This window comes from Urocitellus parryii, chromosome 2, assembly GCF_045843805.1.
Source record: "Urocitellus parryii isolate mUroPar1 chromosome 2, mUroPar1.hap1, whole genome shotgun sequence".
Taxonomy (NCBI): domain Eukaryota; kingdom Metazoa; phylum Chordata; class Mammalia; order Rodentia; family Sciuridae; genus Urocitellus; species Urocitellus parryii.
This window is the reverse complement of record NC_135532.1, coordinates 176,432,940-176,504,656: the sequence shown is the minus strand read 5'-3', so window position 1 is coordinate 176,504,656 and position 71,717 is coordinate 176,432,940. Positions and strand designations below refer to the sequence as shown.

The window sequence follows — 71,717 nt, the reverse complement described above, 5'->3', positions numbered from 1 at the left end:
CTCTCATCAGGATGAAACAATTATATAAATATAATCAGAAAAGACAAAAGTTTGGGACGATTCTAACCACTTTGATCTAATTGATATTTATAAAATAATACTTTTGACTGTAAGAATACATGTTTTTTCCAAGTGTACATCATCTGCTCATCAGGAATCATGACATGAACTAAGTGTGGTAGCACACACCTATAATCCCAGAAACTTGGGAGACTCATGTAGGAGGTTTGCTGGTTTGAGGCCGGCCAGGACAATTTAATAAGGCCCTAATTTAAATAATATTAAAAGGGGTGGTAATTAAAACCTCAGTGGTAGCTTGCCCAGCATGCATGAGACTCTGGGTTCAATTTCCAGAATGACAAACAAAAAGAAATCCTGACATATTGAGACATATATAAGTCTTATAAATTAAAAAATGAAGAGCAATTAAATCCAAATAAAACAAACTTAAGGAGGAAATAATAAAGATAAGAGCAGAAATCAATAAAATAAAGATGGACAAAAAAATACAGAAAAATCAATGAAACAAAAGCTGTCTGTCTGCCAGGTTCAATGGCACACACCTGTAATCCCAGCAGCTTGGGAGGCTGAGGAACAAGGATCTGGAATTCAAAACCAGCCTCAGCAAAAGCAAAGTGCTAAGCAATTTAGTGAGACCCCGTCTCTAAATAAAATAAAAAATAGGGCTGGGGATGTGACTCAGTGGACAAGTGCCCCTGAATTCAATACCTGGTACCATCCCTCCAAAAAAAAAGATGTCTTTTAAAAGAGATCAGTGAGATTAATAAAATCCAGCCAAGCTGATTAAAAAACTAAGAGATAAGACACAATTATCAATACCAGAAACAAAAGAGAAACATTAGTACAGAGCCTACAGACATGAAAATGTTTATGTTTTATTATTAATAATTATTGTCAATGTAATTTACAATTTAGATTAAATGAGTAAATCCATTGTAAAATACAAATTGCCAAAACCAACTCAAGAAGAAATGCAAAAGATTTATTTTTATTTGTTCTAATTACTTACACATGACAGCAGAATGCATTTCAACTCCTTGTACACAAATGGATCACAAACTCACATTTCTCTGGCTAAACATGATGCAGAGTCACACCATTCATGCAATCATACATATACATAGGGTAATAATGTCACCCTGCCCCCTCTCTTCCCCTCACTCCCCTCTGCCCAATCCAAAGTTCCTCCATTCTTTCCTAGCCTGCCCCCCATTATGGACCAGCATCTGCATATCAGAGAAAACATTTGGCTTTTGGTTTTTTGAAGATTGGCTATTTCACTTAGCATGATATCTCCAGCTACATCCATTTGCCTGCAAATGCCATAATTTCATTCTTCTTTAAGGTTGAGTAATAGTCCATTGTGTGGGTATGTATGTATGTATGTATGGAGATATATATATCCATTCTTTATCCATTCATCTGTTGAGGGGCACCTATGTTGGTTCCATAGTTTAGCTATTGTGAATTGAGCTGCTATAAACATTGATGTGGCTGCATCCCTGTAGTATGCTGATTTTAAGTCTTTTGGGTATAAACTGAGGAATGGAATAGCTGGATCAAATGGTGGTTCTATTCCAAGTTTTCTAAGGAATCTCCATACTGCTTTTCAGAGTGGTTGCACCAATTTGCAGTCCCACCAGCAGTGTTTGAGTGTACCTTTTCGTCCACATCCTTAACAACTCTTATTGCTGCTTGCATTCTTGGTAATTGCCCTTCTGACAGGAGTGAGATGACATCTTAGAGTAGTTTTGATTTGTATTTCTCTAGTTGCTAGAGATGTTGAACATTTTTTTCATATATTTGTTGATCGATTGTATATCTTCTTCTGTGAAGTGTCCAGTTCCTTAGCCCATTTATTGATTGGGTTATTTGGTTTTTTTGGTGTGAAGATTTTTGAGTTTTTTTATATATCCTGGAGATTAGTGCTCTATCTGATGTGCATGTAGTAAAGATTTTCTCTCATCCTGTAGGCTCTTTCTTCACATTATTGATTGTTTCCTTTGCTTCAAAGGAAACAATTTTATTCTTGTGCTTTAGGAGTCGTGTTAAGGAAGAAAGGTCCTAAGCCGACATGATGATGATTTGAGCCTACTTTTTCTTCTATTAGCGGCAGGGACTCTGGTCTAATTCCTAGGTCCTTGATCCACTCTTGAGTTGAGTTTTATGCAGGGTGAGAAATAGGGGTTTAATTTCATTTGCTACGTTTGAATTTCCAGTTTTCCCAGAACCATTTGTTGAAGAGGCTATGTTTTTGGCAACATAGCCAAAATGTATGTTTTTGGCAACTTTGTCTAGTATGAGATAATTGTATTTATGTGGGGTTGTCTCTATGTTTTCTATTCTGTACCATTGGTCTACATGTCTGTTTTGGTGCCAATACATGCCTTTTTTGTTACTATAGCTCTGAAGTATAGTTTAAGGTTGGATATTGTGATGCCGCCTGCTTCACTCTTCTTGCTAAGGATTGTTTTGACTATTATGGGTCTCTTATCTTATTTTTCAAAATGAATTTTATGATTGCTTTTTTTATTTCTATGAGGAATAACATTGGGATTTTAATTAAATCTGTATAATGCTTTGAAATATAAAGGATTTTAATAGCTTCAAATAAGTTAAAGAAAATAAGCTGATAAATAAAAAACTTTTCCATTAGAAAATTTTAGACCAGAGTGGCCTTGCTGGTATATTCTACCATGTATTTAAAGAAGAAATTACAACCCCACCTAATCTTTTTCAAGAAAATAGAGGGAAAACTTATCAACTCATTTTAGAAAGTCAGTACTACCCCAACATCAAAACCTGACAGAAATCAAAAGAAACCTGAAGACTAATCTCACACACACACATCAGAATTTTAGAACAAGATCTAAATAATACATAAAAATGGTAATATATCATGAGTCTGAGGATTTAATCCAAGAATTCAAGATTGTAACCCACTCTATTAATAGAATAAAAAGGAAAAACATGATTATAGCAATAGATGTAGAAAAAGAGTTTGAAAAAATTCAGTATCCATGAATGATTTTATTTTATTTATTTTTATTTATTTATTTATTTTGGTACCAGGGATTGAACCCAGGGGTACTTTACCACTGAGCTACATCCCCAGCCCTTTTAAATATTTTACTTAGAGACAGGGCCTCATAGAGTTGCTTAGAGCCTCTCAGTTGCTGAGGCTAGCTTCAAACTTGTAATCCTCCTGCTTCAGTCTCTCAAGCTTCTGGGATTACTGGCATGCACTACCACGCCCAGCCCATGCATGCCTTTTTTTTTTTTTAGTTTTATTGATTTTATATTTTTAAATACATGACAGTGGAATGCATTACAATTCTTATTACACATATATACCCCAATTTTTCATGTATGACTTTAAAAAAGCAAAAATATCATCTCCAAAAACTAGGAATACAGGTGAACTTCCTTAATTTGATATGTGTCTACATATTTTTAAGCCCTATAGCTAACATTGCACTCAGTTGTGAAAGATTGAATCCCACCCACCAGGACCAAGAGAACTTTAAAGACATCCACTCTTACCACTACTATGCAATATAGCACTGGAAGGTCTAGCCAGAACAAAAAAGGCCAGAAAAGGAAATAAAAGTCACAAGAATTGAACAAGAAGAAAGAAGAAATAAAACTCTTATTAGAAAATTCCAAGTAATCTAACAAATAAAAATCTCTAAAACTTCTAGAAATAATAAATGAGTCAGCAAGATTGTAAGATATAAAATAAACATAGGTCGTATTTCTACATTCTAGCAACAAATACATGGAATGCAAAAAATTTAATTAGTGCCATTTATAATCATACAAAAACTGAAATACGTAGGTGTAAATCTAACAAAATTTGTCCAAGGCATACATGTTGAAACTTTCAAAATGCTAATGAAAGAAATCAAAGAAAAATCTGAGCAAATAGTTGACATACCATACCCTTGGATAAAAAGACTCAACAATAACAATGATGTCGATTTTCCCAAAACTAATATACAGATGTAATATAATTCCTACCAAAATCCTAGCATGGTTTTTCATAGATGTAGATGAGCTTATTCTAAAATGTATATGGAAAAGTAAAGGAAGTAGGATAACTAAATCAATTGGGGGGAAGTGAGAGAAATCTATCTGACTTCAAGACTTATTATATAGTTGCTGTAATTAAGTAAGCAAGAGGAATAAATAAATAGAGCAATGGAACAAAGCAGAAAACCCCAGATATATCCCCACACAAGGTCGCCAACTGATTTCTGACAAAGCTGCAAATTCAAGTCTACGGAGAAACCAAGGATTTTTTAATCAATGATGCTGAAGCAAATTCATGGACAAAAGAATAAAGAAAAGATCTTGGCTCGGTGGTACATGCCTATAACCCCAGCTACTTGAGAGGCTAAGGCAAGAAGATCCCAGCTCAAGGCTAGCCTGGTCAATTTGGCAAAACCCTATCTCAAAATAAAATTTTAAAACTAGCTAGGGATGTAGCACAGTGGTACTGTGTTTGCCTAGCACACATGAGGCCCTGGGTTCAAACCCCAACATCAATAAAAATAAAGAAAGGAAAAAGGAAAACCTCAAACTAAAACATATCTTTTACAAAGAATAATTAAAAATGGATCACAGATTTAAATGTAAAATATAAACCGATTAGAAGATATTATAAAGAAAAATCTTCAGGATTTAGAGCTTGTGAAGAGTTTTAAGGCCAAAGGAAAAGAGGCAGTAAAAGAAAAAGTTAATAAATTAAATTTTGTCAAAATTAAAACTTTTTCTCTGAAAAGAATTCTCCTAAGGGGATAAAAAGAAAAATTATAGACTGGGAGAAAATATTCACAAACAACATATCTGACAAAGAATTCATGTCTAGAATATATAAAGAATTCTTAAAACTCAAGAGTAAAAAACTATTCGATTTGGAAAGGGGAAGAATACATAAAGAGATTTTACTGAAGAGGATATACAAATGGCAAATAAGCATACTAACAGATTTTGAACATCACTAGCAGTTAGAAAAATCCAACGTAAGATCACAATGAGATAACATTACACATCCATTAAAACAGCTAAAATAAAAAATGGTCACAATGCCAAATAATGACCAGGATACAGAGAAACTGAATCTCAGAAACTGCTTCCAACCATTTTTAAGAAACTGTTGCTGCAGTTTCTTTAAAAACTAAATAAACACTGTACCTCATAGTGATTATGTTCCTTGGTCTTTATACCTTAGAAATGAAAACCTATGCCAACCCAAAAGTCTATACATGATTGTTCTTAGCCATTTTATTTATAATATCCAATGTCTTTCAATAGTTGAGTGTTTAAACAAATGGTTTCATACCACAGGTTTCTGGAGTACTGAGCTCAGCAATACAAAGGCATAGATTATAGATACACACTGCAGTTTGAATTGATCTCAAAGGCATTACATTGAGACCGGGGAGGGAAGCCCAAGGGAGCACATTGTATGGTAACTAAAAACAGGATAGTGATTGACAGAGGCTAGGGATAGCTGGAGAGAGAATGAGGAGTGTGACTGTAGGTAAATAGCACAATGGAAACCTTTGTGGTGACAGAATAATTTACATCTTGAATCTTGGTGATAGCTACAAGAATATACACATATGATAAAATTACAGAACCACATACACACAGTATATCAATATCAAATGCCCAGTTAATATTATACTATGACCATGTCAAATATAACCACTGGAGCCAGAAACAGTGGTGCATGCCTGTAATTCCAGTGGCTCAGGAGGCTGAAACAGGAAGATCATGAGTTCAAAGCCAGTCTCAGCAAAAGTAAGGCACTAATCAATTCAGTGAGACCCTGTCTCTAAATAAAACAAAAAATAAGCCTGGGGATGTGGCTCAGTGGTAGAGTGCCCCTGGGTTCAATATATATACACACACACACACACACACACACACACACACACACACAGTCACTGGGAGAAACCAAGTGAAGGTTTCATGGGTCTTAATAACTACATTTATAACTTCCTGCAAATCTATAATTGTTTAAAAATAAAAAGCTTAATTAAAATCAGTTGCATTTCTATGTACAAGCAAAGACCAAATGGGAAATAAAGGTCCTTAAAACTCACAAATAATATTAAAAATACTGATGAATGAATTTAAAGAAAAATGTGCCAAACTTATATGATGAAAATTATAATTTTAAGGTAAATGAAAGAAAACCTAAATAATAATGGAGACATATATTATGTTTGGGGACTTGAAGTGTCAATATTGTTAAAATGTTCATTTCTCCAAGTTGATCTTTAGATTTAATACAATCCTGATCAAAAATATAGAAGGACAGGGGCTGGGGTGCCACTCAATGGTAGAGTGCTCGTCTAGGATGCTTGAGGCACTGAGTTCAATCCTTAGCACTACATATATGTAAAATAAAGATATTGTGTCCATTAAAACTAAAAAAATAAATATTTAAAAAATATATATGTAGAAGGTTGTTTTAGAGAAATTTGTAAGTTGATTCTAAAACTATATGGAAAAGCAAAGAATCTAAAATAGCCAAAATTAATATTTAAATATAAACAGATTTGAATGACTTGCATTACTAAATTTCAAGACTTACTATAAAAACCACAGTAATCAAGGCTCCATGGCTCTGGCAAAATTATAGACATATAGATTAATAAGACAGAATAGAAAGTCCAAGAATAACTTACGCAAATTTAATCACTTGACTTTTTTTTTTTTAACAAAAGCATCAAGGTAATTCAGTGGTGAACAGCTGGTCTTTTCAATAAATGCAATGGGTATCTATGGGGTAGAAATACTGAATTGTACTAAGCGCTGTGGCACATACCTGTAATCCCAGCAGCTCAGGAGGCTGAGGCAGGATGATGGTGAGCTCAAAGCCAGCCTCAGCAACTAAGCAAGGTCCTAAGCAACTAGATGAGACCCTGTCTCTAAATAAAATATAAAAAGGTCTGGGGATGTAGCTCAGTGGTTAAGCACCACTGAGTTCAATCTCCAGTACCAAAAGAAAAGAAAAGAAATACTGAATTACTTTTGTTGCTGGTTGTTTTGTTTTTTTGCTGTACTAGGTATAGAACTCAGGGGTTTAGGCATGTGCTGTACCCTGAGTTACATCCTCAGTGTTGTTTATATCTATTTTAAGGCTAGGTCTAAGTTGCCCAGGCTGCCCTTGAACTTATGATCCTCCTGCCTCACCGAGCTGCTGGGATAGCAGGTGTGTACCACTGTGCTCAGCTCAAAATATTGAATATTTTTAAAAAATATTTTTCTTAGTTACAGATGAACGTACAATACCTTTATTTTATTAATTTTTATGTGGTGCTGTGGATTGAACCCAGTGCCTCACACATGCCAGGCAAATGCTCTACCACTGAGCCACAGCCACATCCCAAAATATTGAATCTTAAACCTTATATCACGTACAAAATGATCAAAATGAATCAAGAATCAATAAATAGGATGGACTCAAACTAAAAACTTCTCAGCAAAAGAAACAATCTGTGAGGTGTATAGAGAGCCTACATCTTGGGAGCAAAATTTTACCCCTCACACATCAGATAGAGCATTAATCTTTAGAGTATATAAAGAACTCAAAAAGCTAAGCACCAAAAAAAAAAAAAAAAAAAAACCAAACCAAACCAAAACAAAACAAAAAACCCAAATAACCCAATCAATAAATGGACCAAGGACCTGAACAGACACTTATCAGACATTTATCAATCAACAAATATATGAAAAAAATTCATCATCACTAGAGAAATGCAAATCAAAACCACTTTAAGATTTCATCTCATTCCAGTCAGAATGGCATCTATTATGAAGACAAACAACAATAAGTGTTGGTGAGGATGCGGGGAAAAAGGCGCACTCATATATTGCTGGTGGGACTGCAAATTGGTGTAGCCAATATGGAAAGCAATATGGAAATTTCTTGCAAAATTGGGAATGGAACCACCATTTGACCCAGCTATCCTTCTCCTTTCCTTGGTCTATACCCAAAGGACTTAAAAACAACACACTATAGGGACACAGCCACATCAATGTTTAAAGCAGCACAATTCACAACAGCTAAACTGTGGAACCAACCTAGATGCCCTTCAATAGATGAATGGATTAAAAAATGTGGCATATATACACAATGAAATATTACACAGCAATGAAAAGAATAAAATCATGGTATTTGCAGGTAAATGGATGGAGTTAGAGAAGATAATGCTAAGTGAAGTTAGCCAATCCAAATAACCAAATACTACATGATATAAGGAGGCTGATTCATAGTGGGATAGAGAGAGGGAGCATGGGAGGAATAGAGGAATTCTAGATAGTATAGAGGGGTTGGAAGGGAAGGGGGGGCATGGAGTTATAAATGATAGTGGATTGTGATGATCGATATTATCCAAAGTACATGTATGAAGAATGAATTGGTGTGAATATACTATGTATACAACCAGAGATATGAAAAATTGTGCTCTGTATGTGTAATAAGAATTGTAATGCATTCCACTGTCATATATAACATATAAATAAATATTTTTCTTAGCTGTAAATAAACACACAATACCATCATTTTCTTAATTTTTATGTGGTGCTGGGGATTGAACCCAGTGCCTCACACATGCCAGGCAAATGCTCTACCATTGAGCCACAGCCACAGCCTAAAATATTGAATCTTAAACCTTATATCACGTACAAAATGATCTAAATGAATCATGGATCTCAATGTGAGAGCTAAAACGATAAAATTTCTAAGAAAATAATCTCTAGCCAAAAATCTCTATGAGGTTATTTTGTCAAAATCACCTGAACACCAACAACAGGAATTATGGGCCTGGGCAAGGTAGCACATGCCTGTAATCCCAGCTGTTTGGGAGGCTGAGGCAGGAGGATCACGAGTTCAAAGCCAGCCTCAGCAAAAAGTGAGTACTAAGCAACTCAGTGAGACCCTGTCTCTAAATAAAATACAAAATAGGGCTGGGATGTGGATCAGAGGTCGAGTGCCCCTCAGTTCAAACCCCAGTACCAAAAAAAAAATTAAAAAAAAGGAATTATGTATGTATGTGTGTGTAATGGACTTCCTCAAAGTTGAAAAGACAAGCCACAAACTAGGAGAAAATATTTGAAAATATATGTCTTAGGAAAGGCTTGACTTCTTTCAATAAGACAAATAAGAAAAAAAACAATGCAATAAAAAATGGGTAAACATATACTTCCCAAAGATACATAAATAGCCAATGTGGACATGACTAGTCATCAGGGAAATATAAATTTAAACCATAATTAGATACCACTATATACCCCCACTAGGATAATTAAAAAAAAAAAAGTATTCAACACCAAGTGTTATCGAGTATGAAGAACAAATGTCCTCTCACACCGCTGGTAGGCGTGTAAAAATGGTGCAGCCATTTTGGAAAAGCATTTGACAGTGTTTAATAAAATTAATCATGAATCCATCATACAGCCCAGCAGTTTCACTTCTAGATACTTAACCCAAGAGAACAAAAACATATGTCCACCTAAAGACTTTTATGTGAAAGTTTGTCATGACATTTTTCATACCCACATATTCGTAAGAACCAAAATCTGGAAACAACTCAAATGTCCATCAGCTGGTGAGTGGGCAAATTGTAGTTATCCTATGAAATCCTACTCAAAACGCTGATAAATGCAACAACATGGCCGAGTCTCACAAACAGTATAGGAAGTGAAAGCAGTCAGATACAAAAGTCAGCTTTCATTTAAACTCTAGAAAAGACAAAACCACCATGACAGCATTAGCAGGTGCCTAAAGCCAGGGGTCTGGGAATCACGTTGACAGCAATGAGGCATGAGAAGACTTTGGGGAATGATGGAAATGTTCTATATCATGATTGTGGTGGTGGTCACATAATCGTATATGCTTGCAAAAACATTAAATTGCACCTTTAAAATGTATAAATTTTATTGTGTAAATGATACCTCAATAAAAAAAAAACTGTGATCTAAAAACTTAAGTACAGGTATGTCTTAGGGGTTTTTTTTTATTATTATTATTATCCTGAATTATTCAGTACTACCATAGTGAATTGAACCAAAAAGAAAAAAAGAAAAGGAAATGCCTAGAAATTTCACATGTTCGTAGATCCAGCGTCCTTATCTCAGGCTTTCTGAAACATTAAAAAAGTTCAAAAAGCTTTGTTTATCTATATTTATATTTATTTCTTTTTTTGTTGTTGTTGTTTGGTTGGTTGGTTTGGTTATTTGCTTTGGTGGGTTTGAATCCAGGCCTCATGCACATTAGGCAAGATTTCTGCCATTGAGCTGGATCCACGGACGTATTCATTTTTAATTTTGAGACAGGATCTTTCTAAGTTGCCATCACATTTGGCCTGTTTACCACTTTCATGAGTGCCTGGGAGTTCAGGGATCTAGACTAAGAATCACAGAAGGAAATGGTCTCCCTGACCAATGAGTTCCCTGATCAAATATGAAAAATATGGAATTGGGAAACAGAAACTTTGACACTGGGTCCTTGCCATAAGGTGAAATTTGTACCTTCCTATGGAAGTGAACCAGTGGAGATTGGTGCACAAGAGATATTTTGTGAGACTGGGTCCCTGACCAGGGCTGCCTTCCTGTCTGCTTGGCCAGGAACTAATTCTGCAAGGATTTCCCTGAAATTTCTTAAAAGACAGCAAAAGAAGACTTTATTGAGGCATGACTAAAATTTGGAAAGGAGTCATAATTACAGTGATGATTAGTTTTGTATGTCACCTTTATTGGGCTGAGGTATGCCCAGACAGCTAGTAAAATATTTCTTGGTGCTCTCTGAGGGTGTTTTGGAAGTAATTAGCATTTGAATCAACAGAATGGGAAAAGGATGTCCTCATCCAATCTGTTGAAGCCCAAAGAGAGCGAAAAAATAAGGGGTAAACCCTCTCTTTTATTGAGCTGAGATGTTCATTATTTTCTCCTGTCCTCATCAGTACTCCTAGTTTGGGGGTCCTCAAATCAAAACTAATACCATCAACCATCAGACCCCCCACCCCACCTCCAGCTCTCAGGTCTTTGGGCTTGGACTAAATTACACCATTGATTTTCCTGGGTCTCCAGCTTGCACATGGCAGATTGTGGGACTTCTTAGCTTTATAATTGCTGAACTAATTCCTATAATAAACAAGTAAACATGCTTCCATAACACACATGTTCATGCATGCACACACATCTATTGGTGCTGTTTCTCTACAGACAATCCCTACAATCACACTTACATTGAAATTCCCATTTACATGAAAGTGGTTATGCAAATTTTCTTATCAGCTAGGATATGAAAGGCAAAACCAAAAGTGGGTTTGGTTTAAATAAATAAACATGAAAAGATAAGATTTTATATTCTCTTCCCATCCCACAATCCCTTCACATCACAGACATGTTGAGAGTGGCAAAATTAAATCCAACATCAAACACATAAACTACAGTCCTCTCTCCAGCAGCCACCCTCAGGCTGGGACGCCAGAAGCACTCACTTGCTGCCCTTGAGAAGCTCCCAGCGTGAGCAGGAGAGAAAGGACCCGCAGCAGAAGCTGACACCAACCGACTGTGATGGGGCAAAGGACAGAACAGAGGTTCACAGGGGCCAGTAAAGAGTGCCTTAGGACTTGAAGACAGCTACCTCTTACAGGAGGGAACACTGCATAGGACCCTGAGGACTAGGAAAATTTAATAAGCAGAGAAGACAAGAGGCATGGCTGAGGCAAAATTGCTGGGCAGCGCATCATGCCACATTCAGGAAAGTAGTGGTTGTTGGTTAGGACAGGGGCTTGGGGCAAACAAATGCAAAATAAAGGAGAGCAATCATTCCTATAATATTCCTATAATAAACAAGTAAACATGCTTCCATACACACACTGTTCATGCATGCACACACATCTATTGGTGCTGTTTCTCTACAGACAACTCATACAATCACACTTACATTGAAATTCCCATTTACATGAAAGCGGTTATGCAAATTTTCTTATCAGTTAGGATTTGAAAAGCAAAACCAAAAGTGAGTTTTAGCTGTTTTGTTGTGTGATTATTTCTGTATTTGGACATCAATGTCCCTGTCCTGTCTGGATTTTAGCTGTTTTGTTGTGTGATTATTTCTGTGTTTGGGCATCAATGTCCCTGTCCTGTCCATGCCCTCAGGGCCACCCTCTCAGAAAAGCATCATACCTCCCATGTCTGTCTATCCAAACCAGTGACCAGGGCATAACTTGGCAAGAAGAATCCTCCTTTGAGCCAGATCACCCGTGACACTGGGCTCATGGTACCAGGCCTGCAAGACCCACGGTGTTCACTCACACCCCAGTGAGATGGGTGATATGCACCTTAGTGAGTGTGTGTTACCTACCTAGCGCTTACACTTCACAAAGCACTTTCCCCACCATTGACCAGTCCACTCTACCTTGCTCCCATGAGGTAAGGAGGCAGAGAAAGGGTACCCCATTTTACAGCTGGAGAAAGGGCTGGAGCTTAAAACTAGATGAAAGCCCATGGGTATTGCCACGATGTAGCTGAAGAACAGAAACAACAGTCTGAAGGGCAGGAGGGAGTCGGGGGTGGGAGAGGGAGAGATTTCTTAACCAGGTCTCCACCTGGTTTGTAGGCTCTGAGCCTTTCACGGAAATGCCAAAAAGTCCAACTTCCTGGGAACTTCAGAAAAGCTGATTTTGACCGATCGACAAGTCCCACAGAGTGTTAAAAAAGCCTCTGGCTTTTCCTGCTAATGATTATGAAATTCACATTCAGTGATTAACTTATTCTCAGGATGGAATGCTCAAATATTAATGCTAATTAATAACTCTCCTTTCTCTTACCCTTCTTTGTGACGTTGAATCAAAAAGTGTGTGCCTGCTGGAAGATTTCAGAGGCATCAGGAATGTGGTTTTAAGGCTTCTCAGTTACTGATCAGTCTGCAATTCCCCCGATTCATAACCTGAGAAGAAAGGAACAGTCTGGATCATTATCCATCTTACAAATTAATTAATGAAGACACAAAATAGCTAAGCCACTTCCCCAAGTCACAGAGCTAGGTCTACAAGATGTGTCTCATGACCCTGAACCAATGCTCAATGTGACATCAAATCATCAAATTCCCTCTCTGCAGATTAGGTAAAAATCACAAGGCACCTGAACTTCATAAAGGAGGAAGCGGCAGCTGAAAGAGGAACAGAGATCTGGTTTTGATGGGAGGCTGGAGACCTCCTTGACTCTCACTCTCCCTATAGATAGAGACATGCCACCAAGAAGATTGTTTCATGCCAGCCCCATTTTAACTTAAATAACTCCAGGCCAATATCAAAAGGAAGGGGACAATGTCCACCTACCCCATCATGGGTAGCTGGCCGCATTGTGCTGTTCTGGCCACAGCTGAGCCCATTCCGGGCCATTCTCTTGAAACACATAATAGCATCCCTCAGCCCAGCTTCCCCTGACAAGCCAGCTCTGAAGCCAGCAGGCTGCTGCCTGAAGCGGCTCCCAGCAGGAGCTGGATGGGGGCCGGCAAGGTTACAGGTGCTTTTCATCCAGCCTCACAGGAGAGCACCAACTTCCTGCTGCTAGAAATTTGTCTGCAAATTTTTCTCTTCATTCAAATCCATGGATAGGGGCTGGGAGACACTGGGGGTGATATGATAACTTGATTAAGCCCCAGGACAGATGACACGGTAGCTCAAAGGCTGCATGCTCTCCTCCTTAACCTCTCCAAGGGAGACCGCAGGCTCTGCTGGTAATTGACCCATTGTCCCTTCCACCATGCTTCCTGCAGAAGCCCCCCCAATCACCATCTCCCTGGACACCTCTCCAGGGCAGACTTTAAATACTCTCACACCCATCAAGCCCAGTGAACTGTGATAAATACCTGCACAATGTGATTTTTACCAGAGTCATGTTTTAAGAGACTGACAAAGACCCTTGCTAGAGGCAATTATTTAGAGAGATAGTCTTTCGCCCTCCAGCCCAGCGGTAAATTACAACACTTTTAGGAATAGAAGTGTGGGACCCCCTTATTTATAGATGGGTGCAAACTTCAAATGATCTGTTCTCTAGGGGAAATATCCTCTGATGGTTCCTTCTTGAGCAGTTTGGTGTCTCCCATTGGATAGTACATTACGGGGTGTGTTTGGTTAACTACTTCCACGTCCTCTGGGGTACGTTGCCTTGTGAGTCAACGGATGGATGTATATATGTGATTGCTTCTGGAACAGATGTAGGTGGCTTGCCAAAGGAGAGAAAAGCATGAAATAAGAGAAGATAGGATAGGATAGATAATTGGCCATGGTGATCATTTTTTTTTCCCAATCTATTTTAAAATCTTCTGTCAGCCTTTGTTCAGTAATAGATAAGGAATTTTAGAGCTGAGAGCGAGTTCAGAACGAATCCCCTCAACCTATTTTCTTTGGGGATATATTAAAGGAATAAAACTCACGGTTGTTAGTGAGATGGGTCCTTGCTGGGAAACAGGAAGAAATAGCTGTTAATGGCACTTTGAAAGTAAGCAAGGTAGGCCATTAAAAGTTAAAGAAATGCTATTTAAATTTTGCACTTATTATGATTTATTGCCTGAATCTCCCTGTAAGAAAAGAGTCTTCCGTGTGTGCCAACATCGCGGCCTGGCTTCTGTCATGGGAATGGAATGTCTTTTGAACTGCTAAAGTAGATAATTCCATGCCTGGAAGAAAAACGGAGGGAGGAGGGGAGGGTAGCATGGAAAGAAAAAAGGTCCTCTCATTTCCCAATAATTGCAAACGCCAGGAATGTGCCACCGTGGCTTTCAGGAAAGTGCAGGCAGGTTGTCTGCGACACGCTCCTTTCTCTTGTGCCAGCTGGGGGACTGAGAAGTCCCTTCTGCCATCAACCAAGGATCCCCGAGGTCCTAGAGCCTTGCCCCTTCACCTCAATGGAGACATTGTTGCTGTTGACGTTGTTCTACTTTTGGTCCTTTGGATCCTAAGGACACTGTGCACTGGCCTGCTGTGCCCCAGCCCTCGGCCATCATGGCGCCCAGAGCCTGCAAGGCTGGGCCACAGAAAGTCCACTCTGAACAAGGCATTCTTCTCTGCCATTGCCACTCCACCCATTGTCCCCCCCCCCCTACTCGCCTTGCACACCTAGCACGGGGGCTAAGGAAAGAGTTTTTTAAATGGTTTCTTGGGAACAAAGGGGGCCCAGGCAGCGGGGCTTCATTATGTGCTCAATAGGCAAGCTAGCAAGCCACCTCTCTGGTTGCCACAGTGTGACCCCAAAGATGTCCTGCCAGCCCCCCAAGGTTGCCGCTTATCCATACCTCCCCTCGCAGCCCCTGCACCCTGAGCCTCAGCCCTGGCCCATGTGCCACCAGGCCCTAAGAAACCACCCAGGCTCCTCAGGACCTGCCTGGGACCTACCTCCAACCCCAGGTGCATTCCCTTCCTGGTGGGGAAGCTCTGACTCATTAGGAGGGTGAGGTAAGGACTGGGACCCAATCCACCATGGAGAGGGGCCACATTTATTAGCTCAGGGGTACACACCAACTCCTATCTATGGTTATCTGACTCTCCTCGTCCCCCGTTGGCTGAACAGACCTGGCTGACCATAACCAGGAGTGGGCCACGCAAGGGTCAGGATTAGTTTTAACATAAAATATAAACATGTGACCTCAGACGGTCTCTAGGCCTCTTGTTGGTCAAAATGGAGCTAGGCAGTTGAAGGGTGAACAGTAATGTATGCACCTTTCCTCTTTCCCGTAGGCGTTGCTTAAATCATAATTACAATGTCATTATAGCATTAGAGTGGGCTTCCAAGGGCAGTAGCTCTGGAAAGGGCCTCTGAGTAGAGTAATAAGGTCTGTGGGGGCAAACCGCAGGCCAGGCAAGTCCTAGTGCAGGCCCTTCCAGGAGAGGAAGCCTGATCCACCAGTACCTGCTGCCCTGCCTCACGAGGTTCTCAGAGCCTGTGCCAAGCCCTGGGGCTGGTGCTCCCCTTGGCAAATCCTGACACCTAAGACCTACAGACAAGCCAAATGGGCCATGTTGTGGGAAGCCAGGGCAAATCAGAAGAGGCAGATTTTCCTGGGAGGGCAATTCCAGATGGAACCATGTCATGCTGCATTTCTCATATAGGATCTAGCCAGTGCCCACAGGACAGGAGGGAAAGGACATAAGGTGTGTGGAATAAGAGCACACCTTCCTGGGGAGCTCCCCAAAGGTTCAGAGAACTGGCATTCCAGCTCCTCAATGATGCCCTGGGACTAAGGATGGGTGCTCTCCCGGTGCCTCCACAGACGACTCATGACAGCACCCGGTGCAGCTTGGGTGGGACAGGAGGAGGCAGAGACGCACAGGCAGCTGGAGGCAGCTGTAGTCTCCCTCCACCCCAGCAGAGGACAGTTTGCTCCTTCTTACTTGGGACAGGCAATAAGGAAGGCCGCGGATTGCAGAGTGGAGCAGACAGCAGTTCAAGCTGGAGATGGGAAAACCTTTCCCCAGGTCCCAGCCATAGCCTCATAAGACTACCCCCTGGGATCATGGAGGGGGTTAGGGGTACAGAGTCAACAGTGGCCCTTCAGAAGGGGTAGTGTGCTCTGGTTCATACTGAGCCCCAGACAATAGTGACACCTTTTTGGCCACAGTACACCAGCCCTTGTACTTAAGGCCCCCCAAGGAGAAAAGGAAAGAAGCAGATTTGGCATTTTCAAAGCTCAACCTCTTTTCCTTGCTGATCGAGTCCAACAAACCTGATTAGTAACTTCTTTGATGTATATAGATTTTAAACTTTGGTTTATATATTCTCCTTGTTTGTTTGTTTTTTTTTCCTACAGTGACCATGACTTAACTGTGAAATTTTTTTAATATTAAAAAATAAAAGAGACCCATTGGATAATCTGTGAACTCAGATATTCCAGAGAATGAAACTCCGAGCTGAGATTAAAATAGATTTATCAACTGCCAAGAGGTATTAGAGTATTTGGGTCAGGTGAGGAAGCCCTGGGTCCCAGGTTTACAAAGTGCCTCCACTTTCCGCCCTTGCAGATAAGATTATTTTGTTCCTAAGGGTGACATTTCCTTCTCCCCAAAACTCCTAGACTTGATGGCTGGCATGGATCGCATGAAGAAACACTGTCCTAAAAGCACAAGAAAAATTTCTGCCACACAAGTTTTCCCCATCTGGAACAGTGGTGCGAATGACAGTTGGGCTGTTGGAAGGCTCTGGAAACACTTTAGGTGAGTGAGCCTCCGGCAAGGTGGGCTGGGGCCCAGCACAGATGATGCAATCCTGGCCTCTTCTGGAAGACTGGCTTGGAAGGGGGCGGGAGGGGCAAGACTTCCATAACAAGAGTCCCAAGGCATCCATAATGAGATTCCCAGCCCTGATCCGTCAACCAGAGGCAGCGAAATTATCCACAGGCCACAAACCCTGCTCTGGCTGGGGCAGAATCCTATGAGCTGCCCTTGGAAGGAGAGCCTGTTTAATCTGGAGCAATGGGGTCTCCAAATGCGTGGTATTCATGTGTACCTGGGGAAATGCTTTGGGGAGGGGAGAGAATATGTAAATACTTATTGGCAGTGGTTTTAAAAGTCTGGGGAGGAATCTGCTAAATGAAAAGTTTAACATATTTAATTCTCAAATGCATCTCACATAAGGAAACAGTCGATTTTAAGTCTAAAGTTTTGTTTTTTTCAACCTATCCTAACTTGATAATCAAATATTAACTGAACTGTTTTTGAACTTGGATTTTGCCCTAGTTAAAAATCTTACTTCAGTATACTTATTTCTGAAGCCTATAAGATTTCTGTCTAGGGGGGTTTGGCCCACTTGCCCACTCAGCATACTGGTATATAATCTGGTCTCCATAGCTCAGGTTTGGCATACAGATAAAAACAGTATTTAGGTTCATACCAATAAAAATAAAAAATAATCTTGAGTCTAATTCACAATTTTTTGGTGGAGATAACATGCTTGATGCTTTAATAAGCACTCTGCATTGATAATATTTGAATAATTATGGATGATATTTGGTCTCTGGAATTTAAAGAGAAAAAGTAAGTGATATATTACCTTCACAGAAAAAAAATATATGTGGTACATGTGTGTATATATATATATATGTGCGTGTATATACATATATATGTTTATATGTAATCCTCATGGGCTAATCACATCCCTGTCATGATTAATCCTGCAAAAGCATAATTACAAAAACTATTGTATTCATTTGATATTGGTATAGCTCTACACACAAGATCTACTTGGTTTTGGTGTGGACTCAATAAACCTTTATGGATCTTCTGCAAGGTGTCAGTTCTCCATAAGGAGCAGGAATTGAAGTGAATCTGTTCTTGGAGTCACATTTAATAGAAGACACAAACACAGAAGTTAATAGAGATGGTAATATAAGTTCTAAAGTAAAGAAATGAACAGGAAGACAAAGGGAAGAATATACAAACTCTGCTCAGGGCAGGGAAGAGAAGGTAGGGAAGCCCCTAGGGGAGGTGGCATTAAGACCAGCCCTCATGGTCCCTCCCGGGGATTGTACCCACAGTGTGCTGAGCTGTCTAGCCTCTACACTAAGAGCAAAGAGTAGGGAAAAGTTCTGACACTGTGCTGGGAGAGGTGCTGACCAGCTGGGCCTGGAGTGCCTCAGCAGGAGTGGGGAATGACCATTCTGATTAAAAGGGACAACCAGCCTTCTGCAAGATGTCAACAGGACCCTCAACCAGCTGGCCATAAAGGACAGCATTCATTTACTAAACAGTAACATTATGAAGGAAAAGCCTATAAGGAACACCACTCAGGACTCCCTGACCCTTGACAAATGGCCTTGACAGTGAAGCTGCCCCAGGCTCTTGTGCCTACTCTTCTCTCTGCCCAGAGTACCTTTCTCTCCTTGTTATGAGCAATGCAGACACCAAATCATCCAAGAAGCCCTCCTGATACCCTAACAACAGGCTTCCCTGACATCCTCCACTGCATTCATTCATTCATTCATAAAAACTTAACGAGCACCTACCATGTGTCAGATATTGTCACAGTGGTGAATAAAGAGGCACTCTCCGGTAGCTACATCCTAGTGCAGGGACTTAGCAGAATAAACATGGAAATACAATGTGGGGAAATAGTAGGGGGTTAGAGGCAGCCCACCCTGGCTGGAGGGAACGCCCGTGCAGCATTGCTAAGGGCGTGGCGCTGTGAGGGGCAGCCTGACCCTGAGTGCACCCCCCATCCCCTCAGTTCTCTCAGATAGTGCATCTCATGATCTGAACCCAGGACAGGTGCCCCCACCCCCACCCCCACTGAATTGGTGTGCCACTAAATTAAAGAGTGATAAGGACACAGAGGAAATAGAGCAAGGGGAAGGGATGGGGAATGTGGGTGGAAGAGGTTGTGATTTTAAATAGGAAGTCTTTACTAAGATGATATTTGAGCAAAAATCTTGGAGGAAAAAAGGTCCAAGCTCAGGAGCAACAGGAAGTGTAAAAAGTCCTGAGGTAAAAGAGAGTAGTAAGAAATCATGAGAAAGGCACTGTGGAAGCTGGGTGGAGAACAGACTGAAGGCAGGGGTGGTGGTGCGGCTACTGCAAGGAGCCAGATAAGAAGAGTTCAAGAACAGCCACTGGGTGTAGCAAAATGAGGACACTGGCAGCCCTGGCAAGAGCAAAGGGTGACAGTTTGATTGGGGTGAGTTCATGAGTGAACGGGAGGAGAGGCTTTGGAGATGGCAAGTGCAGATAACGGTTAAAGTTTAGCTGTAAAGAGGAAAGAACCAGAGCCATTTTCCTAGAGGAGAAAATGGGGCAAGAGAGGGGACCTTTGGACGGCAGAGGTGATAGCATGATAGAATGCTTCTAGAAAAGACCCAGCAGAGAGGGGAGGACTGATGGTCCCAGAAGGGAGGAGAGATACTGGGCATGTCCTGGAGCTGCCAGGAGGACATGGGATAGACAATGCAGGTGGAGAGATGGCCTTAGCCAGGGAATAGGTTGTTTATCCATGTGACAGGAGAGAGGCAGAGACAACCCACAGGCATGCGGTGGGGTGGGCGATGATGTGGGAATAGAAGCTCATGACAAGCTGGTGTGGTAGTGCACGCCTGTAATCCCAGCAGCTCAGGAGGCTGAGGCAGGAAGATCACGAGTTCAAAGCCAGCCTCAGCAAAAAGCAAGGCACTAAGCAACTCGGTGAAAGAAACCCTGTCTTTAAAGTGCAAAATAGGGCTGGGTTTAGTGCCCCTGAGTTCAAACGCTGGTATCCCCCTGCAAAAAAAAAAAAAGAAGAAGAAGAAGAAGAAGGTCATGACAGTCTCCTCTGATGGCTTCTATTTTTCACTGAAGTAGGAAGCCAGGTCATCCCCAGAGAAGAAGGGTAGTCAGTGCAAGGCCAGTTGGATTGTAAACTCTGTGAGGGCATCTCTGACTCATCATTGTCCCAGGTGCTCGTACCTGCTGTTCAGGAAACATTTTTTGAATGATGAATGGTGGAACAATTGAATGAGTCCTAAATGGTCTCTCGCCAGGTGCCCCGGTGCTATTCTGACTCAGTTATAGTCACAACCATCAACGCCCAGGGCCACCTTGGGCCTCCAGCAAGTCTCTTCCCTGCGTTTCCTTTCTAGCTGAGCTTAGAAGAGCGAGGCCGAGGCTTCCTTGAAAAACAATGACCAGTGCTATCTAATTTGAGATCTATGTGGCATGACACCTCTGGATCCACTCATTGCTCTTTTTCCCAGTTACCCTCACCTTGTCATATTTGTTGCCAACCCCACCAAGGAGGGCACCACAGGATCACTGTCACCACCTCTAGACAGAAAGGAAGGTTTATAAACCACAAAAGAGCATGCTACAGGGACACTGCTACATTGATGTTCATAGCAGCACAATTCACAATAGCAAGACTGTGGAACCGACCTAGATGCCCTTCAATAGACGAATGGATTAAAAAAATGTGGCATTTATACACAATGGAGTATTACTCTGCATTAAAAAATGACAAAATCATAGAATTTGCAGGGAAATGGATGGCATTAGAACAGATTATGCTAAGTGAAGCTAGCCAATCCCTAGAAAACAAATGCCAAATGTTTTCTTTGATATAAGGAGAGTAACTAAGAACAGAGTCTTGGGAGGAAGAGCATGAGAAGAAGATTAACATTAAACAGGGACAAGAGGTGGGAGAAAAAAGGAGAGAGAAGGGAAATTGCATGGAAATGGAAGGAGACCCTCATGGTTATACAAAATTACATACAAGAGGAAGTGAGGGGAAAGGGGAAAAAAAAACAAGGGGGAGAAATGAATTACAGTAGAGGGGGTAGAGAGAGAAGATGGGAGGGGAGGGGAGGGGAGGGGAGATAGTAGAGGATAGGAAAGGCAGCTGAATACAACAGACACTAGTACAGCAATATGTAAAACAGTGGATGTGTAACTGATGTGATGCTGCAATCTATATACGGGGTAAAAATGGGAGTTCATAACCCACTTGAGTCAAAGTGTGAAATATGATATGTCAAGAACTATGTAATGTTTTGAACAACCAACAATAAAAAATAATAAAATAAATAAATGAATAAATAAACAAATCAGCAAAAAAAAAAAAAAAACAGAGACACACGTACCTTTATACGTTACCATCTACTGCTCAGTCAATGTCAGGGGTTGTCTTTCTGTTATTATCACTAATATTCTATGATTATCACCAATAATCCTCTGACTTCTGTCTGAGCTAGAGTGGTGGATGGAGGTCAGGATTCTGTGGGGTCCTTCAAGCTGGAGGGTCTGGGTCAGAGAGCCCTCTGTCACATTGCACTCAGCAGGAATTCACCATAGAAGCCCCAGGCTCCACCACACTGGCCACAGGCCCCTCCAATGGTGAACCCCTATGCAGCCCCGTCAGGTAGTCCTCTAACTTCTGGGTGAACTACTGGTTTAAAAGTCAGCTGTCAGCCGGGCATGGTGGTGCATACCATTAATCCAGCACCTTGGAAAGCTGAGGCAGAGGAAACACAAGTTTGAGGCCTGCTTTGGCAACTTAGTGAGACTCTCAGCAACCTAACAAGAACTTGCCTCAAAAAAAAAAAAAAAAAATTAAAAAAGAGCTAAGGATGCACCTCAGTGATCCCTGGATTCCATTCCCAGTATATTAAAAAAACAAATCAGCTTCCAGAGAATCAGTTGCCTTCAATATCTGCAAAGCCCTGTGCATCTAAGTCACCTCCTCTGTCTTTACCTGGAATGCTGGATTCTAGCCTCAGAGTTGGGGAGGGGTGAGATGGCAGGAGTTGGCCCAGCAATTTTATAAACAGGTGACACATTGGTACGAGGAACTCATTTCATCTGTCATTCTGAGCTGCCCCTTGGTCAGATCTAAAGAAGGGTGACAATCATCTCTCAGTTCCCTTCTTAGTCCCTAGGGCATCAGAAGAGCAGCCGACCACCTAGGGACAAGTCCTTTAATTTCTTCCCTGTCAGGTTAAGAGGATGCTGAGTCCCGTTGGGGGAAAGGTGGAAGAGAAATGTATTTAGTCAACAAATATTTATTGAGAACCTACTATATGCCAGACATTATTCTAGATGCTTGGAATGTCTAAGTAGACAAACCAACAAACTACACTGTCTGTGGATCTCTGTTAAGGGGCAAGGTCGGACAGAGCTCAGGGGAGACGTCCCTTATGAAACTGGCTTCCCTTCCTCCAATGAGGTGCCTGCTGGGCCATCTGCTCAAAGTGAGTGGCAGCCCTGGGTCCTTTCAGAACTTCGGTTGACACCAGGGAGGCCCAGAGACTTCCACTCTGACCTGCCACACCGGATCTGCTGAGCACCATCAGCACACCCCATCTCCCAGGGAGCCGAGAGCCACTCAGCAATCAGCAAGATCAGCACAGGCCACAGTTGGTGGTAAACTTGGCTGGCTCTGGGGAGGCCGTGAGGTTAGCTCCTTGACACCTGCTTCCTGCCTCAGCAGCCACAAGGGAAACACCACCTTCAGAGGAGGTGGAGCCTGTCACCCAGATAAGCCCTGAGATCAATGCTACCCACTTCAACAGGAAAACACACTTTCTAAGAAGCAGGTCTTCCTCTGGGGTTTGCCTGGCAAGTAGAAGCAGACGCTGCAGATAGCAGCTGGCTGGTGGGTTACAGGATATCTAGCTGCAGATAGCAGCTGGATGGTGGGTTAAGGAAAACACTCCTTATTTTTACCACCCAACTCCTCAAGTCCAAAGAGCTTCCTAGATAGAACATTGTTTGAGAAAAAAAATACCTGCATCTACCACTGTTTACTAAACACTTTAAACAACGTAGGCTATATCTTTTCCCCTGTCAAGGGCAATAAAAAGGGACTCCTGACATGCTTCCGTTAAGGAACATGTTGGGGAGAAAAAAGAGGAAAAAGAAAGAATTAAATATATAGATACACATGCTTGTTTGATGACGGCAAAAAAGCACCACACGTGGGTCTACAAACTCAAGTTCTTGCAGGGGCCACAACGCCCTCCTTCCATAGAGGAATTCTTTGTAAAACAAGATAAGGGAGGTGTCCAGGCCAAACACAAGTCACTCCAATGTTATAAAATCTCCAGAGCTTACCAAAAAACATTCAAAAAAAAAAAAAAAAAACAGATGATTGCATGAGATGTTTCCTCCTATGCAAAATTCAGTTCTGGATTCCTGACTCTCATAGAGAGTAGGGTGGCTTTTTCAAACTATGTGTGTCATCCCACCCCAATTACAGAGATTCTGGCACATACCCCAGAAGATCCTCCTGTGGCCAAGAATCACTACCATCCTGACTCATTCTTCCTGAGCAGCTCCACACCCAGCAGGCATCAGAAGTCCTTGGCGGGCTTGGTCAAACACAAATCACTGGGCCCCAGCCCAAGCTTCCAAGTCAATACTCTGAGATGCAGTTCTAACAAGTTCCCCAGTGCTGCTGGTCCAGGGACCTCGTTGAGAATCCTCCAGGATTTTGAGGTAGACAATGGTTAAGAACAACTGGTTTGGGAAAGAAACTGATTGCTGTTTCGTGTGAAGTCACAAGATCAAGCTTCTCTATATAGACCCCCACTTCAGGGTGACAGTGTGGCTATGTTCTGTGAAATGCTAAGGAAAAGGCTTTGAGACTAAGGCTCTACCTGCATCCAGGCTCCCTGGTCCCATTTGCCATCTCATGCTGCCCCTGTTTGTCCCAGATGAAAACAAGGCAGGGAAACATCAGCTGCTCTTTTAGCTGGAGGAGGATGAATAGGACAGGGGTTCCCTCCCCACATGAGTCAAGAAGCCCTGTCCCATGGCCACAATCTGTAGTCTCTCAGGGATTGACACTTAGGCCACCTGGCAAGAAGAGAATGCAGGGGCAGCCCCCCACTCGCTGCTGCAGCCACCTGTCCTGGCTCAGCCCCACATTTGTGGCAGAGGGGAAGGCCCTGTTCTCATAATTCAGGAGAGTCTTTGCAGCAACTCAGCTTACAGCATTTACACCAAAGCCATGCCAACTTTGGTCAAAGGGCCCAAAGATCAGCAGTGGTGTCAATCATGATATAGAAAGAAAATGGGCCCTGGCTCCAGAGAAGGAAAGCCAGCTGAGAAAGGCAGAATCTGAGAATTTACTTTTATTTCCCAGCATATTCTCATTGCATGTGGGATAATATTGTCTCATAGTTATATACGCATGGGAGAGGGGATGTCGCATCCTCCACTTCTTCCAGGGTAGGGAACCTGTTTGTCACCCCTTGCAAGCCAGGTGCCTGGAACACACTAGGTCCTCAGTTAAGGACAGAGAAGAAATACTGATCAGTTTGGTTCCTAAAGTCAACATCTCCCAAAGTGAGAAACACCATCAAGGGCAGGACAGGTGGCCCTGGAATCTAGTTCAGCTCCAGAGAGGGCAGTGCAGTCTAACAGGGAATGTACAGCAGAGGAGCAAAGACTCCTTCATTCTGTTCCTGAATATTTAGTTGAAGTAATTAAGCCTATTGCCCCCAGGCTGTCAGTACTGAGAATTCACAGACTATCCTGTTGTTCTTCCAAAGAGTTAAAGATCTTCAGACCCTGGAAAGATCCTGTATTTTTGGCTGGTTATCAAAATCAACCACTGGCAGAGGAGCTGATTACAGGCTGCTGAGAGCCCCTCTCTGTGATGGGGTGTGTGTAGGGGGTAGGGGAGGTAGGACAGAGGAGAGGGCTTCTGTCCACAGCCATTCACACATGTGCACACATATAAGGCACATGGACGGGCACTAACACCACAGCTCAGGTATTAGCTGATTCACTGAGTCTTTGGCTGGGACTACAGTACTGGAAACCATGCCCCTGACATGCATTCTGACCTAGACATTTATTCATTCTGTGGCTTGCCTGTCTTAGATCCAATTCAAAGTGCCCTTAAGTATGGCGTGCACTATGGACAGGTCAGAGGACTTGATCAGTCCTCCTGGATTTTCTTCTATTATAATCTAAACTCCATACCTCCCCCACCAGTCCCTCTACTAGTCCCTATGATGACACTAAGTGCTGGTTCACAGCCATCATAAACAAATCCACTTCTGCATTTTGTATGTCAACACATTGGTCCATTGGATACTCTATAGGAAATCCTTAGAAATTTCTTCTTTTCCACCCCTGTCCTGGGTCCAGGATCTTGAGCATGCTAGGCAAGCACTCTACCACTGAGCTATAACCCCAACCCCAGAAATTTCTCTTGGAACTCAAAAACAAGATAAATGTTCTCTTTCCAAAGGAGCCTATATACTTCCTTTTCCCCTCTTCTTTTTTCTTGGGCACTAACAGTCTCAGAATTAAAATTAAGAATAGTTTTAAGTTTTCTACATTTACTTCCCTCCTCCTTTCTATGACTCTGAAAATAGGAAGATTATTTTAATAATTTTATTCAGTATATTTCTTGGTTATAAAGAACACCATCTTTTTCTTCCTTCTCTTCCTTCCTTTCTTCCTTTCTTCCTTCCTTTTCAAAACACAAGGTATCAATAAGCTTAGTGCAAGGGCTGGGATTGAGGCTTAGTGGTAGCTTGCCTGGCACTGGGTTGGATCCTCAGCACCACATAACAAATAAATAAAAGTAAAACAAAGGTATTGTGTACATCTACAACCAAAAAAAAAAAAAAAAACTAAATAAGCTTAGTGCAAATCAGGGTTAAATACAGGATCCTACACCCAGAGGGGAAACCAACTACAGAAATAATGATGATTCCCTATAAACAAAAATTCCTAATAAAGATGAAGGGATCACAGTGGGACACAAGGTGATTATGCAACAATAATCCTTTGCAAGGGTTGCTAACAAACATCCCTGCAACACTTACTATTTTCAGAATCTGGCCAGGAGGGGAGAGGGCAAAGGAGAAGGACACAGACCTTTCCCTCAACTAGTTTCATGGTTCAGTCACCAGTGTCAGTCTGGCAGAGGGTTGGGAAGAGTGCCCCTCCCATAGAACAGGCTGGTCAGCCGGGGGGGTCGAGCCTGCATGCAGACTGTAGCCTCCCTGTCTTCTGAGCTTTTAGAAAATTCTCCCCTGGCTGGACTGGAGTGAGGGAGGTCAGAGTCAAACCCTCAGAACCCCTGCTCTGCAGAGCCCAGATGGCAGCGGGACCCAGCCTCAAAGGCACCTCGCAGGTCAGGCCCGCACGGCCGAGCTCCCGGAAGCCTGGCGTGCAGCACTGGCCCATGGTATGGTTCTAATTCCCCCCTAATCCTCTGCAGCCTCGTTTCTGGAGCTGCTGTGTTGGGTGTTTTGGCACCAGTGGCCGTGTGAGCCGTGTTGGCCCCTTTCCCTGACTTTCTTTAAATATAAAATTTTAAATGTGACTTTGAGATGAAAGCAAGAATGCCAAAAGTAGGCGATGCTTTCTTGTGTTCAATTACAGCCCTGGGGAGCACCCCACACAAGGAACTGCTCAGAGCTGCAGCCAAGACCAAATCTGCTTTTCCAATAAGCACTTCAAACAGCAGAGGATGTTTTTGGCTGGGTCCAGCCACTGGGAAGCCAACAGTTAATAGGGCTGGGCACGGAGGCAGCTCCCTGCCACTGGGGGAAGTCTGAAGCTGCTGTTCGTGGCAGCTTTTACTGCAACTAAAGCTACGAGACACTTGTCTGGCTCCCCCAGAAGAAGAGTGAGTGACACGAACCTCACCTTTGGACCTCAGTGAACAGAGCTTCCAAAATTAAAGACTTCAATATCCCAGGGAATGACTCCCCATACAGTTTTTCTCCATTATTATTTCAGGTCAAATTGCCTTCCCATAAGTCCTAGGCAAGGTTCCAAATTATTTAATCGGGCTGGAATTGTGTTGATCTCAGTATAGGCCACACCAAAAATACTGATGATAATGAAATGAAGACATTGAAGGTAGGGGTAATGATGGAGGGTGGACAGACCCAAGGATTGGCTGGCGGTAGAGGTGATGGCAGCATCGTGGGGTGCCAAGGGGAAAGTTTAACATCTCTAGTTCTAAACCTTGGAAACTACAACTCCCCAAAGCAAATGACTGGCCCAAGCTCGAAGGAGGTGAGTCTGACTTACAACCTAACTCTTCCAGGCCACGCCCTTCTCATGACACCAACCTGCTGCTTTGGTAACCTGGTTGCACCTTGACCAGACACCATCATCCTGTCCCATGCCAACTAGGAACTTTCCCAACTCAGTCACAGTCACGGGAGCATTTTGCCTGTTTGAGTTTCTGTGTACGAGCTGATTACCAAGTCACGAAGGGATTCATCAGCAGGACTCTGGATTCTTCTTGCTAGGATCTCTGAAGCTGCACGTAGGTCTGAGCAAATACTTCCTGACCTGTTAGGCAAAAGTCCTTTGCATAGGCAAGGCACACAGGGTGAGGAGCAGGGATTACCAAACTTTGGTGTGCAATAAATGACTTAGTAAAAATCCCTTTCCGGCGCCCAGGAACAAGCGGTAGAAAGAAGCTCAGAAAAATGCAGTGTCAGTAGCAAAGCACTCATTCTTCCAAGTCCTGGTTCAAGTGTCACCTTCACAGTCAGGTCCATTCTGACCACTATATTTAAAATCACAACCCACTCACCTCCTCCTCATGCCCCATCTCCTTATCCCACACTTGTTTTTTTTTTTTTTTCCCTCCAAGTACTATCATAGAAGTGATATGATAGAAATTATACCATGCAATCAACTTATGTTTTATACTTCTTAGTCCTCCCAAGTAATGGAAAGTCCACGAGTACAGGACTTGTCTTGTTCACTGCTGAATCCCCTGAGCCTGGAACAGTGCCTGGGTCAACAATTACGTGTTTGAAACAACTATCTGAATGAGGAAGCGGTTGCAAGGCCTGTGGCCTGAGACTCACACTTTCAGAAACCCTGATCCAGGGAGAACATGAACTTTGGCACTAACAGAATGAGAGTTTGGATCCCAGCTCCACTTCCTTGCTCTGTGACTTCAGACAATTGAGGCTCTGTCAGCATGGTTTATCTCATCTGTGAAATGGAAACAACGCCTGCATCAAGAGGATTGCCACACAGGATCCAGTAAGATCACCCAGCGCAGAGTGGGACTCTATGGATTGACTTCTTTCCTCCTGGCTTATCATGTGGGTGGAATTTTTGCAAGCAATGGCCTTCAGACAGAAAATGAACCTGAAGCCTCCCTGGTGGGAGGGAGGGCAGTCCCTGTTTCTCATCAGGTAGAGAACAGCAGGGAGAAAGAGTTAATGGAGGTCACCAGTCAGGGGAGTGTATAAGTCATCCCTGCCAGCTACCTCTGCAGCTCAGAGGACACGCGTTCCCCTCCCCTCCTTCCCTCCATCCCTCCCACCAGCAGAAATGAACAGGCAGTTTCTCTGAGTAAACAGATGATAAATCACTGGCTAGCACCAGCACCCCCCACAGCAGCATCATTCAAGATCTCAGGCAGAGACAGCAGGCAAACTCGGGACTGCAATTTGGATTCAAGGCAGCCCTGTCCGGCACGCACACCCTGGGGCAAGCATTCTTCCTTAGGCATCCTGTTGGTTTAGGGTTAAGGGGGCCCTTGGAGTAAGTCCCTCTGAGTTCACCCAGCCCCACTTGGAGTGACTTAAGTTAGAACATGGGGGATTTGTGTGAAGTGGACACAAAAGAATTCCTGACAGTGCTCCTGGAATAGGTGACTAAGGTTATAGAATCATTTTTCCTGGGTTCTAGGAAGCCGTAGGATTTTAGGTGGAGACAGACCTGGAAATATCTGCACACATAAAGGCATACACACAGTATATACCCCAAAGAGAGGAGAGAGGGAGGCCCCTGCAGAATGAGATCAGGACATCTATCCACAGGGGAAGGACAGTGTGGTGGGGATACATGGCCCAGTGTCCAAAGCCTGAATCCAAGCTCCAGCTGTGCTGCTAATTGTCCAGTGACCCTGAGCCAGTCCCTCTCTAGGTCTACTCTTGAGTTCTCTGGAAAACACAAGCACAGATCTCTGGTTTTCCTTGAGTTGTTCTTTCACAAGTCTCTGATTTCTAGTGGGTTTTAGCCAGACACATACTCAAGGCAGTAGGGAAACTAGTGTGGCTGCCTAAATCTCCTTGGCCACTCCCATTTGAGACCCAAATCAAGACCTGGACCTTCATTTCCAGAGTCCATGTTGGAAGAAGCAAGATCTGTTCTGATGTGCCACACCTCCTTCCAGCCTCTGTCCCCTGCCGGACCCTCTATCCTGACAGGCTAATTCCCCTCTAAACCCTTAGGAGGCAGTTTCCACCCCTAGCCCCTGCCCAGGCTGTGACTTACTGGCACCCAGGGTCAGCCTGAGCTCTGGAATGATCTTTGCACCTCAGGAACAGTACTTCGTTTAGATTCAAGGGGAGACTTGTGCTTTTCTAATTTAACCAGCTCCCTCTGGGCCTGGTGACCACACTCTCAATACTGCAGAAATGTGTCACACTTGGGCCCAGCCGGAGTTTCTGAGGAATTAGCTGGAAAGGGGATCTTCCAGAAACCAGGTATATGACCTTGAGCAAGTCCCTTCCCCTCTCTCGCCTCAGTTTCCCCTGGGCTAGCCTGGCTCCCTACCAACTGCCCAGTATTGATAGCCTGGCCCACCTGGGCTTCAGGGAATGCCCACCTGACTATGCTGGCTGGGGATCAGGTTGGGGTTTACATAAGGAAACCAGGAACAGGCCCTGAAGTCAGGGCCAGAGGGAGGGACAGGAAGGAAGGTTGCCTCCTCTCTTCTCAGAATTATGAGCTGTGGAACCAGCAGGGCATCAGGCATCATCCAGATCAGGGGAGTCAAGCTTCTTTTAATCACATGGCTATTCTCCAAAAGCAGCCTCACACCAGTGACACCGAATATCAAACAGATGAGGGGGACCGGGTTTTAAGCAGGAATGAAGTATGAAGTGGAGCTCTATGATAAAGGCAAGGCTGGCGTGCTGCCGGCAGAATCCTGGGGGAGGGGGTAGGAGGATGTCTCCAGCCAGCTAGGGAAGCTAGACAGGAGACCTTGCTGTACTTGACCGGTTCCTGCTCCAGAAAAAAACTCCCACCCCCACTTAAAGGGAGAATTTTTTTTTTCTTTATTTGAAGATCTATCAACAACCAGATACCTGCCAACCTGCAAATCATATATACAATGTTCCTTCCAAATGGCACTGTCTTACCTGGCATAGAGAAAGAACTAAGGCAAGCCCGGCCTCATCTCTTCCACCCTTATGTATGAAAACATTTTAGCTGGAAATACCGGACCCACACAGCTCAGATCAGAGAGGAAAGGGGAGAGCAAGCAGCGAGAAAAGAAAAGAACCCAGGGAAGGCAGCTGGGGAAAGAGATAAAGCTGCAAAGCAAAGGATAGGAGTTGGTTCCTGCAGCTGACCTGGGGTTTCCAGGGATCTCGGGGGATTCTGCTAAAGCAGGGAAGGAGCAAGGGACCCAAGGAACAGGGAGAAAACTGGTGCCCAGTCATGTGGAAGTGAGGAAAGGATCCTGGCCCATGTGAGCAGCATGAGCCATGGCTCAGTGCCAGAGATGAACGCGGAATCCCTTCTGGAAGGGAGAGCAGCAGGGCTGGCCGCGGTGAAGCGCCCTGTGCCGAGCGGCTGCAGCGCACGTTTCCCCAGCACCCGGCTCATCGCTGACGTCAAGCGCGGCGAGGCCGCGGCCAGCAGCAACATTAATTAGGTACAGATGCACCGACAGGGCAGGCCTCGGCCAGGAGCCGCTCCCGGAGGCGCCGGCCCTGGGCGCAGCGCGCCGCCTCCCAGGCTGGAGTTCCGCCAGTCGCCGGCCACCCGCCGGCCTCCCAGACGGCACGACAGCGCGCCCTAGTGGCCATTGCTCGGCGAGCGCTTGGGGGGGGGGGATCGCCGGCCCTTTCGTCTAAGAGCCTACACCCCTCATCTTCAGTATTCTCAAAGCTCATTGATCTCGTACTAGAATCACCGGGAGTTCTATTTTTTTTTTCCTTTTGCAATACTGGAGTTGAACCCAGGAGCTCTTTACCGCTGAACTACATCCCCAGCCCTTTTTATTTTATTATCATTTTTTTTTTGAGAGTCTCACTAAATCTCCAAGCAACTCTTAGCTTGTAATCCTACTGCCCAGACTCCCAGATCGCAGCGATTACAGGCTACAGGTGTCTGCCACCAGCCTGGTAACTTTGGGATCTTGTAAAAATCCCAATGCCCAGAAGGCACCCCATCCCAGTTAAATTAGAACACCTGGGTACCAGACTCAGCTACCAATATTTCAGAAACTCTAAAAGTTTCCAATCTGCCCCCAAATTCAGAAGCTGCTCTCATAAATTAGTGGTTCTCTGACTTGAGCTGCACCAGAACCACCTTTGGGGCGACTTAAAACACATGTTGCCAGGCAGCACCCCAGAGTTTCTGATCCAAGTCTGTTCCAGTCGGGTGATTGATGCTGATGCTGCAGTCCTAAAACCACACCTTAAACTTTCACTCCTCAAATACACCAGATTGGGCACAGATTTGGCATCACCTGGAGCTTGTTTTAAAAATGCAGGTTGAGATTCCTCTTCAGACTCACTGATACATGGTATCTAGGTACAAGTGATTCATATGATATTATAGTTTAGAAACACTACTCTAAATGCTATTTAGTCAAGTTGTGTTCAGGCTAGCAAGATCTCTTCACAGCCTCCCCCAAATCTCTGAGTCAGAGAGCTGGATAGAACTTTCCAGGTTATATGATCCAATTTTCTTGAATAACTGATGGGGAAAACTGAGGTCCACAGAAGGAAAGAAACTTACCTAAGGTCCTGGGTTCCAGGGTGACCTATCAGTTGTGCACCTCGGATCTCTTATACTGGCAAACATCACTCCAGAAGGTAGCACCTGTGCTCCTGGTCTTCCCCCACCAGTCAGGAAGCAAGCTCTGAAGGCGACATGCAGCCCAGGCTCTGTCCTGGCTGCTTGGGAGGAGTGGAGGCAGCAAGCAGAGACCCAGGAAAACCACTAGAGAGAACCTGGTGCCAGACCACCCTGCAGGGTGGCTCAGGAGAGGCGGGTTTGAAAGGAGAAAAAGAGTGTTAGCCACTGACCTAAGTGTTAACTCACACCCATTTCTTCTTCATGATTATTCTTCTGACTTCTCAGAGAAAAAGAAATCTGAGGCCTACCTTATAAGTAGAAATAAACCTACAGATACTGAGCATCCTGTCCCAAAAGTGGCTAGCTCTGGCCATGGCTTACGGTGGATTTCCATCTGTTTTAATCAGTTATTTGGCTGAAGTTCAATGACCCGTGAAGTTCTTCACATGCCCTTGGCCTCTGGGCTATGCTGCCTTCATTTGGTCAGCCAATGGTGAGCGCTTTCAATGGCCCTTATTTGTGAAGGCAGTCTCAGGGACTAGAGACCCATGATAGACCTGTTTTGGCCACAGAGTTTTATAGTCCAAGTGGACAATCTAGACAAACACATGAATAAATGGGAATGAAATAGATACAACAAGACTGTGGAGATGGCAATGTCCACAAGGGTCAATGAGATGGCATTTGAGCAGGTAGACCCCTAGGAGAAATGCATGCTAGAGGTCGGGGAAATCAGAGCAGGCTTCCTGGAGGTGGTGGGTGGCTGTCACAGCCAGGGCATGGTGGAACCTGGACATGAATCCCAGGGAGTCCATATTTGGACCTCACACTCCTAACCACTAGCCTACCCTGCCTTCACAGAGGCAGGAGTGAGCCCTACCTTGTGGCATGCCTGAGATCTATAAACAGGATGTGTCTGGCTGGAAAAGAGGACTTCAACCCAGACAGTCAAGGCTGAAAAAGAAGGGAGAGTCCAAAAAAAAAAAAGAGGCCTTGAATTTACAGTTGATAAGTGCTGGCTTTATCCGGGATCCCCAAGGAAGCTATCTCTGTTGTGATGTAGGAAAGTGACCCTGACGGAAGTTTCAGGAAAACCAGACCTTTCTAGAGCCGAACCTATAGCTGATGTGCCAAGTTCTGGCTATAGAGGGCTGGATGAAAGCATCACTGATAATAATCACTTTATCTGATTTGTTTCCTTTGGGAGAACGACAGTTAGCATTCCAAATTCATTTCCATCCATCCCAGAAAAGCTCTAGAAAATGATTAATTTTTAATTGTTAAGTGAAAACATGGTGGGTGTTTGTTTTCTTCTTGTGGGTCTTGCTCTTGCATTCCCAGGTAGACGACCCTGTTATCAGCTTTACAGAAAACAAAGACGCTGAAATTAAACATTAACCAGGGTCACTGAGAATGTCACTGAAATGCCCCGTGTTAAAGAGGGGGAGGCCTGTAACTCTCCAGTTGATTGTTCAAACAGGAATGGGACCCAGAACCAGGCCCCAGAGTGTGGGGCAGGGGCAGACAGCAGATTCCAAAAGAGCATTTTTCATTCCAGTCCACAAACATTTACCGAATTCCTGGGTTGGGCTGGCCCTGGTGCTCTGCCATGGGACACCCAGTACCTGAGACAAGGAGGGCTCAGACAGGGAAACCCCCCTTGCCTGCAAGACTGCTAAAGACACAGGAAAGAGGGGCCATGGAAGGCAGAATGGGGAGTAGCATGTTTTACCCCAGGGGAGGCAGCGTCTGCTGTAGGACTTAAAGAATCCACAGATTTTCTCTAGTGAAAAAGAGAAAGCAGCGCTGGAGAGGGAGCCAGGTAGAGCAAGAGGGAGAGGACACTGGATGGTGTGTTTGGAAAATGACTAGTCTGGTGATGGGGTGCAGCTTGGGACCAAATTGGCAAGGCTGACTCCCAAGTGCAGGCTTGATCTGTAAAGCTGTGGGGCGGGGGGTGCTGATCCAAAGCATGATCTGATTGACATCTTAGAATGGCCCCCAGAACAGTGGTGGGGAGGGTGGCCACTGGGCTGGCCATGAGCCCTGGAGGGAGTGGAGACGAGAACTTGTCCAAGGCCGAGGCAGGGAGAAGAGACTGGAAGGGTTCCAGAGGCTCAGTCTCCTGACTCACTGGGCAGAGGGAGGTAACAGTGGCCACTCTTTACACTGCCCTCCAAGAAGGGACAGCATCAACTAGAGGACCAGCAGGCAGCAGGGGCCACACTAGTATTTCTTTTGTTGTTCTTCTTCTTCTCTTTAGGTGTACATGACAGTAGAGCGTATTTTGACATATCACACATACACGGAGTATAACCTCCCGTTCTTGTACATGGTGTGGAGTTCCAGGGGTCGTGTATTCCTATCTGAACATAGGAAAGTTATGTCTGATTCATTGTACTGTCATTTCCACTCCCATTCCTCCTCCCTCCACCTCATTCTCCCATGTCCAATCTGGTGAACCTCCACTATTGTGAGTCAGCATCCACATATCAAAAAGAACATTCGGCCTTTGGTTTGGGGGGATTGGCTTATTTCACTTAGCATAATAGCCTCCAGTTCCATACATTTACTAGCAAATGCCATAACTTCATTCTTCTTTATGACTAATATTCCATTGTGTATATATACCACATTTTCTTTATCCATTCATCTGTTGAAGGGCACCTAGGTAGGTTTGATAGTTTAGCTATTGTGAATTGAGCTGCTATGAAAATCTATGTGGCTATGTCACTTTAATATGCTGATTTTAAGTCCTTTGGGTGTATGCCAGGGAGTGGGATAACTAGGTCAAATGGTGGTTCTATTCTAAGTTTTCTGAGGAATCTCCACACTGCTTTCCAGAGTGGTTGCACCAATTTGCAGTCCCACCAGCAGTGTATGAGCCACACTAATATTTCAAAAAGAAGAATTGACTTGGTGCTATAAAACCCAAGAAGCCAAACCAGGCATTGGGGCACCAGAGATCGGCAATGGAGGAAGCCCCAGGCATCGTCTAGAGCTAGAGGGACAGAGAAGGGTGGCCTGTGACTGGAAGCCAGGAGCTGCTGGCTGAGCTAACCCAGGGCAGGCCTATACAATGGGCACTGGAACTGGAGAGGGAGAGTAGGAGGAACAATGTCCTGGCTCCTCCCCTCTGCACATCCTCTGGTCCGCCACCTGCTATCAGCCAAACCTATTGGGTCCAGAGAGCAGGTGGGGAATGTGTCCCAAGATAGAAAGCAGCCAGAAGAGAGGGAGTGGACAGAGGGACAGTGGTCAATGCCTAGCCCTGGAACACCAGGAGGCAGCCGAGGTGAGAGGACAGGAGAGGTTAGATTTGATCACAGAACATGGGAGGACCCTCCCAGGAAGGGACATCCAGTTTGCAGCTGACAACTGACTGGAGGATGGACTGATATGGCAGGCATGAGGGTGCCTCTCTGCCTCAGGTTTCCCAGCCAGGGCAAAGGCTGGCTCATGCCTGCGTCACACTGTCCTGGAGCTGAGCCTCCTGGGGGAGCAGAGCAAAGTGGCAACTGATGGCTTAGTGACATGCCAGACCTCAGGACTAGGAGAGAAAATGGTGCAGTGCAAACAAGACTGGCCCAGAGAAGCTGTCAGACCTGCAGCATCATCCCACTTCTAGGAGCAAAGCTGTGCGACTTCAAACAAGTAAACAATGCTCTCTGGGCCTTGGTACCTATTCATAACATTTCAAAAAGAAGAATTGACTTAGGTGCTAGCTATAAAGCCCAAGTTTCAAAAATCAAAATTGTACTTTGGTTTTATTTACTTATTTTTGATTTTGTGTGTGTGTATGCTTTTTTGTTTGGTTTGGCGGGGCGGGGGATGTGCACATGTGTGTGTGTGATGTGTTACTGAAGATTAAACCCCATGCCAAGAGCACGCTACCACTGAGCCACAGCACCCCCCTGGCCCTTTTTTGTTTTGTTTTTTTTTATTTTGAGACAGGGTCTTGCTAAATTGCCCAGACTGGTCTCCACCTTGTGATCCTCCTGCCTCAGCCTCCTGGGTAGCTCGGATTACAGGCTTGTGCCACTGCACCTAGCCCAAACCACACTATGTAAATAGTGACACTCTGTCTATACCCGGAGGACAAGGATGACGAGTGAATGCCAAGTCTAGCCAGAGTGTGCTGGGCAAGGCATTTGGGACAAGAGCTGGCTTCAGTCCGGCAAATCCCCTGAGGTTTCATAACCTGCAGAGGTAGACAGCCTCTGAACATGGTCATGATCTTCGACAGCCCTCTGATGACTGCTGTTCTGAAAGGCTAATTTCTGGCAGGTTTCAGCAGCTGGTCCCATCTTCTCTGGTTCCCCTGTGACCAGCCACTCACAGAGCAACAGGTGGAACCCCAGGTAGAGCCACAACTGATTTGCCTTTTTGAAGCTTGGACCTGTGACCTCATCATAGACAGCAGGGAGACCACTGAGCTGAGGGTAAGTCCCCGCAGGGCCACACAAGCCCCTGGGTCTGTGTGCCTGTGGATCTGCAAGAGAACCCTGAGCAGACACCACCTGGATGGCAGGCCTGACTCAGGGATGTGTCTGTGCACAATCTCCAGGGCTTGATCTTAGGAAAGAAGGTGCTTTATTCTGAGATGATGTCCTTCCTTCTTCTCAGAGTCTCGAAACATCCTTTCTTTCATGAGATAGATAACAAGTGTCCTTGGGAGTCGATTGTCTTAACAGGCAAAATAAACTCATGCTTTGGATCCTTGCTTTGCCAGTCCATGAATCTAAGCACTGAAACACTGACCTCAAATGTCCACCTGTCATCCTGATGGGGACTGAGCCACACATCCTGCCTCCCATGGCACTTCCTGGAAGCCTGCCCAGGAGCTTTGGGTCCCTAGCACAGTTTATCCAGGGCAGCATCAAGCACCGTCTCTCCACGCTACGCCACACAGGATGCCTGGAGCTTGGGTGGAGAGAGAGCTCCCAAATGGGCCTTTCCTCACCAGGCCTTGGCCATGGCCACTGTCCCCACCTGAGCTTCAAACTTCCTTTCCTGATGCAGTGCCGGGGGAGATTCTCCACGCCTCCCTGTGATCTTTGAGATCACCTTGGTGGGGACTTGACCCAAGTCTTGGCAATGGAATACAAAATCTGTGGGTGTCTTGCCTCCAGGTCTCTGAATGGGTTGGCAACTCTGGGGTGATCAGCAACCCCTGGAGGGTGACGATGAACATCTTCAGGTTAAGCTCCTCCCCCTGCAGCCTGTCCTGGCCACCCCTGCTGTATACATATACGCGCTCTCCAGCATTAGGCGGCTTCCTGTGGCTCTGACTTCCCTAGTGATTTCAATCCTCTGGCCTGTGTGGTGCCGCCCCCACCACCCGCCATGGATTATCTCTCCTTCCCCACCCCCCCACATCTTCTTTTCTCCAGTCTTGAGTCAAGCATCGCCTCCTCCAGAAGCTTCCCCTGATTCCCTCCCCTCCTCCCTAGACAGACGTGCCAGGTTGTAGTTTCCAAAGTTCCCTCCAGTATGCTTTCCCATCCTGCATGATGTTCCTGCTTTACGACACTCACCCTGCCCCAGAGATAGAGTCAGTGTCTCCCAGCATCTAGATGGGACTTGTGATTCCCTGGCCCATGGAGCAAAGGGGAGGTGATACTTGTGACTTCCAAGGCTTGGTCACAAAAGGATCAGCACTTCTCTCTCCTTAGCCTGCCCTGGGACCCAGCCTCCTTGCTGTGAGGAGGCCCAGTGCACAGGGAGAGGCTACACCGGACAGCACAGAGGCAGGCTGTCCCCACAATGCCCTCTCTGCATTGGGACCCACAGGAACCCCAAGAGAGCCTCTGTGAGCCCTGTTGTTTTAAGCTTCTGTACTTCAGGGCAATTTTAATGCAATGACTGGCAGCAATGCTCCTCTGGAGTCCCATGTCCTGTTTAGTGCGCTGTCACAGCAGTTTCTCTGGAGGGGTAACACTGGCTGACAACTCTGCCTCTCCTACTGGATGGGGGCAGGGACCATCATGCCATCTGCAGTGCCCTGGGCCTGGCACTCAGGTACCCCAGGAAAAGAGAGAATCTGGTGTGTCAAAGTGAAGAACTCTCAGGTACAGAAACATGAGCTAGAGCCCTGGCCATGCCAGACGACATGTTTTAAATGAATGAAGTATTGGTGAATGGGATCCATGTAAACCTTTAAGGTTTGATGAATGGGTCCTGTGAAGCCTGGTCCAGTGGGGCTTCTGGAGGCTTATCTGTGAAGCAAACAGAAGAAGGGAAGGAAAGGGACTTTTTTGGTCACGGTGACAAACATTTGAGAAAATTGAGTTAAAGGAGGAAACATTTCTTAGGCTCACGGTTCCAGTCCATGGCAGGCTCCGTTGCAGAGACGTCATGGCAGAAGAGCATGATGGAGCAAAGCGTCTTACTCATGGCAGACAGGAAGCAGAGAGGGGATAGGGAAGGGGGCTGGGACAGGAAATGCCCTTCCAAGACTGGGGCTAGAGGTCAGTTGGCAGAGTGCTTGCCTGGCATGCACAAGACCCTGAGTCCAATCCCCAGCACCACAAAAGAACAGAAAGTGCTTCCAGAGCACATCCCTATGGACCTAGAACCTCCAGCTAGGTCCTATCTCCTACTGTTCCCACCACCTCCCAATACTGCTCTCAGCTGTGAATCCCTCAGTGGACTAATCCACTGATGATCATGATCCAATCAGCTCCCTGAGTCCCCTCCTCTGAACCCTGCTGCCTTGGGAACCAAGCCTTCAACATACCAGTCTTCAGGGAACACTTCATATCCAAACCATAACAGGGCCCATGGCAAGCGGACCCTTTGGCCCAGCTGACTTCATGAGACCGCCAAGTTATTTAGTCACTTCTCAAACTGGGACTCCCGAGCTTCCTCAAGAGTAGGCATCCTTCATCCGAAGAACATCACTTCCCTGCTCCCCATGTTCCTGGGACTCTGCCAGCTCCCTTTCCTCCCCCCACCACGGGACTCATCCACCCAAGCACTCCAGATGCACCCTGGCCTCCCTCCTGGACCTACACTGCTGGCCCAAGGGCCCCCAGGCAGGGGCTTCCCAGGACCCACCAGGAACACTTTGCTGTTTCCAGAGCACTTTCTCCTCTATCATTTCACTTGATCTCCACGCCCTCCACTGAGGGAGATCACACGGGATAACCAGACCCTTGTCATTGGTAAAGGAATTGGTTACACTGGGACCCCACCCTGGACTTCTGACTCCATATCCCTGGCTCTCACCTAGTCTGGTCAGTGTCAGTGGAGTGGCTACCAACCACCGGGGAGGGTCCTGTAGTGGCAGGGTGGGGGAGGGGGGAATCACCCAGCCATCCCATTAACTCTTAGCACCCAGAACATTTCTGGACCTTTTGACCCACAAGCATTAGGCAAGCACAGGAAACATAAGCTCAGACATTTGACATAGGATCCGCTGGTACTTCCATTGCTGAGTCACACACGTGCACACGTGCACACCCAGAGCAAAAACAAACACACCAAAAAGACGAACAAAAATCCTGACTCGAGTCCATTTCAGTGTTTGGACTACCTATTACTGCACCAAAATGAGAATCAAGTTACCTGTGCCGTGTCTACGTCACAAATGTCTGCTTTATAAATACTCACGGGCACAAGCATGTGTCCCATAGTCACGCACGCCTCTCCCTGGATGAGGAGGCCTCGGGGTTAGAATGCGTTCTGGAATCTCTCTGTCCACACTTCCCAGGTCTGGTCATTATCTCTGAGGCTGACAGCCCTGAAGCGTTGGGATGGGCAGGCAGGAGGCCACAGGCTGTGCGGCAGCCGGGTCAGCTTACAGTGAGCTGTCCTCCTGCTGACTGATGCCCCAGCTCAGCCATAAATAACAGCAATAAAACTGCAGCAGGCTGCTGGCCTCCCCCAGAGCACACCCGCTGTCCATCCATCTCCCGGGATGACTGCTCACATCCAGCCTTCAGCCTGCCCCAACCCTGGCCCCAAGCACAGAGGGGTCAACCAGGAACACCATGCATGGCAAGGCCCCCATGTCCTGCCAATATTCTTTATGGATGCCAGACACAGGCAGGAGAGAGCAGGATTGGAGGTGGTGGAAAACACCACCCCTTCAGAGTTGGGCTCCAGAAAGCACCCTGATGCTCTGGTCAGGGTGGGTTCTGCACCATGCGTGGCCCCACTCTGTGGAAAAGCTGGCCTTTGTGTTCCTGGCAATGTGGGTGGGCAAAAGCCAAAGAATGCAGCAGCTCAGCTGTTTACACTTCTTTTGTCTTTGCTTCAAGTGGCAGTTACTTTTTATTTCTCCCCTTTGTCTTTAAGCTTCTTTGCTTCAACTATCTCACGCCCTAAAAACTTCCACCTAAAACCACAAACCCCTTACACACTTGCTCTCTTCCTCTCTCCCTCTCTCTCACCCTCTCCTGAGTTCTTGGCATTGAATTGACATAGAAGTCACGTGACTCTACCATCTTAACAAGACAATTAGGCTGTCTCACCAACAGCCTTATAAAAGAATTTCAATCATATATCTCTAGATTTTTTAAAAAAGAAAAGGATGACAAAATGACTGCTAGCCATAGCACTCAGTACCCCATGGTGATGAGCTTCTGGGCCTCACAGAGGCCAAACCCCGCACTTACACCTGGAAACAGAGGCCCCCAAAAGTGACTTCCTTAAGGTCAAGGGTCAGGTGGAGGCCCGCTTCATCTAGGTTGCATTACACTTGGGTCAGGAGCATCCAAAAACGAATCCTCCCCCAAGGGAGTCGAGGACACACACGGTGAAGCCTCTGGGTGCTTTTATGTGTAAACTAGGCACTCACGACTCTCTTTGGGGACCTGTCTCTGGACTACTGTGGTGGGTGACGGGGTCATTCTTCAGCCAGTGATGACTATCAGGAGCCAGCTCCCTTAACTGAGTTGAAACAGACCCTGAGAAATCATTTGCACTCAGAGCTTTCCCTGTGGCTGGGGGTCCCCTCGTCACCCCCTGTGCACCACTGTCCCCGTCCTCACCCTTTTACCAGTCTCCCCGGGATCACCTCCTTTGAATACCTCACCTTGCCTCTGGAGCCTCATCTCAAAGTGGAGGGAGGTGCAGATGAAGAGGTCACAGTCGACCCGGGCAGGGTGGGCAGTAGAAGCTGCACTTCCACATCCTGCGGGCTGAAGCTGGGAGTCGCAGGGTGTTCAGGTACTGCCTCTTAAAAAGCTCCTGAGAGCTATTGCAGCAGCAGCATGCCCAACACTCAGTGTCATGCGCATGGCTGCCTCGTGGCAGCCTCACAGCTGCCCGGGACCCTTTGCTAACCACAAGCCCTCGAGACAAGCAGTTTGGATGGGCTCATCCCTGGATAACTGAGCACTGGCCTCTTATCTGACGAAACCCCCAACGCTCCCTCTTTGGAATGGGGATCACCCTCAGCTGTGGTTGCTTCAAGCAGGGCACTTGTAGCCTGTGCTGACCGCCCACCCTTTGCCCAGCATCTGCTGCGGTAGCAGGTTCTGCAGAAACCCAGCTTATGCAGTGAGCCCAAAATGAGAGCTGGAGAGAGGAGCTGGTGGGTGATGCTCTACCTCTTGTCCTTTAGGAAGGCAAGACATTCTGGATATTTCTCAGGAAGCCACTGCCACAGCCTCCACAGAACATCTTCTGAAGTTCCTCCTTCCCTGTCTCATGGAACTGCTTCCTAGAATCACCACCCCGCTGATCTGTGTCTAAGTCCTTGTCCTAAACTCTGCTTTTAGGGAAATGCAAACTAAGCCGGCATTCTTTTTTTTTTTTTTAATTTTTTAAAGTTGTTGATGAACCTTTATTTTATTTATATGTGGTGCTGAGAATTGAACCCAGTGCCTCACACATGCTAGGCAACTGCTCTACCGCTGAGCCCCTGCCCCAGCCCTAACCGGCATTCTTAACCCTAACAACGCATTGATTTCAGGAACTGCTAGTTGCCTCCACTCAGTGGCCCAGGCTGTTCCTCCTTAGGAGTTTGTGCCTGATTTAGCCATTTTTCTATCACTTTCTTGATTGGTAATAAGTCTTCCTCCAGTAGGACCGCCACAACTTGTCATTTCTGTCTTTAATCTGTAGTCTGGATACCCTAAAACCAAACCTGATGGTTTATGTCTATCAAAAGGAGAGCAGATTCTGAGGGGAGGGAGGTTTGGAGTAAAAGCATGAGCTTTTATTTAAGGCACTGGAAGCTTATTTTGGCTGTTCAGGAGATATTTTTTATTTTTCCCTAGTTTAGAACTCTGTTTTAGAGAGTATAAAAATTAGAAAATGAAATTTTGTATGAATGAGTTCTAACATTTCAAATTAAGTATGGGATATGTTTGTGGGTGAATTCACTGGATTTAATAATACTTATCACAAATGCCCTGGGGCTCTTGGCTTGCTGTGTATCAGGATACGCCAGTTTCATAGATCTAGTTTTTAAGACTCCAGGCGTCTGCTGGTTTCACAGATGTCAAAACAATATCACACACCACAAACCAGTGGCTTACACACAGACTTCAGAGCAAAAAATAAATAAAATCAGCCCAGGAATTGAATACAGATCCTTCCATTCAGCCTCCAAGTCTAACCCAGAGGTCCCCTCTCATCTCTTGAAAAGTCACATCTCATGGGTAGGAGGAGGTATGTACCACCTTGGCCTGGGAGGACCGCAGGTGACTCTCGTGTGAGTGGAATTCTGTCCTGGGACTTACCCCGCCTTGCAACCTTCTCAACCTCAGGAGCACATGGGGCAGGCCTCTGCTGGGCACAGTGATGGACTGCACAAAACTGCCCAACTCTGGGTCCAAGTGCAAAAATATAAGCCAGCAGGTGTGGATTATCATTTATACCAAAGTCCCAGGAGTATGGGGGGAAAGAATAGTGGGGTCAGTTTAACTGTCTCCCAAGTGTTTTCTGTGCTGCTTACAGCAGGAGTGGGCAAAAGCATGTGGCCATTTATCTTTAGAAAGGTTTATAGGAGAGATGGAGAAGTCCCTGTTACTGTGGAAAGCCGTACTTCCACTGGGCCACTAGGGGGCGTCCTGAGACCTAATCAGAACATTTGCAGGTTGGGGATTGGAAAAACCTGCAGATGACCGTGTGGAAAAATAAAGCAGAAAACAGTGAAAGAAGCCATGGTTGGACTTGTGCTAGATGCTCTCATCTTTCTTTCTTTTTTTTTTTTTTTTTGGTACCAGGGGTTGAACTCAGGGGCACTCGACCAATGAACCACATCCCCAGCCCTATTTTGTATTTTATTTGGAGACAGGATCCCTGAGTTGCTTAGCTCCTCGCCATTGCTGAGGATGGCTTTGAACTCATGATTCTTCTGTCTCAGCCTCCCGAGCGGTTGGGATTACAGGTACGTGCCACGCACCCAGTTGCTCTCATCGTTGACAGCACCATCCTTTTTTTTTTTTCCAATACCGGCTATTAGCAGTGAAATATTTTGTAAATTGCATTTCCAGTCCTCCCAAAGAATATAATTTTGATATGTAAACAGTATTTTTCACATTCTTACAGAAACAAACCAAGAGGAGCAGGAAAAATGATGGTCACGCAATTGGCCAGTGTGTGCCTAATATCCACCCACACCCACAGTTCTCTATAAATACAGTCTTGCATCACTTCACCTCGGGGACACATTCTGAGAAATGCATGAGTGGACAATTTTATCATGTTTGTCCATGTCATCCTGAGAACATCAAGAGTTGTTCTTATGCAAACCTAAGTGGTACAGGTCAATCACTCCTCCTGGCCTCCTGATGTAACCAAGAGAGTGATATACAGGAGATGTGGGGGCTGCTGTGGGCCTAACAGTAAAGTTGTTTTTTGTTTTTGTCTTTTTATAAGAGAAAGCTTTAAAATAATGATAAAAATGTAGTATAGTACATACATAAGCCAGAAACATAGTCATTATCATAATCCAATATGATGTACTGTCCATAATTGTATATGCTATTTCTTTATGTGACTACCAGAGCAGTCGGTTCATTTAACCCTGCATCACCAAGAACAGGTAAGTGACATCCTCTGACGCTAGGACAGCTGCAGTGTCATTAGGCAATAGGAATTGTTCAGCTGTTATAATCCCAGGGGACCACCATTGTATATGTGTTCTACTGTTGACCAAAACCTCATTCAGCATAGGACTCAAAGAGTAACGCTAACACTGTAAGAGATCATTGGTTGGGAATTTAGCATATGCCATCATCCTGGGTACCTCACATGAAGACAGGAGTTTGATCTGAGCCCGGTGCAAACTGTTAGGTGATGAATAATATGGTGAGGAAACTGAGGCACAGAGAGCTTAGAGGCCTGCTCAGGGTTCCAAGGCTGGCAAGTACCAGGAAATCCCTGGACTACAAACAGTGAAGTGTCCTGGAAGGGATTCCCATGATGCTTCCAGATGACTTAACCTCCCTTACACAGCAAGAAAAGAGGGCAAGGGGCACCCAGCAGTAGTGTCTCCAAAAATTCAAACCACCGAGAGCACCGAAGATGATAAGATTAAAAACATCAACAAGAAAGAAAAAGAATACCTGTGGACATTTTTATGCATGGCATTTATGGCTTGTTTCATCACACTGAATGTGTGTCATACCAGTGGGTATGACAAGGCCAGCGTCACCTGAGGGACCTGGGGAAGGTGCAAATTGCCACTATGAGACCCTGACCTGACCAGTGCCTGAGGCAAAACCAAGCCCTGGGTTCTCAGCCCTGGCCATGTGAGAATCACTGGGAGAGTTTGGTTTGGGACTGGAGCCGTTTGATTTGGTTTGTTTGTTTGTTTTAAGCTGATATCTAGGTTCCCCTCCATGTCCCAAGGAAATTAATCAGAATATCAGAAGATGGGGCCCAAGCACCTCGGCTGGTTTTTGCTGGACTTTGTTTTGTTTGGCTTTTATGAAATAGAGGTCTCCTCATATGGCCCAGGCTGGCTCCAGCTCCTGGGTTCAAGCCTCAGCCTCCCGAGGAGCTTGGTGTGCACCATCACGCCCAGCTAAAGCTTAACTTTTAATTTCTTCTAGTGTTAGGGACTGAAAGTAGGACCTTGTGCACATTAGACAGGCTCCCCCCCACTGAGCTACCCTCCAGCTCCTACTGTTACTCTCCCAGATAATTCCAGGGTTCAACCAACCTTATTATACACGTGAAAAAATGGCTCAGAGAAGAGGCACGATTCACCAAATGCCATGCATTGAGGAAGTGGGGGGCTGCACTGATTCCAGACCAAAACCCATCAAAAACTCGACTCTTGGACCAGACTGGGGCACCCAGTCACAGGAGACAGGACATGAAGACCCTGGGGTACATGGCACACTCAGAGCCTCCCACTAGTCTAGCTCACCTTGATCCGAGAGGCTGATTTCTCATGACAGAGAGAGAAATTATTTTAATTTAATCCAGAGTTACATTTTTTGGGAAAAGTGTAATTGAAAGAAACGTCTGCTAGGCATTTATTTGCCCCTCTCACCCTGCCAGGGGACTCTGAACTACTTGGGCCACGTCTATAGCTCAGACAGGCATTCCTCCGACGGAGATTCACGAAGCTCCTCTGTGGTACAGGGTGATGTCACTTCCCCAGATGGTGGTCAGCACACCTGGATGGGAGCCAGCAGCCTAACACAGCCCTGCCTCCTCTGTCTCTCTGAGGCCGAGTTCTCCACCCTTGGAAGATGTGACCAAGAGCACCCTTAAGCCAAATGATTTTGGAAATGGAACCAAGTGTCTATGGGAATCTATGCTTTGGTGAATCTGCTGACCACTGTCCATCACCTTAACGTTAATTGATTTGAGTCTCCAGAAACCTGTTTGTGGGCCAAGGATGTAGCTCAGTGACAGCGCTTGCCTAGCATACACGAGGCCAGGGGTCCATCCCCAGCACTGCAAGGGTGAAAAAGACAAAGAAACTTGTCTGCAAAATGCCATAAGAAGCTGGGAGAGTTGTGTGTCCTTGTCTGATCATCTTGCCCCTCCATTCTCCTGAAACTGCCCGACTCTGGGTTCAGGCCCTGTTCTTGCTATCTTCAGGCACCTAGAAGAAAAATTGGAGACTGCCCACAGGCTTCTTTTTCACATTGCCCAACCCACCCATTCAGCTCCCTCCCAAGCCCTCTTTAACTCAAAACTGCTGGATTTCCCAGAGGCGGCCTCCATCAGCAGGCCCTGGAGAGCTCATCCTCCCCACACCTGGCATGATCCAACTTTCTAGTCTTTTCGGGTCTAATAGATGTCATTCGATATCTTGTTGCTATAATTTGCATTTCTGTGCCTTGCAGTCAGCTGTTTGAATCTTTTTTAGCTTTTGGTTCCATTTCCTTAGCATCCTGTCCCTCATGGCTTCCATCTCAAGCCAGGCAACAGCCTTCACTCTGTGGCCACCTCCTGCTCCCCTCAAACTTTGCCGGGCCACCTGCCTGAAGCACAGGCAGGAGCATGTCCCTCGTCTGCATAAACTGCCTGCAGCATCCTTACTAAATACGGGGCTCCTCTGTTCTCCCCAGTCTTGCTCCTCCTCCTCCACTTTCCCCCACTGAGTGCCCTGCTCTACAGTCCCACAGCCCTGACCTCTCCACCTGCAGGTCTATAGCCCTTGGCTCCCACTCTCTCTGCACCCCATCTTGCTCCCCTCAAGGCCCACAATTGGCCAGGCTTCCCTGAGGCTCTTGTCGCCTGAGGTGTGTGCTCTTCTGAGCCCCCTAGCGTTTGCCAAGGCTCACCTCTTTCCTCTTTGTGTTTTGTGTTCTGTTCTCATCACACCTTTTTCTTCTTCTTCTTCTTCTTTTTTTTTAATCCAGGGCCTCACACCTGCTAGGCAAGCTCTCTACCACTGAGATACATCCCCAGCTCTTTTTATTTTGTGACAGGGTCTTGTTAACTCCCCCAGGCTGGTCTTAAACTTGCAAGCCTCCTCCTCAGCCTCCTGAGAAGCTGGGTTACAGGTACGCGCCTCCATGCCCTGCTCTCCTCTGCCTTCTTGGCTGATCTCTGCCCGGTGGTAGGCTGCTGGGGGGCACCGGCTGATTCATTGCTCCCCATACCCCTAAGACTTTCCCATGCTGCAGCTGGGAAACTAGGAAGGAAGACAAAGAGACAGAATCTGGGGATGGGGAAAGAGAAATGGAAGCCAAAGCTGGACATTCATTAACTAACTGGCTACAAGGAGAAGGAGGGGAAAAAATGGGAGGATACCTCCAGCTCCTTAGGTTTGCCAGTTTGCTGGACGGAAACCCAGGAGGAGCTGGGGATAGAGCTTGGTTTAGACCAGCATGTGGCTGCTAAGCAGGCAGAGGCCAGTGTGCAGCTGAGGTGAGCTGAGCCCAAAGAGCAGTTTTGGGGGTCATCCGTGTGGAGGGGGCCCTCAGTTGGGATTATTGGGGAGGCAGAAATATAGGACCCCTAAAAAGGCTGTTGTGTAGGTGATGGGTGACAAACACTGAAAGTACGGTGGGGTGGGTCAGCAGCAGTGTCTCCAAACCCAAGGGAGAGCCAGGGGCGGTGGCACATGGCCATAATCCCAGTGACTCGGGGAGCTGAGGCAGAGGACTTTGAATTCAAGGTGAGCCTCAGAAATTTTGTGAGATCCTGTGTCAGAATAAAAGATGAAAAGGCCCAGAAATATAGGTCAGTGGTAAAGCACTCCTTGGTTAAATCCCCAGTACAGGAAGGAAGGAAGGAAGGAAGGAAGGAAGGAAGGAAGGAAGGAAGGAAGGAAGGGAAAAAAAGTAGAAAGAGGGAAAGAACCAAGGGAGAACAATTCCAGGGAATGAGCAGCCCAGACAGTCAGATGCTGTGAGAAAACCAGGTGGCCAAATCGGCCCCGCAGCGCACCCGGCTCACCTGTCCCTGCCCTGTCCTTCTCTCCACTCTGTCCTGCATCCTCACAGAGTGGCCCTCTGTGTGTTTATCCAGCAAAGACACCTTTGCCCTCTGGGACTTCCTGTCCTGAGAGCCACCAGCTGGCCTTGACCTTCCCAGGGAACTCTTTCATCTTCCCCTTGCCACAGGAGGGCGCTGATGACACCATGCCCCGGCACGAAGCCAGGCCCTGCCTCGCTGGCCACCTCCACTTCTGTCATTTCCTTTGTCATCTCTGCATCCATTGAAAACAAAATTTCAAGGTGAGACATTGAAACAGACATGTGGGTTCTGAACTGGATGGTCCCTGGAGCAATGGTGGCCGCTCCTTGGGCTGGAGAGAGGGGTGGGGAGAGGGGGTGGGACTGAGTCATAGCAAACCACTGGAGCCGAGGAGGTTTATTCTCCAGACCCTGGCGCAGCTTTCAAGGGTGCTTTGAAAGGAATAAGAATGGCCTTGTCGGGCCACAGACTCCGAGAAGGGATGATGGGAGAAGGAGAGGAGGAGGACAAACTGTGGGGAACAGGTCTGACTCCACCTCCGCCACCTTGGAGATGTGACCATGTCCCTTGCAGCAGAAAAGCCAAAGCTTTGGAGACCCAGCTTCTGTCTACCCTGCCCCTTGCCTGGTCAGGCCCCAGCAGCTACTGTCCAGATTCTTAGATCCATCTGCCCTATAGCTAGGGCCCCACTGTCTGAGCCTCAATAGACACAGTGATTCTCACGGAGCCGCAGCTGGACTTCAAGTCCCACTCCTGACTGGCATTGTATTTCATCGCCAGGAAGCCTGAGCCCTGCCTCGGAGACAGCTGGATGTTCAACCAGCGACATTGGGCCTTGTCACAGGCCAGCACAACAGTGCCCTCGGAGTTGCTATAGGTGCACCTCCTCCAGACTGCCCTTTCCTCCACTGCCAGATCCCATATGTCCCGTAGCTCCCTGTCATCTATCCCGTGGACCTGGAAGCCCAAACGGTCCCGGGTGACAGGACACACCAGCTGTTCTTCCTTCAAAGAGAGTACTGACTGCCCCTTGAGGTAGGCGGGGCCCCCACAGTAGGTGTTGATGTGGAAGAGATGGTCGCTGTACTGGAGCAGCCAGGTAAAGAGGTAGGTCAGGTGACAGTCACATTGCCAGGGGTTGCTGTGCAGGGCCAGGTTGAACAGGTTGTAGTTGGTGTCAAAGATGCCCCCCGGGAGGGTGGTCAGCTGGTTCCTGGAGAGGCTGAGCAGCTCGAGCTTGGACAGGTTCTGGAAGAGGGCTGGGTGCAAGACCGTCAGGTTGTTGCTGCCCAGGTAGAGCTTACCCAACTCCTTGAGGTCCCAGAAGACACCCTCGGGGAGGTGGGTGATAGCGTTGTGAGAGAGCGTCAGGGACACAAGTCTAGACAGGTTAGCCAAGGTGCCCTCAGTGATAGTCTCCAGCTGGTTGTGGGACAGGGACAGGCCCACCAGGCCTGGGTTGTGGGCAAAGAGACCCACAGGCAGCATCCGCAGCTCATTGCCCTGCAGGTTCAGAAAGGTCAGATTGCCCAGAGAGGAGAAGACAGAGGGTGGCAGGTGACGGATGGCGTTGTGCTGCAGCCACAGCTTCTGCAGGCAGAAGAGCCCCGAGAAGATGTTTGGGGACAGTTCCCTGATGGCATTGCCATCCAAGAAGAGCTCCTGTAGTCTGCACAGATTGCCAAACACACCCTCAGGGAGCCTCGAGAGCATGTTGTTGCTCAGCTTCAGGGTCTGCAGATTGCTGAGCCTGCAGAACAGCCCCCCGGGGAGGCGGGCCAGGCGGTTCTGAGCCAGGTCCAGGGTGTTCAGACGTGTCAGAGGCTGGAAGAGCCTCCCAGGCAGAGTCTGAAATTGGTTCCCCTGAAGCTGGAGGGACTCCAGGGCATCCATGTGGTGAAAGAGGCCCTCGGGCAGAGCCTCCAGCATGTTGAAGTTCAGGGTGAACTTGCCCAGCGAAGTCAAGTTGGAGAAGATGTCGGCACTGAGGTTGGAGAAGGCGCTGCCCGTGATCTCCAGGTCCTCCAGCCTGGGCAGCCCCCCAAAAGCATCCGGCCCAAAGTGATGGAGCTGAGTGTTGAGGAAGACCACTTTGGTCAGGTTGGGGCTCCTGCTGAAGGCCCTGGTTCCCACTGTAGTGAATGAGGTCTCCACAAAGACGATGTCCGTGGCGTGTGGCGGGATGTCCAGCGGGATGGTGGCCAGCCCTTCATCTGAGCAGAACACCTCCCGGATGAAGCAGTCGCAGCCCACTGGGCAGGGCTGGGTGCGCCCGGCCAGGAGCAGGAGGGAAGCCCAGCACAGCCAGGCTCCAGGGAGCATCTTCCAGATCCAAGGAGGGAGAGAAAACAGAAGGGACACCTTTAGCAAGGGCAGCATGGCACAGTGCCCAGAGCACTGGACAGTGACCCTAGAGACAGGAATGGGCCGTGAGGGAGGATTCGCCTCATTGGGAAAGCCACAGTTGTGGTAACAGGGTTTTCTTGTTTTTTTTGTTTGGGTTTGTTTTGTTTCTTGCAGTGCTAGGAATCCAACCCAGGGCATCACGCATGCTGGGCAGTGCCCCACTCCAAGCCCCTATTCATAGTTTTAGCAGCTGTTTTCATACCACCCAGAGCAGCCTTGCAAGATAGGTGGGGTGGGGTCTCATCTCGTGAAGATGAAGGTCTCAGGTGGCCTGACAAGTCACACCTGCAGGTTAGTGCCCACAGCAGAACCAACATCCAAGTTTTTCAGACATTCCATGTTCTCTCCATATTGGAGAAAGGAAGGAAGAAAGGAGAGAAAAAGACAGAGGAAAGATGCGTAAAAGGAGACCATGGGTAGTACAGAATTTTTCAAGATATTATGTAAACTATGGTAAGATCAAGCCATAAATAAGAATGAAATTATGGCATTTGCTGGTAAATGGATGGAACTGGAGACTATCATGCTAACACACAAAGTGAAGTAAGCCAATCCCAAAAACCAAAAGCTGAATGTTCTCTCTGATCAATGTCAGTGGGAAATGACAGGGGAAAATGATGGGTTGGGAGGGGGGATGGGAATGGGAAAGACAGTGGAATGAACCAGAACTTTCCTATGTTCATATATGAATATACAAAGAGTGTAACTCCACATCATGTACAACCACAAGAATGGGAAGTTATACTCCATGTATGTATGATATGTCAAAATACATTCTGCTGTCGTGTACAACTAAAAAGAACAAATAAAACAATATGTGGGAAGATTGTCGCTGTGTTGGGAATTTCCAAATGTAACTCTTCCAGGCCTGATGGTGAGGTTACCCTTCCACCTGCTCTCTGCACCATCTCAGAGGGTGTGTACAGTGCCACACAGTGGCTCCTCAGCACTGCCACCAACTGCTCTCCTCAACCTGTGCCTGTCCCTCCCCACCCCACCATGTTGGAGCCCAAGAACTTTCCAGTTTGTGTGGACAGGAGGGTCCCAGACTTGGGAAGTCCACAAACCAGTAGACCAAGGGGTCCAAGCTTCCAGTGTGCCAAATATTAATCAAAAGCAAAACAAAGAAAAACCTGCCAGCACCTACTGACACATTACAAATAGGTGACAAAGCTTACAAGTGCATTGTGTTTATTCCTCTGCGGTCATTTTTATTTATTAATCAATAGCTCACACATGAAAGACTAGGAAATGTCAGATCAAAAGTCCACATTTTAGGATGATCTGGGGGCAGTGGGCTCACATTTCCACCTGGCAAGAATAACCGGAGCTCAGTGCCCCAGTCCCATTAGGGGCTATGTGCTCTCCAGGCCATGACCCTGCTCACATCACTCATCTACAGGTTTGTAGTGAGTTCGAATCCCAGGCCCATCACTTTCTAGACATGCGACCTTGGGCATGTTACTTCACAGTCTGTGCTTCAACTTCCTTAAATCTAAGAAGTGGGTAATAGCAGTGTGTTAGGATAATTGGGAGGATTAAATGAGTAAGTATAAATAAAGGTTTTAGACCAGGGTCTGACAGTGCAAGAGATTAGTAAACTATGTAACTATGTTAACTATTATTAAAGTAAACTATTATTAACTATTATTATTAGAACTATTATTAGTAACTATGTTAACTATTGTTAAAGCTTGCAAGCCACAATCATTACAGAAAAGGCAATGTGAACAAAAAAGTAGAAAAACACAATATCTTCTAGATAGAATACATTTGGCCTTATCAAAATAAATTGTTTTAAAGAAAGAAAAGCCTCTTGCAGCATGACCCTAATTTTTCTCTTTACCTCTCCTCAACTGGAATTTACCCTGGTCCCCTGGAGGCCATCCCCTGGCAAGAGCAGCTGGCTGTCTCTCTGCTGCCCTCTGCTGGCTGCCTCCACCATCTCAAGCTTCAGCTGTGAAAGGCTGTTCCCAAGGTCTCCCTGCACACAGAGCACTTAGAAAGGCCAGTGTGCTTAGCCTCATCCATTCAGACACTCAGTGACTCTCAGTTTTCCCAGAAATGTTCTTTCTAGCCGATAGAGAAGGGACGGTGTCTCCCTGAGAAAACACATTCCTCCCTCAGGCGCCTTTGCCTAAACTCCAGGCGGTGGCATTAGAAGGGACTCCTGCAATGGCAGTTAGAGACCCATGAGGGAAAGGAAGGACCTCAGGCCAGTGTGTGTCCCCTGGGCCTGTTATAGAGCTCAGCTTTTGAAGGAGACTGCTCTCAGGAGACCATGTGCATAGAAACCTAAATGCAACGGACTTTGGCTGTGGCAGAATGGCGTCCTGTGCACGTCACACACCTGGGCCGCCCCTGTGGACAAAATCATCAGGGACTCTGAAAGACCAATCATAGATGTCCTTTCTGTGAGAAGATGAGTGTGCTCATCATCTCTCTATGCCTGGCATCCAGGGCACAAGTGACTTCCTGTTGGCTCAGTCAGTGTTTGCTGAATGGAACTCTCTAGACAGGGATGAGCAGCTTGGGAGGCACAGGGTCCTTCCCTGGAGTGCCACCACACAGACCTATGAAGCACCAGCCAGGACAGGATCACAGCCTGGAATCTGCCCAACAATAAGAAACCAGCAATTCTTACTGTTAATGTGCCATGATGGTATCCAGGGACCAGTCACTCTTCCTGGCTAACCCCTTGGATTTTTGGTTCTCCAAGGCAGTTTCTGGAATAAAATCCCCCAGCATGAAGGGCCATCCAACACTAGGATTCGAGAGCCCTGCAGACTGTCAGGCCAGCCTCCTCACAGGACAGGGAGGCAGGCCTGGGGTGTCTGCAGCAGGGCCGAGTGGCACAACCCATTTCTCCTGTGTTCCCACTTGCTCCTGCCAGGAACGCTGTGGCCAAAGTGGGAGGAGCACCATGAGGAGAACCGAGCTGGCTGCAGCGTGTGCCTCCCGACCGAGCTCACCCCAGACTGTGTCCTCTCTCCCTTTACCTGGGTCTCTTGAATCCTGTCACCTGAAAATAACACGTTTTAGAAGTTTCCAGAAAAGGCAGTTGCTTTATTTCAGGCCTTGAAGCAAGACCATGACACTGGTGGCACAAAAAATACCATCTCCAGCAATGGCGGGAGGTGTCTGCCGACAAGGTGGCCGAGCCAAGGGTTTCTTCCCACCTGCCAGTTCCCAAAGCTGCCACATGCATCTTGAGCCTCAGAGCAAATCTAGAAGTGTCTAGGACAGGGAAATGGAGACTCCCATGCACACACTCAGAAGCAAGGGGCAGGATCAAGGTGTTGCTGTGACCCCCCACCGGTTTCTGCGCCAAGACAGAGGAATGGCGGGGATGGGCAGGCCTGCTCCTCACATTTGCAGGCCCCAGGATGAATGCATATCAGGGAACCCCACCCATGGTCTATGCCCTTCTCTTCCCACCTGAGTCTATGGTACTGAGGCCCCACCCACAGCTACTCCAAGGGACCATAGGTCAAGGTGTGCTCTTCTGTGGCAAGATCACCCTGGAGAACATGGACCTGGTCCTGGGTAGTTGAAACATGGTTCAAGATGGGAACCCAGCCTCCAGTCGGCATGTGCCCCTTGGTCTTGACATCTTCTAAACCCTTGGGGATCTTATAGGAACAGGAAGGCCAGAACAGGGTCTTTTAAGGTTCAAGGCAAGACTCCTCTTGCCCTAGCCAACAGGGATGGAGTGGGGATGCAGGGAAGGATACTAGCAATAAGGGTGCAGAACACCAATAATTTCCAAATGATCCACTCCCGGCCCAAGACTCATTCTCAAATTGCTCTGGATTTGCTAAGAGTTTGTACTCTGAAGTCAGACAATCTGGACTCAAATCCTATATCCATCCTTAATAAACTGTGTGATCTTAGGTGAATTACTTAACCTCTCTGTGTTTCAGTTTCCTCACCTCCAAAACCACCTGCACAATACTACCTTCCCTGTGGGGTTGTTGTGAGGATTAAGTGAGAGAATACATAAAAAACTCCATTCCCAGAGCCTGGCTGATTCGGAGTATTTAGCCATGCGAAATGCATCTCTCTCCTCAGAGCAAATCTGATTCTCCTGAATTTAGCCAGCCTTAGTTTTCTTAGTAGTCATGGAGGTTAGCTCTGGAAAAACCGATGAGATCATCCAACCGCCCCGCTCTGGACTGGAGAGATGCTTCTCAACAGCACTTTTTCTAGCCTCGTCCTCTCTGGCCAAGTGAAAGTGCATTTTTGTCCTTGATTTAGAGGAACAGACTCAGGCCCTTCCCAGCCCACCCTCAAGAGAGCAGGTCACTGGGGAGCTCCGGAGATGGGAAACACCCCACCAAAGGATGGTGGAGATGGACACCAGAGGCCCATCATGGGGAGGCAGCCAGAAGGTTTTCATCTGGGAGTAAGACCAGCACATGTCCTCAAAAATGCTCCACACTCAGCAAGCCAAGGAAGTCTGGCCTATTCCATGATTTTAAACTTTTATTATTTATTTTTATTTTATTTTTTTTGGTTGACTGGGTGCAAATGAACTCCTTCCTCTTCTCAAATTGCCCTTGGGTTGGTGCATTTCTGTGTGCGTTGCAAGCCAATCTGTCATCCACCACAGAGCTAAGCCTCACTCCTTCCAGAGGGTGACGGGAGCCCAGAACCCTGGCCCAGGTCCCCTGACTGCGTCAGTACATGCTGGATTCACCACTCAGGCTGCCACACATCTGGAAGCAGGATGAGGGGCTTCTGAAGCACATGGAAACGTCATCCATTTCCCCAGGGAAGATCTGCTGCTCCCAGACCTGGTCTCCCTCCCTCTCAACCCAAAGAAGTCAGTCAAGGGGCTGAGGCGGCAGATTGGGGCTGGTTCCAGCCTGGGCTCCTATCCTGCTGGCCACTCACACCTGCCCAGGTGTGACCCTTTAAGCCCCTGCTTTCACATTTGTAAATCAAGAGTGACCATGACAATGCCAATCAGGACACCTGGAGTCCAGCATTATTAGTAAATGAGACAGCAGGAACCAGACTATCAAAAAATAAAAATAAAAATAAAAAGAGCTGGGCTTGATGGCTCACGCCTGTAATCCCAGTGCTCAGGAGGCTGAAGCAGAAGGAGCGAGAGTTCGAGGACAGCCTCAGCAACTTAGTGAGGCCCTTAAACCTAAGCAACTTAGGAGATTCTGTCTCAAAATGAAAATAATAAAAATAGACAAATAAAAGAGACTGAGAAGCCGGGCACCGTGGCGCAAACCTGTAATCCTAGCAGCTCCAGAGCCTGAAGCAGGATGATCACAAGTTCAAAGCCAGCCTCAGCAACTTAGCAAGGCCCCAAGCAACTCAGCGAGACCCTGTCTCTAATAAAATATAAGAAAGGGCTGGGGATGTGTCTCAGAAGTTAAGCACCCTGGGTTCAATCCCAAATACCAAATAAATAAAGATACAGCCTAAATGTGCAACCTGAGGGCTTGGTTAGGTAAATTATGCTACCCAGATGTAGTACAAATCTTCTCTGCTATCTTTAAAATTATAGATATGTATTTAGTAATGTTTGCACTTTTTAAAATTAAATCTATGTAGAATCCCAAAATGCTACATTACCATTTTTAAGGTATATCTGTGCACTGAAAACAGATTACACACAAAATATTTGTAGTGGTTATTTCTGGAAAAATACAATTGTGGGTGACTTTTTTTCTTTTGGTTAAAAATGTATGCTCTACAGTTTGAAATGATAAACATGGATAACTTTGGTAATAACGGGGAAGTTATTCTGTTGTAAAAATGGAGATAGTCGGGTTAAAAAGGAGGCAGAACTCCCAGTCCCCTCCAGAAGGCTGAACTGGGTCACACTGGCTCACTGTGCACACACAAATGTGCCACCCCAAGTGCCCGACAGGGGCTTCCTGGAGCTCTGTACCTGTTGGTGTGGCATTGTGAGGCTCAGGGGAGTTTGTCTATGTGCCACGTAGGTGTTCTAGGAGAGGAGGCAGCCAGAATTCTGAAACAAGAGGAGGTCATGAATTGGGTGCCATCACTCTCCCACCCCAGTCCCCAACTCCAGGTCCCACTGACATTGTGGAGCACCTGTGCTTGCCTTTTCTTATTGCCACTTTTTTTTTTTTTTTGAACCCAGGGGCACTACACTACTGAGTCACATCCTCAGCCCTTTTTTGTATTTTTTATCTAGAGACAGGGCCTTGCTGAATTGCTGGGTCTGGCTTTGAAGTCTTGATCCTCCTGACTCAGTCTCCCAAACTGCTGGGATTACCGGCGTGCACCACCACGCCCAGCTCCTACTGCTGCCTTACTCCGTCCTACCCACCCTCCTAGGGTCGCACAAGTCCCACTTCCCCACTTCCTTGACTGCCCCTCCTTTGGATCCTTGGGTCTCCAGTCCTCTGTTGAAGGCTTGGGTCTTTCTGCTCTGCATTCTAGTCAGTTACACCCATTTCATCGAACACCAGGGCTGGGAGGGGGGCCAGGGTTCAATGCTCTGCACTCATTACCTGGCCTGGGCTGGCAGAGAGATGGCACTGCTCTCTGGGACCCCCTAACTTCAGGCCATGCTCTGTGTCCCGCTTAGTGGAGTAGGAAAGCACTCTGGCTCTGCCAGGGCAGAGACAGACCTGGGTTCAAAGTCTGTATCTGCACTAGCTACTAGCCGTGTGGGCTTTGTCTGCTCACTCCATCCCTCCAAGCCTCAATTCCTCATCCATGATTGTAGCCCTCAGGGTCACGGCTGGTACTCAATTAGATGATAAACATGTTCAATTAGACAGTAAGAATAAAGCCCTGGACACTAGCAGACATTCAATAAAAAGCAGCTGTGTGCAGGTTTCAGTCCTAGTTGACAATAAACTTTATCATCTAAACCTGGTCACTTATGGGAACGAAGAGGGACCTAGCAATAATTATGCCAGGTGACAGGTCTAGACAAGGGCGGATCCCAGCCATGGATCACCCTGATGATTGCCACTTAGTCAGGGACCAGGTGGTCATCTCCGAACCCCCGGCCCAGGCCTCCTCCTGCCTCCTTCCAGCCCAAGAGAGCCAAGCCCCTCACTGCTGCTCCTCCCCCAGGAGGGGAACCCCGGTACTACAACCTGCTGGAGCTAGGAAATGCTCCCAAACGGGGAAGAGAGGCAAGCCTCTCTCCTGCCCCCCAGCCAGGACTCCAGGCCAGATGCCCCCACCACCCACAGACCCAGGCGTGGCCCCGGGAGCCCTACCATGAAGACTGAGCAGGTGGGTCAGGCAGCCCTGGATCTTCCTCCAGAGCAGAGGGGCGTCTGGTGCGGCCTGTGTTTGGCTGAATCCAGCCCCAGCCTTGATCAAAGTTCTGGACAGTGGTTCCTCCCCTCACGTGACCTGTTCTGGGAATGTCATCAGGGTCACAGGGCAGAGAGAGAACCTGGGCAAGGCCTCTGAAGATTACAAAATGACCCTAAGCTGCTCCCACCCACAGGTGCCTGGTGGGGTCAAAATCCTTCTAAAGTGGCAAGCTGGGCACCTTTGGGACCCAAGGCATCCACCAGCCCTGGAAGGCACCCAGCAGCTGCACTGAGGTGAGGGCTCCACCCAAGGTCCACTTCCCCTGGCCACAGGTCCCTCCTCCACTCTATACACGGCCACAGGAGAACTAAGAGGGTTGTGTGTGTGTGTGTGTGTGTGTGTGTGTGTGTGTGTTGGTCTGTTTGCTGATTTGTTTGTTTAATGAACTAACTTTCTGAACCCTTTCTTAGTTAAAAGGGGAAAAAACTATAGAAGGTGAATTTCTGGCCCTGAATAAAGTGGAACACTTCCCCACTCAGGCTCTCGAAGGATGTTAGTCTCAGCTTTGGGAGGGAGTGATTTTCCCGCCTCGGGAGGTGTCCAGCCAGGGGCCGTGAAGCCAGCTGAAGACTGGATGGAGAGTATACAAGTGCAAGTCAGAGTGTGCAAGGGAAGGAATGTGTGTGTCTACGCATGCATGATGAAAATGTGTGAGAGTAACAGTTCGTGAGAGTGGGTGGAGGGTGTGGTGAGAGTGTATGTGTGCCCAGGAGTGTTCATATGATTTCAGGGGTGCAATCCTAAGCAAGCAATCGAAGATCATTTGCAACGCCAGGAGTCTTCCATTCAAAGTAGTCTGAGGGCTTTTTAACTTGTTGCATGGTATTAATATTCCGCTCACTCTTTACCAGGACAAAATAATATTTCTTTTGCACGTGAGCACACTGCCTCAGCCACGCTACAAAGATCCGACAGATTGTACCAAGGAAGCGTTTTTTTTCAAGAGAGACAGGTTACAAATCCACACTTGGCAGAGGAATGCAGGTGTTTCTGAGAGGGACAGAGGCAGTGGACAGAGTGGACCCAGCCCCACTCTGGATGGCACCTCCGCTGGCAAGAGCAGGGTGTCAGCTTCCAGGAGGGGATGGGGAGGAAGAGGCACCTCTGGGGAGCCTCCCTCTCAGGTGAGGGAATGGACCTTTGTCTGAGCAGAATCTCAGGGCATCCACACCCCCAGAAACACAGCTAGTCCATTTGTCAACATGTTGTGGTGAACAAGAGAAATTGGGCATTAGAGAGATCAGGGTTTGAATTCTGACTCTTCAACTAGCCATTTGTAAGGGTTTTTTGTTTTGTTTTGTTTTTTGTATTGGGTATTAAAGTCAGGGGCACTCAACCACTGAGCCACATCTCCAGCCCATTTGTTTTTTCTTTTGAGACACAGTCTCACTAAGTTACTTAGGGTTTCACTAAATTGCTGAGTCTGGCTTTGAACTTGTGATCTTCCTACCTCAGCCTCCCAAGCTGCTGGGATTACAGGCATGTGCCACCGCGCCCAGCATAACTAGCCAGTTCCTAGACCATGATTTACTCCAGATTTACCACAAGTCTCTGCATTCTCTTCTGTGGGATAGGTGTGGCTGAGGGCTCAGGGAGCTGTGTGTGTGTGTGTGTGTGTGTGTGTGCACGCGCGCGCGCATATGTGTGCACATCCACGTGTGTGCACATGTAATCAAACTTCAGATAATGGGCGTGTGGGTCATGGAGGGAGATTTACATCAAGAACTCCAGAGATCCTCCATGAGATTAGGGATGAAGACTCTATTAATCTGAAATTTCAGAAACCTGTCCGAGTAGACAGAGATTCAGTGGTCAGGGGACCACAGCAAGGTCCTGACCTTCATCCCTGAAGGGGTCCAGCCACATAATCTGGTGAACATTATTGACCTCTGTCCTATCCCAAAGTCCTGGGACAAGCTGACACCTGACAGGAATGTAAGCAAACACATGACAATCCCATGTGAAGGCCCTTTCCTGAGACGACGGTGTGTTAAAGAACAGTGGGCCCATCCCTGTTAGCATTGCTGTTCCTGCACAGCAGCTGTGGCACCCCTGGGACTAGAGGCCTGAGGGAGGCCTGGGGACATTTAGATACTTGAAGCGATCGCCTTCACTCCAAGGGCCTATTCTGAGAGCCTGTGACTTGGTGAGCCTGGTGCTGAGTCCTGACGGGAGCTCAGTCCTGCCCTCCTGCCCTGCACGTGTGAATGTGTTGAGCAACATGCCCTCCGGGTGGCACAAAAGAAACGAGAAGCCCAGGTCCCTTGCTCACTCTACCCCTAGTTCACCAGGTGATTCTGGGAGATTATTTCCTGTCTTGAGTTCTCGAAGCCTATGGAGATGATTTGTTATTTCCTTTTTGGTCCCCACTCACTTTCCAAAGTCCTGTTCTTGGCCCGGAATCTCTTTTCTGTGAGGTGTTATACAGGCCAGGCTTGATCTCTGTGGCAAGAGCAGAATTCACAGGTGTGAGACACACCCCCCCCTACCCCGACCAAGAAGTTCAGAGAGGGCACACGTGTCCTGGGTATACCATTTATTGTTGATTCTGTACACCAAATTTGTTACAAGCAGCATCTAGCAAAAGACAGACCCCTAACCCTGCCCACCAGGGTTCACACTCTATAAAACCCTGGGGGCCTAGAAATCGCTACATGCACTGCCAAGCACCTGGGACTATTTGCAGTGATTCTCTTAGCAAGGCAAAGGTGATCTATTTTTGCAGGCAGCATGAAAGCAATGGGTGGTGAGAACCATCTCTCCACAGAAGAAGGAACCCAGGATCGGGAGGAGTTCCACCTGGAAGCAGCCTGCCGCACGCCCTCTCTCAGCCACAGTGGTGGCTTCCTTCACAAGACCACCACAGCCTCCCCCGACAAACTGGATTAGCCGTGGGCCAAATCTGAGTAGCTTATAGCTAAAGGGTGGGATATATCCCACATCTGCCCCCACCTCCAGTCATCTAGTGACTTGCTAGCTGTCAGCTCTCCATACATATCCTGAGCTGGGGAGTAGGTTCCTGAATCAGCTCTACCCTGACATCTGAAGTATGGGAATCGTGGGGTTGCCCATGAGAAGATCTAGAACCTCTACATTCTCAAGAGAAGGAACACTGTCCACACAGACCAACAATTCCCAGGACAGGGGCCAGTTTTTCTTTCATGGCTGGACAAGTTTCCTGTGTTTACAAAGTTGGGATCCCTACCAGGTGAGGTCCCAGTGACTTAGAGTATGGGGAGCACCAGGACGGGGACTCCCATTTGCTTTGTTCTCAAGGTGAAAACCCTAGATAGAGCATGAGGTCTTGTGTAAAGGCTGAAGACAGAAGTAAACCTCCAGCCTATTGAGAACCCATTGTGACCGTCTTCTGCCCTGTCCCAAGGGGGCACTGGGAGGGTTAAAGGGGAATGTGTCCTGAGCTTTGGAGGACACTTGTGCACAGTAAACACTTTTTTAAATGGTCCTTTCCTCCAACATTGATTCCTTCCTTCCATGTCACATGAAGGCTGCTGGTGAACGGCAAGGTGGCCTAGAAACCAGTGCCCAGAGGGGAAGTGAAGGGAATTCTGTACCCTACTCAACATTTCAGGGACCACTCAGCTCACTCCAGTTCCAAGAATTGAGCAAATACATCATTCACTAGTGCTGTATTGAAAAGGGCACTCCATTCAGCTTTGGGGGCCACTCCTTGACCAAACAGCACAGTTCAGCCAAAAGTCCTGACAAGGAACAACAGGGCTGATGGCTCCAAACCATTCTGATGGGAGAAAGGAACAGGCAAGCTGGGAAGGGTCATCTAACAGGCCCATCTCCTTCACCTGGGATCCACCTGGGTGGGTCGTCTGAAGACACCTGTTCTCAGACCAGTATTTGGGCCAGAAAGGAAGGTATTCCAATGTCATGGTCAATGTCAGAAACACCCAGGGGTTCTGGGTTAAGGCTGGTAGGGAGCATGGAATGCTGAGGGTTCCTACCTCTCTCTATCCCTAGCCACTTGTTCCTAAGCACAATGAAACACTGGAGCTCACTCACAAGAAGCACCTGAGTGTTCTGGGTCTGAGGAATGTGATACCAAACCCGGCTTCCTGTCTGGAGGAAAGCAGACCCACATTCCCTTTCCAGCCCCTGGGCCCACGGCGGCAGGCCACTGTCAATAGGACGAAGGTCATGCCCCAAGCTTGGGGCTCCCTTCCTTTTGGGTCCTGGTGAGCCTTACTTAATACACATGCATTCATTCTGTGAATATTTTGAAAACATTGGTAGACCCAGATTTGCCTTGGGGAAATAATATCTTTTGCCCGGACATCAGATTCTCTGGGACAGCTAAAAGCTATGACATGCACTAGACATTCCTTCTGGGACATTTTGTGTTGGGGAGCCTGGCCATCCTGTCATCATGATGCTGCTTCGGCTTCTTACTCATCTTGTGAGGTAGAGGGACCTAATAAAAGCCAATCAGGACTGGTGGTAGATCCCTGTGACCTAAATCCCTGAGATCAGCTGAAGTTCTTTCTTGGGCAGATGTGGAGACCTGAAATTCTTCAATTTTACTGCTTTTATTTCTGAACTGGTGGATCAGTAGTCCAGAGAAAGACATGTGTTGCCTTGAACATAATTTCTTTAACATCTGTGAATATGTGTGTAGCAGGAAAGGCATGAAAGCAGGAATTCAACTATAACTCAAGGAGGAGAAAACCCTGGATCAAATGACTTAACTCATAGCCAGATGATAAGTAGGAGGAGCTTCAGAGAGCCACTCCAACCACTGGGACCTGTCAGTGTGCCTTGATATCTGCTGTCTGTGAAAATCCTGAAGTCTTGCTGCTAGCTGACTAATGTTGACGAAGAATTTTTCCACAACATTAGAGGGATCCCTGGTTCCCATTACACTTGAGTGTTCAATTAAAAGATCTCATCTCTGAGCTATTTCATTTCCCCCAAATGGAAAGTGAATTAAAAACAGATATAGGCATATCATGCCCATAAAAGGGCCCAGGCAAGGAGCCTCCAATGAGCTGCAGCTTATCAGCAGGGAAGACACTGTGGTTGCATGGGCCACTGTAGTTAGGACACTTCTGACCTGGCCAGCCTGGGTCCCTCCAGATCTCAGGGTTTATTAAGATTCCTCTCCAGGCCAGTCTCCTGTGCTGTCCATATCACATCTTTGTCACCCTGGCAGCTGGGCCTTTGCAACAGCTGGCCATGGGAGAGCAGTGAGGCCCCTGGTGAGAATCCAGGTAAGTCCACGTCATCCTCAGATGTTCCAGTCCTTCAGTAAAAGCTTGGGTTCGGGGATTCTGGTGATGCTCTGTTCTTGATTTGACACTGATCACGTGGATGTGATCAGTTTGTGACAATTCATCAAGCTGTACCTTATCACGCTCCCACTTTTCTGTATGTATATTATACTTCAATTTTGAAAACTCGAAAAGAAAACCCCTAGGGGTGACTGAAAGGACCCCCAGACACCAGGTTTCTTTCTCCATTCAGTACCAATAAGCTGATTTTAGAAATTAAATGGTTTTAGAAGTCAAAAATTCTTCACGATTTTATTCCACAAAGGACTAAAAATTGCCAAGCAAACTTTGTAGTCTGGAATTATCATCCTCTACAAGGCTGAGTTTGTTGCACGTGTGTCTTTCTTTTCTAGACAAAAATCACAAGAGAGATCTGATGGTAACTCTATGTCCAGGAATTGAGCCGTATGGGATTCCTTCTTTCTTTCACCACATCCTCCAAGCCGGGGGGGCTCAGCAGGTCTTAAGAAACCAGCTAAATGATTTGAAGCCTTCTTTGAGGAGAGAACTCATCCTGCCTTCAGGAGCAGAAAAGTAAGGGGAGAACTTCCATTTGAGGGGACAGGGTTAAGCCATGGCACAAACAAGAGAAGCAAAAGAAGGGAAATCAACTTACATAATACTCTGAGGAGAGGGGCTGTCCTGGTGGAGAACTGTTCCCACAAAGTGAGCAGGTTTTCTCACCATTGAGTCTACAGAGGCCAGGAGGGGGCCTGGGTGCAGGGAAAGTTGTTCTTGAAGGAAAGGTGGTGAGGATTTGGGGGAAGGCCCCTCTGAGCGAAGCCCAGGCATATGAATAGGAAATTTGCCAGGGGCTTTTCTACAGCCATGTGATCTCCCTGGTGGTAAGAATGTCCTGTGAGACCTGCTTCTCCACACAAGAATCAGGCAGGTCAGGACAAGGTGGGGCAACTCTCTCTAGGGCCTGGAAAGAGCCCTGAGAGCCTGGCTCTGTGGACCCAAGGGTGGAGGCAGAGTGCTCACAATCCCAGATCCTCCAGTCTCTCCTTTCCTGAGCCCTGCTCCAGCCTGCCTTCCTAACACTCATTGGGTGCCTTCATCTGCATCAGGACTGCTTGGCTTCTCTTCTTGCAGCAGCAGCAGCAGATGCAGGCAGCCAGGGAACAGGCCAGGGCAATAATGCCAATTACAATGGCGGCAATGGCCAACCCACTTTGGGGCTGGGTCATGCCCCACGTGTTGCGGTCATCTGTGGCCCCAATGGTGGTCAGATCAGTGTAGTCATCTACAGAGGTAGTGATCTCCGTTGTAGAGGAGATGGATGTGGTGTCAGGATAGCTGGGTGTGTCAGGATAGCTGGGTGTGTCTGGGTACCGCGGCGCATCTGGGTACCGTGGTGTGTCTGGGTAACGTGGTGTTTCTGGGTAGCTGGGGTAGCTGGGAACCTCAGGGATGGCTGGGGCCGGAACACTGGGGCCAGGGACATTGATGATGATGATTGATTGTCCTCGAACATTGGCTGGGCTGGAACACACTGGGAGAGTGTCTGTCCCTAACCTACCCTTGTTGATCAGGAGCCAATTGCGGAGCGGAAGGATGCTTGAGTCGCACCTCCAGGGGTTGTCATACAGCCGAAGCTCACACAGGTTCCCCAAGTGATCAAAGATGCCCATGGGCAGGTTCTCCAGCTGATTGTTCTGCAACTGAATGGTCATGAGACCGTTGACATTGGCGAAGATATTCCCTGGGAGCTGTCTGAGGCGATTGTTCTGCAGAGAGATGTTCTGCAGGTTGGCCAACATGCGGAAGACATTCCCATCCAGGTCCTGCAGCGCATTGGTGTGGAGGGACAGCTCTCGCAGGTCTGTCAGTCCATTGAAGGCACCCGGGGAGATGAAGCTAATCTGGTTGCGACTAAGGATCAAGACCTGCAACTGGTGGAGGTTGCTGAAGATGTTGTCGGGTAGAGAAGTGATGTGGTTGTCATAGAGCCAGAGCTCCTTCAGATTGTGCATGGGCCCGAAAATCCCTGGGGAGAGCTCCTTCAGGGAGTTCCCAAAGAGTGTAAGTCGGTTGAGCTGGGGCAGGTGCATGAAGATGCCGGGAGGCAGCTGGGAGATGTGGTTGTTGGACAGATAGAGCCTCTGCAGGTTCCGGTTGTTGTGGAAGAGGCCAGGCGAGAGCATGCCGATCTGGTTCTGCTGGAGGGCCAGCTCCTGGAGGTTGCTAAGCCCATCAAAAGTGCCCATGGGGATGTCCGAGAGCCTATTCTCATATAGCCGGAGCACCTGGAGGTTGCCCAGGTGCTGGAAAACCCTGGGTGAGAGGTGGGTGAGGCTGTTCTTGCCCAGATTGAGCTTGGTGAGTCCCACCAGGTGGTCGAAGACGCCATCCGGGACGTATTCCAGGTGATTGCCATGCAGCTGCAATTCCTTGAGGTTGCTGCACTGGGCGAAATGGGCGGGCTGGATCTGCACCAGCTGGTTACTAGACAGAAGGAGAGACTCCAGGTTGTCCAGTCCCTGGAAGAGGCCGACGGGCAGAACCTGAAGCTTGTTGTTGGCGAGGCTGAGGTAACGCAGCGAGCCCAGGTTGCGGAAGGCACCAGGCATGATGTGTGACAGCTCATTCTTCTCGATCCTCAGGGCGATGAGGGCCGAGATGTTGAGGAATGGGGACTCACTGAGTTCGGTGATGTGCGTGTTGAGAATCTGCAGGCTCATGGCGTTCCAGGGCAGAGGCGTGGGCACTGCCACGATGCGTGCCCCCGTGCACTCCACCTGAGAGGCCCTGGAGCAGGTGCACTCACTTGGGCAGCCATAGTAGGCCAAGCCTAAAGTCCAGGCTTGGCAGCCCACCAGCAAGAGGAGGTAATGTTTCAGCAGCATGGCCTCTGCAAGGAGACAGCACGTGTGAGTCAGGGTCACCTCACTGACACTGTGACTAGTTCTTTTCTTTGGTGGGGGGTACTGGGGATTGAACTCATGGGCACTTGACCACTAAGCCACGTCTCCAGCCCTATTTTGTATTTTATTTGGAGACAGGGTCTCACTGAGCTGCTCTGTGCCTGGCCATTGATGAGGCTGGCTTTGAACTTGAGATCCTCCTGCCTCAGCCTCCCAAGCTGCTGGGATTACAGTTGTGCACCACCCACCAGGCTTACTATGGCTTGTTTTAAGCCAACACCAACCTTGATATCAGCAGTGGCTTGGCCTCAAGTGCTATCTATCATCATGGACCCAGGTTAGTGCTCCCCTCTGCTCTGGCCAGCAAGCCTCTTGGCCTTTCCCCTGCCTCCCCACTTCCAAACCTTTGCCCAGGTAGTGCCCTCCACTCAGAGTGCTCTTCATCCTCTTCCAAATCTCCCCCATGCTTCTAGGTCTAGCTCAAATGCCATCACTTTGAGGAAGCTTTCCCTGTACCATGAATCAGTATTCATTTCCCGCCCGTGCAGGTGGTCTTCCCAGTCTCTCCATGGACATTCCACAGCTGGACAGTCACTGTGTTTCCAACTATTTCCTTCCCTCCTTAATATGCTTTTCAAGGACAAGGGCCACATCTTTCATCCCTACATATTCCTTAAGGTGGGAACTATATCTTATCCAGCCCTGTAGCCTTCATAGCAGCTAAAAGGATGTTGGAACATGACCTTGTCAGGAGGAACAGAGAAGGAATGAAAACAAATAAATAGGTCCTGAGCCTGGGAAGATGCTCAGCCTACAAACGTGGTGGCCTGCCCGGAGGAGCAGCAGCAGCCAACAGAGGGAGGACCACACTGCTGGTGTGCAGAAAGATGGAGGGAGAGCCCAGCTCTTCCCCCTCCGCCTTGCCCCGCCCAGCCCATGGCCACCCCAGCAACCTGTCCACATGTGTTTCATGGAGGTTTAATTCAAACCACCTTCCAGTGCAGAGCAACTGTCTGCAGCTGGGGAGGCTGCTGGGCCCCATCCAATGCCTGGGACCTGCCTCCTGGAACTTGAGTCCCAGTTCCCAGACGGCCTGAAGTAAGTTCCAGAAAACTTAGACACACTCAGAGAGGCCATCCGTGATCTCTATGCAAGGTTCAAAGGGCCTGTAACTCCTGAAGGGTTGGGAGTAACTGCTGCTCTTCATTTTATGGGGAAGCAGGGAAACGGAGGCTCAAGTATTAAATCCTAGGTGCCCCAACTCCTAGGTGAGTCCTTTGTTTATGCAGTGTCTCTCTCTCTCTCTCTCTCTCTCTCTCTCTCTCTTGATGAGCAAAACATCAGCGTCAGAGGAAGGAATTGGAAATGATGGCATATAAGGCATACACGGGCTGCGTGGAGAAGGCCCTTGTCCGGCTTCTCCCTGTGCCCCTGAACTCATGGGGGCCTAGGCCTGCAGCATGACTCAAAATAATGCAGACTTCCCGCCCCGGCCTCTGCTCTACACGCTGCTTCCCGACCCTCAACAAGGCGTCGGAGGAAAACCCCAAGCTCATCCCCACCTACACAGGCTGAACTCTTCACTTATTCCCAGCCTGTCCAAGCCCTGACCTGTTATGATTTCATTAAGGATTTAGCTAAGTACGCAGCACAGTGGCACAAATAAAGGAAAAAGAATAACTTGGCTGACGGAATCTAGACGTGAAAGAATGGGACCAGATGAAGCTGTGGACAGATCTAAAATCATGAACTTGTATAGAAAAAGCCCAAATCCCGAAATTGAAAGCAGAAAACTAACTGCTTAAGCAGGGACCACAGAAAAAGCGGCTCAACCTCCACCCCAAGAGAAGCACTTTATATATAAACATGCACATAGAAAGAGGCTGCCCACAACAACCACCATGACCAGAGACTGCATCAATAGAAGTATCAAGCGTGGAACAAAGGAGATGATAGATAGTCTCAACTCTACAGTCCCTGATCAGGCCACACCTGTACCACCATGCTCAGTTCCACTCTGAACTTCAAAAAGGCCAATGACAAAGTGGTTTCTTGAAGAACTTCTCTAGTTGATAGTGAGAAGACCCAGAAACCAGAACATCTGTGCATCCGTTGAAGGAGGGGCGGAGGAATGGCCAGAAAGAGAGAAGGCGTGGGGAGCCCAGGAGCACTCTCCCCAGTATACGTACAGGGCCACCCTGGGATAAAGAAAGCAACCAAACTCAGCAGTTCCAGAGGTCACAGCTAGTGCACAAAAGTCTTAAAGTGCTGGGTTTCGGCTCACCACCAAAGAGAGTTCTGCAAAGCCCATGGCTGCAGCCTAGAGGCGGTCAGCTCCCCGCTCCTGGAAGTGCTGAAGCAGAGCTGAGCCACCTCCCGATGAGGAAGCTGCAGAGGAGCCTCCACACCTAGTGAGGTATTGGGCAGCCAATGTCCTGTCCACATCCCTAAGATTTCAGGATTCTAGGGCCGAGTCCCAGAGGGTGGATATGAGATCCATTTGCAGGATGACTGTGCCTGTGTTCCAGGGCTCTGTGCAGAGGTGTGGGTGTCTGTCCTTTCCCTGGGTGTGTGTGTGTGTGACAGCTGACCCCTAGACGCACTTATAAAAGGTGAGGCTCTGATGGTGCCTGGTGCGGGGCTACCCAGTGCTCATGAATTGTCACCACACATTCCTAAGCCCAGCACACTCCGAAAACAGTGTTACACCCCAAATACCCAGATGAATTAAGAGCCCGTCACCTGAAAACAACTGTGTTGTTTCCTCACACGTAAATGAGCACGTAGGCGGAGGCTCCTCTGAGGACCCACCTCTTGATGGCCTTCTCTGAGTCTGCACCCCTTAGCTGGGAGGGGGTGTCAAGTCAGGCCTGTGGAGGGTCCCTCAAGGGCCAGGAGGAGGAATGGAGAGATAATTCCCTGTGGGAAGAGGGCCATTCCCTGTTGTCTAAAATGGACCACACTCAGTGTGACAAAGATTACAAGAATTTGCAGACTGTCTTTTTCTAAACCCTCCCGTCTGCAGAGCCCACCCGGCACCACACGCAGCCAGACGTTTCCTGTTTTCCAGCACTTGTGATTGTCACCACTCCAACCACCCCCAAAGGGCCCACCTCAGCCCAATGGCAGGAGCCCTTAGGGAAAGGAGGGGCGCAGGAACAGGCCAGGGCTGGGCCCCTGGATCCTCAGCCAGTGTGCAGACGTGTGTGGCCCTTGGCCCTCAGGAGCCCAGCACACAGCAAACTAATAGCCCACGCTGTCCAGTGCCGCTTGGCAGCCGAGGGAGGGCAGTTAAAGGCCCACGAAGCACCCTAATTACACCTTCCTCCCTCAGGCAGCCGTGCGCGTCCTCAATCACTGCAGAGACTCGGTCCAGCCTCCGTCCAGCCCCTGGAGAGGGGGTCCACCTGGCGTCTGCCGCTGACCCATGAAGTCGGCGAGCCAGGCAGAGAGACAGAAGGACACCCAGACAGCTCACCTGGACACTGACGCGGCCCCTCCCCGGGAGGAGAAGCGATGGAACCAGGCACGCTGGCGGTGGATCTCCAACAGAAACACCCTGTGACTCATGAGTGAACACATAATTAGCCTTGAAGCCTTGGGCTTTGTTGGTTGGTGAGTTGGGACTTTTGGGGTTTAATCCCATCGTTCACATTCCCTAAACACAAAGCTCCCTGGGAGGACACGCCTTCTTATTTCAATGCCACAAAGTAAAACATTCGGAAGGAGCTCGGAAGACCCACATTCTGCTCTGTTCTGAACACTAAGGTACAGTGTGAGCCAAGGTCAGTGCTCCAGGTCTGTTTCCCCTTCCTTCTGTGAGGACTCATTAGGCCCCAGCAGCTCTGATACCTTCTGACTGGAGGCAGCAAGGAGATGCAACTGGGACTCACCTTTCTCCTCTCCTTTCTTCCCACAGGTCACACTGAATCACCTGTAGTGCCACCTGGCCTGGCCTCATCCGCATGCTAAGGCTGAAGGATCCTGTACTCATCTTGCCAGACCCTCCTGGTGTCAGAAGTTTCCAAGCAAGCCAACCCACTAGCCAATCTCACGTCTTCCCATAAACATGGTCATTTTATGGGACCCAGGGCCTGAGAGGGATCCTGCACTCTCCCAGGCCACCTGGGGAAACTGAGACCCCGGAAGAGGCTTCCCCGGGTCTAGGCCCTCTCTTTTCAGAGGGCTTCTTAATTGTGGCCTTTTCTGCAATGAGATGGTCCCCAAGCAGCCTGAGGACTCCCAAGGGAGATGCCAGGCTTGGAGCTGTGCCCCGCTCCCAGCAGCCAGGCTTGTCCTCAGGACAACACCCTTGCTCTTGCTCTTTGGTGCTCAGTGCATTGGGTCCAAAGTCACTGAAAGACTCAGCCTGGAGTCCAGGCCTCAGTGGGTGCAGACCTCCCTGTCTCACTGACCTCACCCCAGAGCACCACATTCAAATGGCCAAGAAAGTTTATTTAAGAACTGAACTCACAGGTTTTCCACTCGAGTCTTAAGTGAGTTAATACATGAAAAACACCTAGACTCATTCTTGGCATAAAGTGAGTACACAACAAATGTGAGTGATGACTGTTGCTATTTCATTGGAGAGTAAAATCAGATCTCTGGAAGCTCTACCCACAGAGACCCTGATTTCTGGATCTCTGGATCTCCACCCACAGAGATCCACAATTAACAAACCCCCAAGCAGCTCCAATGCAGGGGTCCACAGACCACACTCAGATACACCTAGTGTGGCCTAGTCCAGCTGGGAACCCACACCCATCGCCTGTACCACTTACTACCAAGAGCACAGACAGAGAACCAGGATAGGGAGCCGGAAGGTCATGCCACAGGCTGGTCCAGCTCCCTCTGACAGCATTTCCTTCAGCGGCCCATTCTGCACCCCGTCAGGAATCCATAATTTGCCTTAAGTTGAGCCCAAATGTAGAAATTGCTTCCAGACACAGCATTTAGAGCACAGCGGGTCAGAGATACAGAGGCCTGTTGAGATGATCTGGTCAAACCATCTGGCTGTTTTGTCGATGAGAAACCTGAGGGGTCTACAGGGTAGAGGGGACTTGCCTAAGGTCATGCAGTCTGTTGAAGAGTCCTGACACCCTGTCAGGGTCCCCAACCACAGAGCTGGGCAAACCCCTAAACCTTATCACCAGGCATCAGGACCTTGCTTACTACCTGTCTGGTTGGGGGAAAGAGGTGGCTTTACTTCTCCATTTAAAAATCATCTACAGCTGGGGCTGGAGGAGTGGCTCAGTGGTAGAGCACTTGTTTGGCATGTGTGAGGCCCTGGGTTCGATTCTTACCACCACATATAAATAAATAAAATAAAGGTCCACTGACAATTTAAAAATATTTTAAAAAATCATCTACAGCTCATACACAATTTGCTGTCCACCTGTCTGGCATTATCAGCCAAGTTCAAGTGCCTCTTCCTGTTGGGCATGGTGGTGCAGGCCTATAATCCCAGTGGTTTTGGAGGCTGAGGCAGGAGAATCACAAATTCAAAGCTAGCCTTAGCAAAAGCCAGGTGCCAAGCGACTCAGTGAGACCCTTTCTCAAAATAGAATAAAAAGGGCTGGGGATGTGGAGCAGTGAACTCTAGTGCCTCTGAGTTCAATCCCCAGTACCAAGAAAAAAGCACCTCTCCCAACTCC

At 47.3% G+C, this 71,717-nt stretch overlaps 2 protein-coding genes across 3 annotated transcripts; both read right to left on the bottom strand.

The window, feature by feature from the left end:
- Window positions 1-48,630: 48,630 nt before the first annotated feature.
- On the bottom strand, window positions 48,631-57,886 carry Cpn2 (carboxypeptidase N subunit 2). The gene is made up of 2 exons (XM_026400294.2): window positions 57,797-57,886; window positions 48,631-50,489 (listed from the first exon to the last, which is right to left on the bottom strand). Exons 1-2 carry the CDS (start codon window positions 57,797-57,799, stop codon window positions 48,846-48,848), a joined length of 1,647 nt encoding a protein of 548 aa, XP_026256079.2. The 5' UTR covers window positions 57,800-57,886; the 3' UTR covers window positions 48,631-48,845.
- A 6,347-nt stretch (window positions 57,887-64,233) lies between these two features.
- Lrrc15 (leucine rich repeat containing 15) lies at window positions 64,234-71,220 on the bottom strand. Of its 2 annotated transcripts, XM_026400298.2 has the most exons (3): window positions 71,206-71,220; window positions 64,587-66,048; window positions 64,234-64,523 (listed from the first exon to the last, which is right to left on the bottom strand). In XM_026400298.2, the coding sequence occupies exons 1-3, from the start codon at window positions 71,218-71,220 to the stop codon at window positions 64,234-64,236; spliced, it is 1,767 nt and encodes a 588-aa protein (XP_026256083.1). The 2 variants fall into 2 exon arrangements, with proteins under 2 accessions (XP_026256083.1, XP_026256084.1); XM_026400299.2 differs by lacking the exon at window positions 71,206-71,220 and having other exon boundaries at window positions 64,596-66,045.
- Window positions 71,221-71,717: the final 497 nt, after the last annotated feature.

What these genes read in the sequence shown, in the direction of transcription:
- Lrrc15 (XM_026400298.2), bottom strand. An exon ending in TGAGGTTCCCAGCTACCCCA is followed by an intron (nt 64,524 to 64,586) that starts GCTACCCAGAAA and finishes CGCGGTACCCAG; the next exon opens with ACACACCCAGCTATCCTGAC.